At 37.6% G+C, this 72,089-nt stretch overlaps 1 protein-coding gene across 2 annotated transcripts; it reads right to left on the bottom strand.

The window, feature by feature from the left end:
- Window positions 1–33,032: 33,032 nt before the first annotated feature.
- Window positions 33,033–66,765, bottom strand: LOC139134248 (uncharacterized). 2 transcript variants are annotated; one of them, XM_070701161.1, is made up of 6 exons: window positions 66,676–66,765; window positions 66,435–66,476; window positions 37,123–37,183; window positions 34,955–35,228; window positions 34,105–34,209; window positions 33,033–33,743 (listed from the first exon to the last, which is right to left on the bottom strand). In XM_070701161.1, the coding sequence occupies exons 1-6, from the start codon at window positions 66,725–66,727 to the stop codon at window positions 33,585–33,587; spliced, it is 693 nt and encodes a 230-aa protein (XP_070557262.1). In that variant the 5' UTR covers window positions 66,728–66,765; the 3' UTR covers window positions 33,033–33,584. The 2 variants fall into 2 exon arrangements, with proteins under 2 accessions (XP_070557262.1, XP_070557263.1); XM_070701162.1 differs by having other exon boundaries at window positions 34,955–35,225.
- Between the last annotated feature and the right edge of the window lie 5,324 nt (window positions 66,766–72,089).

The raw sequence follows: 72,089 nt of genomic DNA, 5'->3' as shown, positions 1-72,089 counted from the left end.
ACCGCTACCTTGTGTTCTATGCGCTACCGATATGAAGCATATTCTGGATGGGGAAAAAATATCCGCTACCCTCCGCTACCTCGTCTCCTATGCGCTACCAAGTTTGAGCACATTCTGCATGGACGGAAAAACGTCCACTACCCACCCGCTACCCTCCGCTACCTTGTCTTCTATGGGCTACCGATTTTGACTCATCCAAACATGTCAAACTTTTCGTGAAAATGTCTAAAACTAATCCGCTACCCGCTACCTTGTGTTCTATGCGCTACCGATGTTGAGCATATTCTGAATGAGAAAAAATGTCACTACCCTCCGCTACCCTGTCTCCTATGGGCTACCGATTTTGACTCCTCGAAAAAATCTTTTCGTGAAAATAATGTCTAAAACTTGTCGGCTACCCGTCCGCTACCCTCCGCTACCTTGTGTTCTATGGCGAATTTGGAGCATATTCTACATGGGAAAAAATATCCGCTACCTCATAATGGTTAAAACATAGGGCCAAAGTCCCTGAAGCTACTATAGACATGGATACAAAATTAAGTATTTCCTGACTGTATGAAATTATCTCACTTAGGTCATCCTTAGGGACTTGTAAACCAAAACTTGTAAAGCTGTCTGACCAGCAATTTTGAAAGAACAAGCAACTCAACAGTTGACAGAGCTCTGCTGTGTTATGTACATTAACCTTTTGTGACACATGTATTGATGAAGAAGGTGGATATCTTTGATTAACATTGTAAGTGAGTTCTGTTGAATAAGTTGAGACTGTACATACTCAGAGAAAGCACACTGAAGAGACAAATGTTTGAAACTTAAGAAGTTCAAGGTCATCAAAAGCATTATAAGGAATCATGTAACTTTCATGGCACTGTTTACACAGATTGCATAATTGCTATAAATAGCACATGAGGAATCTTACAGCCCAGCTTTACCATAAAAACCCTATCACTTTGACCACTCTTTTAATAGACTACTCAATTTTTTTCCTCAAAAAGTAATTTTACTTTATCCTTACCAAGTCAACCATAAATGGAAATTAGAACTTTCTCTATCTCTATCTCTATTGACTATTTTGAGCAATTTCTTTTAGATAACATACAGGGCACAATAAATGACGGTTCAGATATGTCAAAGTTGGGATTCAGGAAAGTTGCCTTTAAATGTTTTAATCCTCCAAGATGGTAAGCATTTCACTATGAACTGTCAAAAAAAGTTGAACTTTCTGATAATCTACACTAAAATTATTTTGGCTTTGATGATTCCTAATTAATTCAATTATTTAAAATCATATTAATTATTTTTTTCTGGGTGAATTGATAGGGTTTACACAGTACAAGAATTACATACAATGTAAGTCAAATTTTGACCAAAAATGACAAAAAAATTCCTTAAAAATACACATTTGCATATTTCATCACAATTTGAACAAATCTAAGTTGGGTTACCCTAGGGACCTGTATACCGAATAACAAAGCTGTCTGACCAGCGGTTATGAAGAAGAAGATTTTTACCAAAAAAACCTTTTTTGGCATTAATTTGCCTATTTTCAACAATATCAAAAAATTAAAAAAAGTAGTTCTCAAAATCATATTTTCCATCTACACAACAAATATCAAATCAGTAAGTACTGCGGTTCTCAAGATATTTGAGTGGACGGACGCCTCACAAACGGACATACATACATACATACATACATACATACATACATACATACATACATACATACATACATACAGACTGACGACGGACGCCGGACGGATACCCATCCCAATAGCTTCTATAGACTATAGTCTATAGTAGCTAAAAATCTGACATCGAAATGTAATTCAATTCTTTTAAAAATTTAGGAAAAGTTGCACTAGTTTATGAAAAATTCCAAAAACCGAACAAACATTCCACACTTGTACTAATTTTAAATCTCCGTTTTAACCAAAAGCATCCTTTATTTCATGCGTCATAACCGTGACTGATTCATGTGATTACAAATGCTGTACCACTAGTTTCACTGGATTTTTAGACAATTTAAAACTAAGTAGTCATTTATAAAAAGTTCCGGCTTTTCATAATCTGACGTGTATGATTTAGAAAAAGTCCGGTTTTTTCCATACCATAATACAATCGTTAACACTTGTATCAGCGCACTAATACATTACGGTTTGAAATCTATGTATTCCAAGATTATTTGGTTACCGCTACTCCCGATACCGCTCGCTACGTAGCGGAGACCTCGGGGAAAAAAAGATCGTGCCCCGAATCCTGCATTGTATAGTATAAATCAGTCAATAAGAGTCTGTCTTGAAACTATAAATCAGTCAATAAGAGTCTGTCTTGAAACAAATTTCTCAATTGCAGTTTGCTTTGCCCAAATCACTCAATCCAGAGTTTGTCTTGCATAAATCGCTGAATTAGAATTTGTCTTGTACAAATCTCTCAATTAGAGTTTGTCTTTCACCAATCGCTGAATCGCTGAGTTTGTCTTGTACAAATACCTCAATGTAGGTCTGTACTGCAAATCGCGCCGTCAGAGTTTTCTTGTAGAGATCGCTTAATCAGTTTTTTTTTTACAAGTGGAACAATCAGAGTTTGTATTGTAAAAATCAAGAAATTAGAATTTGTCTGGTACAAATACTGAGTTTGTCTTTAAAAAGTCGCTCAATTGTAATTTATCTGTAGAGATCGCCCAATAAGCATTTGTCTGATACATATCGCATATCGAGTACTGTTTGAGTTTGAGTTTGAGTGATTCGTACAAGACAAACTGTGATAGAGAAATTTGCCGAAGACAAACTCTTTTTGAGTTATTTAAAGTAAAGAGGGTCTGCTTGAGTGATTTGTACAAGACAAACTCGAGCGATTTCTACAAGTAAATTTCTTATTGAGAGATTTGTACAAGAAAAACTAAGTTATTTGTGCACGAGAAACTGATTGAGCGTTAAATAAGACAAACTCTGAGTGATTTATACAGAACAAACTCTGATTGAGCGATTTGTACAAGACAAACTCTAGTTGAATGATCTGTTCAAGACAGACTCTGATTGAGGTGATTTGTACAAGACAAACTATGATTGAGCGATTTGTACAATACAGACTCTCATTGAACGACTCCTACAAGACAAAGTTTGTTTGAGCGATTTGTACAAGACAAACTTTTATTGAGCGGTTTGGACAGGACAGATTGTGATTGAGTTACTTGAAGAAGGGGGACTCTGAACTTTCATTGAACGATTTGTACAGGACAGACTCTGATTCAGTGATTTGTATAAAATAAAGTCCGATTGAGCGATTTGTACAAGACAAACTCTGATTGAGCGATTTGTAAAAAGACAGAATCTTATTTAGGGATTTGCACAAGATAAATCTAATAGAGCAATTAGTGACAAGACAAACTCTGATTGAGTGATTTGTAAAAGGCAAGCGCTCGTTGATTTGTACAAGACTTTTTAAGTGATTTGTTAGAAAGACTCTGATTGTCAGTCTGTCTTTGTGAAAATGATACAATCAGAGTCTCTCTTCTTTATTCGATGTTTTTTCTTTGTTATAATTCCACAACGAGGGTCTCTCGTTCAAACAGTCTGTCTTGTCCAAATCCCTCAATCAGTGTCCCTCTCGTTCAAATGACTATATTAGAGTGTGTGTTGTTCAAATCACTCAATCAGATTCTGTGTTGTTAACATCACTCATTTAGAGCCTCTTATGTTCAAAAAACAATTTTTAACAAAATTTTATTTTTACTAACAAAAACAGAACAAAACAAAAACAAAAGTAATACAAAACAAAAACGACACAGAAAAATGCAGCCCAAATAGCCTAATTAGGCTGTACAAGATTTTCTAGTTGAATGATTTATTCAAAACAGACACTGTTTGAACGATTTGTACAAGACAAACTTATATTGAGCGTTTTGTACAGGACAGATTCTGATTGAGTTATTTGAAGAAGGGGGACTCTGATTGAGCGATTTGTACAAGAAAAACTCTGATTGAGCGATTTGCAAAAGACAAAATCTTATTTAGGGATTTGCACAAGACAAATCTAATAGAGCAATTAGTGACAAGACAAACTCTGATTGAGTGATTTGTACAAGGCAAGCGCTCGTTGATTTGTACAAGACAAACGCTCTTTTGAGTGATTTGTTAGAAAGACTCTGATTGTCTGTCGGTCTTGTGCAAATGATTCAGAGTCTCTCTTCTTTATTTGATTCAAATCACTCAATCAGATTAACAAATCCGTGGCACAATTCGACCAACCAATAAACCAATTTGCATTTTCAAAAAGTGAAAATCGAAATGGAGCTAATTTTCAATTTTCAAATGGTTTTATCATCTTGATTATGAACTTTTAGGCCTATTTCTAAATTTAAAATCTTTTGGGCTGATATTGAAATATAGGAAACAGGTGTATACTGCTGTGAGGACGGCACTTTACGGCCATTCAAATTTTTCTCTGACAAACTCTATTACCCACAATGCATATTTCCGTTTTTTTTCAATTTCCAATATACCAAATGTCCGATTTTCCCATTTCATTTGGGGCGTGGCGCAGTATCTTTTCATACTATGGCGGAAATAACTGTATCGAATTGGAATTACATGTAAGGTATAACATTTATCTCAGTGTGACCAAATGTACGTTGCGGGGCTTGGTTACGATAATTGGCACAAGATACTTTCAAAAATTAGGGAATGAGGGACTGGTCAGTACTCTCTTAGAGTTCTTTTATTCAAAAAGAATCTATTAAGGAAATCGCATAATCAGAGTCGCTCTTGTTTATTTAAATCGCTCACTAGTTCAATCAGTGTCTCTCTTGTTTAAATCGCTCAATCAGTGTCTCTCTTGTTTAAATCGCTCAATCAGTGTTGATCAATCAATCAATCAATAGCTCCATTAGAATCTCTCTTGTGCAAGTCACTCTATAGGAATCTCTCTGGGTTGAATCGCTCAATCAAAGTCTCTCTTGTTGAAATCATTCAATCAGTCCTTCTCTTGTTTAAGTCATTCAACCAGTCTCCCTTGTTCAACTCACTCAATCAGTCTTTTGTTCGTGTCATACGATCGCTAAATCAGAGTCTTCAATTGCTTCAATTGTACTAACAGTACTTTAACAGAGAAAAAGACATTTATCAGTGTCAAGTTAATTAATGTGTAATGGCATATGTAATGAACTTTCATAATTAGAGTGACATATCCACTAATACTGCATCAATTTGATGAAACTTTGTACAGATGTTGATCTCATAGTGTTGCAAATACAATTCAATGACACTTAGAGGTATAATATTAATTTACAATAATTGCTATTTGCATTACATAATTAATTTTTGTTGTTTGATTGAATGTCCAGAAACACTGCATCAAACTTTATGAAATATGGTACTGGTGATAATCTATCTGTGTTATGATAGGATGCAAAAATGTTTGGCAACATCCTGTCGATTAATTACTAATTTATTTATTTAATGACCTTTTTGAATTAGGACGGCGGCCTATATTGGTTTTATGCTTTCACCACCATGGAACTCATTCTTGGCTATTAAGCCCCAATCTGTATCGCATTATTTTCAATGACAGACCTAATTAATGAAGAGGCTCTATCCTCTCTGAGGACTTGTAATTAAAGTACCCATTAACTTTGGGACTGTGTCATCAACGATGATTGTTGTTCATGGTTCAGGGATTCAAACCAGAAACTGCAGATGATACACAGAACAAACAAAATTTAAAAAATGACCAAAAGGTACAGCTAATGGATCTTTAAATGGAACTTTAAGTATTTCAATTAGGTTTATTTTTCTCAAGCTGATGTCATCAAAGACAGCTTAAGGCTTTAAATTCATGCAGTGTTTTTTCTCGACTGCGCAGTTGCACAAATAAGCGCATTTTTATCTGTTGTATGCCCTTTAAAGAATTTACTTTAAGTTAAGAAGGAAGGAAAACACAGCTGGCGCAGGCATCTGCGCCCGGCAACCCAACACACATGAACAATATCGCTATTTTTGCATCTCGTTTTTGTGTTTGTATCGTTCTAGAAAACCACGAGAAATTGGTTCAAAAGAAGTTTTGGAAAGACAAGAAAACTGAAACTAACTATAAGTAAATATTGACTGTTTTACTAATGCAAGATTTTGTATGCAGCGTAATGTGAATTCTATTCCATCATTGGCTTCATTGCCACAAACTTTGATCTAATCATGGAGGTACCTCGATCCAAATGCATGCTGACAGCTAATGTTGCTGCTCTAAACCCTAGTTAATGTAACAGTTCAAGGTTTGCTAGTGGCTGAAACTGTTGATGACTTGTTTACATTTTTATGAGATGTATAAAGTGATATTTTTATTTATTCCATTGTGTTCTTACAACAGTGGAAACAGTCTCAAGCAACTGGCACGAGCAAAGATTGACAGAAGTTTGGAGACATAGCAATTAACCTGTTAAACAGTAATATTTCTGAGCCAATTACTGAAGGGGTTCAAGTATTTAAGCCAGGAATAACTACAGTGAATAGACAGTATAGGTTTATATGTTGTGGTTGTATAAAAGACTTGTTTGCAAAGATACCGTGTTATCAGATATTGGTGTCATCAAAATACCAATGCTACTGTAATAAATATGCAAGGCACAGTGGTCTAGTGTTGACTGACTCGCATTTTAGACAATATTGTAGACAGATTAATATACTGACTACCATGGAAAGTTTTAAATTTGAAATTAAACTGGTATGACACAGTGCCATACTATGCCCATTGGAAAACATGTTTGACACACCTTGACCCCATGCTACAAATGCCTATGTAACCCTGTATACTAGATGCAATCCATACAATATGGGGTTGAAAATTGGTTTTGCCTGTCAACAGGTAATTGTGTTCAAGAAGTTGCAATCTGACCAAGTAAACCTTAAGTCCTCATCATTTGCTTTTAAACATGTCTTGGATAGGTTTGTCACAAAATGTATCACATGACCTGTTTCGAAAATGGACACTAGTGAAACAAATGGAAAAAGCTTGAGGGCTCACTCCCAGCAGAGGAAGCTATCATTTAACTGTACAAATGCAAATACTTGAAACAAATAATTGTCATTTGGGCAGGCAATATATGTACCTGCCATTTGATATCAACAAATTTTATGTCATTGCATTTTATTGTAACTTGTACATCATTACAAAATATTCTGACTACTTAGTCATTTCTGTAGACTTCTACTCACTTTAGAAAATGGAGCCAAATGTAACTACCAACTGAAATTTTAAGTTTGCATTCTGATTGTCATGCGATAAAGTCCAACTTCAATAGGCCAAACCCGGAATTCGAATCGACCACGGTACAAACAAAGCCATGTGCGCAAACGCGCTTAGACGTACGTGTATTTCCATACGCGTTAGTACACATGTGGGCTTGTTTGTACCGGCATCACGTGATTATTTGGGCGTACTGAGTCTGTAGAACGCATCGCGTCCTTTTTATTCCGGAGTAGAACCATTGTACTAACACAGTGCCTTGGTAAGTAAATGAAATATAGACCATCGTACAGCAGAGGTATTGTCTGAGACGTGCAGTGGCAAGGACAATACCGGAGCGTATGGTATATGAGGGCATACTTTGGTGCAATAGGTTGATATTCCGCCGTCGTCATCCGTCCGTCGTCCGTCCGTCGTCCTCATTAATTGCCTTCTCCTCTGAAACTACAAGTCTGATTGCTTTGAAATTTTATATTCAGTTCACTTGGGGTGATTTCACCTAAGCTTTTCAAATCGTGGTGAAATTTGCATATTTGCATTTTTGGGACATTTTTCGCTATTTTTGGTAAAAAATCTTCTTCTCTGAAACCGCTTATCCACTTGCTTTGAAATTGATATGCAGTTTACTTCGGGTGACTTCAGTTAGATTTGTGCAAATCGTGGTGAAATGTGCATGTTTGTATTTGTAAGGCAATTTTTGTCGTTTTTGGTCAAAAATATTTTAAAATCTTTTTCTTCAAAACTACTTGTCAGATAGCTTTTATATTCGGTATATAGGTCTCTAGAGATGATCTATGTCAGATTTCTTCAAATTGTGAAGAAATATGCAAATTTGTATTTTCAGGGCAATTTTCCTTTTTTTGTCACAAAATGTTTTTCTCCAAAACTTCTTGTCTGATAGCTTTGAAATTTGGTATGCAGGTTACTACAGAAGAACTTAATGTTAAATATTGAAATTCGGATGAAATCTGCAAATATTTTATTTTGTGGCAATTTTACCACTTTTGGTCAAAAAATTCCACCTTCATCAACACATATGTCTCAAAAATAGTTATTCTCTACATAAACAAAGCGGAGCTATATCGGCCGTTAGGTCGCTTGTTAACTCTCATGTATAAAAGCAGGATGGAAGTTGTGCGTGGGTCGAACATTGATTCTCAATCTTTATAGTATCAAATATCGTAAACAGTGTCTTGTATCAAAAATAATTAACGGAAAAAGGGGAGGAAAAGAGAGACTTTGTCCCTATAACATGTCAATATTACAATCATGCAACTTTTTTGAATATCAAAATTTCAAATACGGAAGTTCCATACGTTATGGTTTTAGTTTATAAACTGCCTAATCATGGATTAAGATTTATGCTGCATAAAAATGATAAACCTTGTACCTTGTACAACTTGAGTTGATTGATGATTGATTGATTGATTGATTGATTGATTGATTGATTGATTGATTGATTGATTGATTGACAGACAGCAAATATGCCTACAAGCTCCACTAATCAGAGAACACTCAAACCCATGTCTTGTTTGCGCTATACTGAAAAAAAAACAATTTTAAGCGTAGGAAAAAGTGTTTCCACACTCTTCGGACCCATAACTTTTTTCATGTTTGAAAGCAAATCCCTTTAGAGAAAACAAGAGCTGAAAACTACTAACATTTTGGATACTCATTTTTCCTAATTTTAATTTGAAGAATAAGGTAGATATATTTTCCATACCTAACAACCCTATTTCTTAAGGATATGTCACAGGAAACAATCTCTACGCCATATAAAAATGTACCCAATATCGGTACCCTATACGCATCTCTCAGATATAAAGTGTCGTGAAGTGTTTAAACATTAGGGTAGTCTATACCTGAAAGACACGTATTGGGTACCGTAATGTTGAAATAGTAACGGTACCCTAAACGCGTCTCTCGGGTCCAAAGTGTCTCATAATATTGAAAACATTACGGTACTCTATACCTGAAAGACACGTACAGGGTACCGCACTGTTCAAAATGGTTCACTTCCTGTAAAAGTTGCATTATCACTGTTTGATAGTTTAATTGTTCCTATTAGGACATATGGCTGCGAAATATGGGGACATGAAATTAATGACAAGTGTAACTTTCTCAATGATGTTAGGATATCTTATTATAGATTTATCCTAGGAGTCCCTAAACATGCACCGTCTGATGGTGTTGTTGGAGAGCTGGGTAGATATATCCAATTCACTTTATGGTGATAAAGCACATGCTCAAATACTGGCATAGATTTGTTTTATCAGATGACATCTTACTGAGATCTGCTTATACATCCAGGTTCAATTCAGATTGGTCTAATTATATACAAGGCACATTGAACTCTCACAGTGGGAGCGATATATGGTCTTGTGTTTGAAATATCAATTCCACAGTAAATAATGTATATGATAGTTTATGTGAAATGTATGAACAAACATGGCTGAGAAACATTCATAATGATACAAGGAAGTGTGGAATGCAGAGGAATAAGCTCCGAACTTACAGACTATTTAAGACAAAATTTGAATTTGAAAGGTACTTGCTAGATATAAGATCTTTTATCTATGGGAGGTGGCTGACAAAACTAAGAATTTCGGATCACAACCTACAAATAGAACTGGGTAGAAGGTCAATTCAAAGGTTCTTGCAAATGAAAGATTCTGCAAGTATTGTAAGTCTTTAGTTGAGGATGAATTTCAGTTTGTAATAGAATGTCCAAAATACGAAACTTATCGAGATAGTCTATTTTCATCCACAAGTTTGTATAATCCTTGCTTTCTTTATTTGAATGACAGAGAAAAGTTCATGTATATCTTTACTCACAAAGATAAACTACCTCTTGCCGAATTTATTCCAAATTTAGTGTCTCCCCAGCAGTAGCTTCTGCCAGTGTTTGCAGAGTTTTGTAATTTTTGCCTTACCACACTCCCTGAGTCTGTTGTTGAGCAATAAAGTAAAGTATCAAGTATCAAGTAAAGTTAAAATACTGCGGACCTACACTTAAGAACACGTAAAGGGCACAGTAATGTTTTAATTAGTAACGGTACCCTATAGGGGTCTCTCGTGTATAAAGTGCCGTACTGTGTTTAAAACATTACAGTACCCTATACCTGAAAGACACGTATAGGGTACCGTAATGTTTAAAAGGTACAGTACCCCATAGGCGTCTCTTGTGTATAAAGTCCCGTACTATGTTTAAACATTACAGTACCATATTCCTGAAAGACACGTAAAGGGTACCGTAATGTTGAAATAGTAACAGTACCCTATAAGCGTCTCTCGTGTATAAAGTGCAGTTCTATGGAAAGCTGTCACTGTCTTAGGGAGCTGTTTCCAAGTCAACAATGTGCATTGGCATTATGATTATACCATTAACATTATGATGTTCATTTACTCTATTGTGATGCCGATTTACACAATAGTGATGTCCATTCACATCGTGATGATGTCCATTTACATTATGATGATGTCCATTTACATTATGATGATACCCATTTACATTATGACGATTGGCATTTACATTTTGAGGATGTCCATTTACATTATGATGATGTCCTTTTACATTATGATGATGTCCATTTACATTATGATGATGGGCATTTACATTATGATGATACCCGTTTACATTATAATGATGCCCATTTAAATAATGACGATGCCCATTTACATTATCATGATGCTCATTTAGTTTATGGTGATGGCCATTTGCATACAATGATAATTATTGACATTGATGCCGTATGTTGTGGGTTCGAATCCGATTGAAAACTAGCCGTATTTTCTACCTTGGGTTGGTAACACTGCTGGTGGACAGAATTGTCCCCGAGGTTATCATTCGCCCAGTTAAAAAGCGATGAAATTCGTTTCTTCGCTTCGATAAAGTGTGTATGTGCGATGTATGATAGTGAGCATGCGTGTGTGAGTGCTTCACGAACTCTACAACGTGTTGAGCGGTCTCAGTCAGAAAAATGTAACAACTTAGCCGGGTATTGAACCACTCTTTTTTGGGAGTGGAGATTTAGCCGAGCGGTTCTGTCTATGGCCTCTCAGCTAGGCGACTGATGCCGTATGTTGTGGGTTCGAATCCGATTGAAAACTAGCCGTATTTTCTACCTTGGGTTGGTAACACTGCTGGTGGACAGAATTGTCCCGAGGTTATCGTTCGCCCAGTTAAAAAGCGATGAAATTCGTTTCTTCGCTTCGATAAAGTGTGTATGTGCGATGTATGATAGTGAGCATGCGTGTGTGAGTGCTTCACGAACTCTACAACGTGTTGAGCGGTCTCAGTCAGAAATATGTAACAACTTAGCCGGGTATTGAACCACTCTTTTTTGGGAGTGGAGATTTAGCCGAGCGGTTCTGTCTATGGCCTCTCAGCTAGGCGACTGATGCCATATGTTGTGGGTTCGAATCCGATTGAAAACTAGCCGTATTTTCTACCTTGGTTGGTAACACTGCTGGTGGACAGAATTGTCCCCGAGGTTATCGTTCGCCCAGTTAAAAAGCGATGAAATTCGTTTCTTCGCTTCGATAAAGTGTGTATGTGCGATGTATGATAGTGAGCATGCGTGTGTGAGTGCTTCACGAACTCTACAACGTGTTGAGCGGTCTCAGTCAGAAAAATGTAACAACTTAGCCGGGTATTGAACCACTCTTTTTGGGAGTGGAGATTTAGCCGAGCGGTTCTGTCTATGGCCTCTCAGCTAGGCGACTGATGCCATATGTTGTGGGTTCGAATCCGATTGAAAACTAGCCGTATTTTCTACCTTGGGTTGGTAACACTGCTGGTGGACAGAATTGTCCCCGAGGTTATCGTTCGCCCAGTTAAAAAGCGATGAAATTCGTTTCTTCGCTTCGATAAAGTGTGTATGTGCGATGTATGATAGTGAGCATGCGTGTGTGAGTGCTTCACGAACTCTACAACGTGTTGAGCGGTCTCAGTCAGAAAAATGTAACAACTTAGCCGGGTATTGAACCACTCTTTTTTGGGAGTGGAGATTTAGCCGAGCGGTTCTGTCTATGGCCTCTCAGCTAGGCGGCATGATGCCGTATGTTGTGGGTTCGAATCCGATTGAAAACTAGCCGTATTGACATTATGTTTATTCTAAATTTCATAATGTTGGTTGTCATTAACTATATGATTAATGCCATTTATACCATGACGATGCTCAATAACATCATAACATTTACATTGAAGTGATACTACTCTACATCACAATGATACTCATTTACCTGCTGATGGCAATATACTTTTGGATGATGCCCATTTCACAGACAATCTTATCTTTTCACTCTTTATCAAATCACACTTTTTGGCGGGATTTGACCCAGCTGGAATGATATCCCATAATACAATGCTATGATCATATACCCTGAGCATTAAACTATACCTGAAAACATGGCGACAGCAATATCTGATATTTTACACTGATTACACCTTGGCCATCTAGAGTCGAACTTTGAGCGTGAAAGAATAACACCTGATTTGGTAGGTAAACTCAATGTTCTTGAGTTTGAGAGCCTTGGATTGCAGAGTAGAAGTGATATGATGGCACTTGGTGTGGCATGTACTCTTATGGGAAACAGGCTCCGGAAAGGCACTTTGGAGACAATTTCAGATGATGACGTAGAATCTGAGATGTAGAAGCTAACCAATAAACTCCCATACTGTGGAGAAAAAAATGTTACGAGAGTTGTTATATGAAAAGGGAGTACATGTTCAAAGGATGCGTCTACGAGACAGTATTCACCGTGTTGATGGTGATGGTGTAGCTTCCAGGAAAAGAGGTCGCTTACAAAGGCGTGTTTACAATGTACAGGGGCCTAACCATCTTTGGCACATTGATACCAACCATAAACTTATTAGATGGCACTTCATAGTTTTTGGCTGTATTGATGGCTTCAGCAGACTACTTGCAGTTTTGACATGTAATGACAATAACCAAGCTAGCACCCCTCTGCAATGCTTCAAGACTGGTGTCCAAATGTATGGACTTCCAAAGTCGGGTAAGGTGTGACTGAGGGATGGAGAATGTGGAGATTGCAGATTACATGATAAGTGCAAGAGGAGAGGGGGAAGCATGATAACAGGTAGAAGCGTCCACAATCAAAGAATTGAACGATTGTGGAAGGACGTGTATGACGGTGTTCTTGGCCTTTATTCCCAGATATTCTATTTCCTTGAAGAAAATGAACTTCTTGATCCTCTTAATGACAAACAAATTGCTGTTCTCCATTACGTGTATATGCAAAAGATTAGGGTAAAGTTGGAGTTGTGGAGGCAGGCATGGGCTCATCACAGGATGCGTACTACAAGGTCAACCCCACTGCAGTTATGGCTTTCTGGCCAGTGGCAGGAACCTACAGGACTTGACATTATTGATCTTGAACACTATGGTGTGGAGGGTGACATTGACATGAGCAGAGATGATGTTAATGACTCACGTCCAATGATTGATTCAATAGCATTCCAATTAAATCAGATATGTCTTGACCAACTAGCCACTAAAGTACCATCAGATTTGGTTTCTGATAATCATGGCATTGAAATATACTGTCAAGCCATTGATATAGTACAATCATATCAGTAAATGTAACATAGAATGATCTGTGGATCTGAGCTATGCAAGAGTTTCTAAATATATCAAAGTGTCCGAAACTCTTGTCTTATCTCTCTTTCGGCTTCAGTTAGGGAAAATCACTTTAACCACAGTCCCGAGGGACTGTGCTTTAACCAACATTAAAGTTCCATTAGCTGTATCTTCTTGCGATTTTTCCGTTAGTTTTGATTGAAATGATCACTGGCTCCTGTTGAATAACCTGTGAAAATAACAGAGAATCGCATATTATTCGGAAACATTACGTGCCCTACAACTAAATAACATGTGATTTTACAACGAAAATTTCAATTTTTGTCCGGACAGAAATACAAACTCTGTTGACAAGCGGATTGCAACGTAGGCATTCTTCTGCACCTGCGCGAGCCATTTACAGCAATTTCAAAATAAATATTCATTACTTATGCCCAGCACTTACGTCGTAGTCCATTGTCCGAGCACAATGCGTAGCCAGGTGTCTGGCAATCCTCGACGCAATGTTGTTTTGATCCCGCAATAAACGTGAACTTGTACATCTGGTGTGATCGCGGCCTCACAATATCTGCGTTCTCCCAGCACGCTGAGCATGACGGACGTCAACAAATGAGCTCAGAAGGGAAACACGTTTGAACAAAAATTAGCAGTTTATGTGGCTATAACATCACTAATCATGTTTGTTTCTACGTAAAACAACATTTTGCAACAAATATGAGCCTCCAACATGGAATTTTCCGAGGTAAAAAATGGTCAACAGTTACAAATAATGGCCCTTTAAATCACACAATTTCTCAAAAACGAAGCGAAAAATGTGACAGAGGCTGTAGTAATTTTGAGGCTTCAAAAACATTAGCCATGGGTATAGTATGTGTGACAGGTGCTTTTGAATTCATGATCTGGCACCGCCACTGAGCATTGGGAAATGGTCTGTTGATCCTGTTGGCCTTTCGAAAGCATCAGTCACTGGTGCTCTTTCCATGATTATGTATTTTGAAGCCCATGTGCGCGGTCTAGTTTTTCACCTGTTTCAGAGAAATTGTGTGATTGAGCTTCATGAACCAGAGCAAACCTAAAAGAGACACATAAAAACATGCCTTACTGATTTGCCCCTTTAAAGCTAACCTAAGTTTTAAGTCTGTCCCCTAACTTTGTACTTTGGTACTATTGGTTACTACAGACGTCTGGAATTGGTGTCAATATGGCAAGCAGCATCATATGCTATTGGACAAAATTTAATCAAAATACATACACGTAGCTGCAATTAGGCCATGGTGCCATATATAAAATCATTTCAGATTTGAAGAACCAGACTACAGAAAGAAAAACAATGTACCAGACTAAAGGAATCACTGTGGTTAAGGTCCTCTAATGTTAAACACAAGATATTGGTTGTTTTGACAGCACACTTGAGGATTGCAAGCCAATCATTATCAGTCATGGAAAGAGTTCTTGTATTGAGTTTCACGAGACCTTGTCCCAACACTTCACAGGGAAGTAGTCACCGAAACTGTGTATGTGTGACTTTCTTGTCTACAAACAATGTATTTCACACACTATATATCGATGCGTCATATCAACATAGCTGCAACATTTAAATTTTACGATGTACATTATGACAAACATGTTTAAACTTTCATCAACCACCGGATTACTTGGGATATAGTGTTTACATTGGTTGTATGGTCCCATGCGACCTTGATCGCAGTTCTGATGACTATACTTAACTGATCATTGTTAGCAGTTAATGTCTTCTTCTTATCAATGTTCCAGAGCTAAGAATCTCAAAATCATTGTAATTGTAACCCACTTTTGAGCCAAAACCTGTATAGTCCATTGGCCCCTTAATTGATGACATACGTCTGACTTTTTCAAAGAAAACTTTATTTCAAACATGTATGGGACAAAAAACAACGATTGGTAAATACTCTTGCATGTAACAAAGAATGGTGATAAACCAACAATTCAAATCAAAGGTACAGTCGAAGACTTTGAATACAAAATTCAATATTGTGCATCATTGGTAAATTGAACTTTGGTATATAATTCTAGAAGTATACGTTTATACTCTACCTGAAATCGGGCAAATTTGTAGACGATCATTCCCAAGACATATAATGGTATTGCGTTCACCTTTAATTGTAGTGGACAACATTAGCAGATATGAAAATTTATTACCTGACCTTCAGGTGGAATGACATTGTATTGGTCAAATGCCACAATGACAAAAGAAATCTCGCTTCCAATAACATTAGGTACATAGTTACTTGAGTTGAACGTCTATGTTTCTGAACACAGGTTTTTGTTATACTCACTGGATGACAAAAATTACCACTATTATACATATTTGATGACTTTGCAAAAACACAGGCGCCTATATTATTTACTATACTATATGGCACTGTCTGCTTAGCTGAATGTGCAGTGAACTAAAGGGAATTTCTGGTGTGGACGTTTACAAACAAAGAACACATAAAATAAATAGTAGTTGCCAATATGCCATATGCATGCAATTTTACATCCTAGCAATTTGTTGACATGAACGTGTTTGTTTAAAGCCCCAATAGCTGCGAATTGTATGCATTATTTTCATTTTATTTTCAAACCAAAGTTTGTTGGTGTTAATGTGCTAACTGAAGGACATGTATAGAAGTTTCAGTGCTCGCTGATTTGGACCATACCTACACATTTTAACAGGCTGAATAAATAAATGGGTGCTGCACTCATAACATGGTGCCCTCACGGAAGAGCACAAAAAACAGTATTTTCTGCATATACACATTGTGATCATACAAGAAACAAGCATGATGCCATTTATTTGAATGCACAACACATGATGCCAACATTTTGTTGGAGTAATCTTTATTTTCTCTGTCATATGATTATTTTTTTGAAAATAGCGGGAAATCTGAAATGATGTTAACACGTTTGAATTTACATGCCGCTTTTGACATGTATGACAGTGTTATACACTTTTCAATCTACAACCTATTCAAAGAAAACTTGGAAAAATTAGGATATTTTGAGATCAGTTTATCACACATTCACAGCAATTGGGGTTTTTATGTAATATTTTACAAGTTTTTCTACGCAAAATTTATGGTCTATTTGACACTGCCAGTGCAGGGATAACAAATCTTTCAGTTACGGTTTTTGTCCACACCTCGAAGTAAATTATGCCAACAGCATCAACTCCTCCTACAAAAACAACTTTTTAACAAGGAACACAATGATTCCATAAAGCCGACATTTAACGTTTTTCCAGGCCTACTTCAAATTTAACACACAAAAACAAATTTCATATATATTGTCCAAAAAAGCTACACATTCCAAAAGTAAGCATTAGAAAATGCTATGTCATACAATGCAAAGAGTTTATCTTCTGGAGGAATGTCATTGTCAGCACCTGGATGAGGTAGGTGCATAACATTACCACAGGTATTGGCAGTAGGCAGAAATGAATTTTCCACGTTAGAAAACACAATAGATGGGTGTAGCTCATAACCTAAAAATACAGGTTCTTCAGCTGCGCAAGTAACAAACTGCAAAATATGGTTCAATGTCACTGGTTCTCTTCTTCCTCCTACAAAAAAGTATCAGTAAATATTAACATAAATCCAAATGAATAATTTCAGTGTGCCTGTTTTAAAAGTCATGGAAGCCAGGTACTAATGTTCTTTAAACAAGTCACTTTCAATCACATAGTACATGTACCTACAGATGTTTCTCCTTAATTTTAGAGACTTTTTGTATATCAATCAATACTTGGTATTTTAACAGGCTGTAATTAGCCCTTAAGTTCATTCAATGAAAGTCTTTGTCTGCCATCTCTGGACAGGTAAGTTTTGAGGTAAAAACAGGATAGCACACAAAATATTTACCAAATTTCAAATCAATAATAGCCCTTCCTTACCACTACCTAAGAAAACTATTAGATTTTGGGTTCCTACAGTTTGCTGTTTTTATATACCTAGTGACTTGATAGGTTGTAAACTTTACGAAGGAGCTTTTATATGACAATAATACTTGTACTGAGCCCAATTGGCAACACATAGAATGACATATTCTAGTCGACCAGAGCTCCAAACACTCAATGGAGGCAAGATTCAACACAATGGCATTGCAAAGGCCACTTTTAAGGTCAGTGATATGCAAACAAAAGCAGACATCTTTGTAACCAAGCAATGGAGTGACCCAATACTTGGTCTGCATACAGCTACAGGCTTAGGACTGATTCAGAGAGGTGAAAACTCGAGCTAACATGTAAACCCGATCTCGACAGGAAGCTACAAAAGCATCACCAAAGAGCAAATGAAACATAATTACAAATCAGTTTTAATGGTAAGCTTGGTAAATATCCTGGGCAGTACAGAATCACACTAACCAATGATGAAGAACCAAAGATAAATGCTCCAAGGCGAATACCTCATAAAATCAGAGGGCAACTCAAACAAAAGCTTGCAGAGATGAAACAGCAAGATGCTATTGAGGAAGTTGACCATCCCATAGACTGGGTAAACAGTATAGTGTGCACAGAAAAGAAAGATGGTAGTCTAAGGCTGTGTCTGGATCCAGACAATTGAATAAATACATAAAGCGTGACCATGACATGATACCAACTCTCCAAGAAATAATTTCCAAACTAAGCAAGCCAAAGTTCTTCATTATTTTTGACCAGTCATGGGCTTTCTGGCAGGAGGAACTTGATGAAAACTAAAGAGACCTGACCACATTTTAGACTCCCTATGACAGATATCGATTTAAGAGAATGCCCTATGGTATTTCCAGTGCGAGTGAAGTCCCGCAGAAGAAAAAGCGTCCAGGTATTCGGTGACATTGAAAATGTCAACATAATTGCTATTTGCATGCTAGTAGCCACTGAGATGGAGCAAGAACATGACATAGCACTCACCAAAGTACTGAAGCGTGCTCAGGAAAATGGTGTAAAGTTCAACGTTGGAAAGATAAAGTCCAAAAAGAACGAAGTGGTGTACCATGGCATGAAAATATCTGCAGATGGAATACAGCCTGATGAAAGCAAGATCAGAGCCATAAAAGATATGCCTAAACCGTAAAACAAACAGGAGTTGCAACAATCCTATGCATAATCAAATACCTGTCCGCCTTCATCCCAAACAAAGCTCAGCTGACACAGCCACTAAGACAGCCTGTAAAGGATGGAGTGCCTTGTTAATGGGGAAAACAACAAGAAAAAGCAATAGCAAGGATAAAGGAAATCCTCAGTTACAACGTAGTGCTGAAGTTCTGTGGTGAGCACAAGCCCCTCACAATCCAAGCAGACGCCAGCCAGAGTGGCGTAGGAGCCTGCCTTCTTCAAGATGGCCGACCCATTTCATACACCTCTAGATCACTCAGTGAAACAGATCAGTGCTATTCTCAGATCGAAAAGGAGCTGCTTGCTGTTGTGTTTGCCACAACGAAGTTTCATTACCACATCTGCGGCATCAAAGTAACAGTACACTCCGATGATCGACCTCTAGAGGCAATCCAGAAGAAAGACTTACTTAAAGTTTCTACCAGATTGCAGCATATTCTGCTGAAACTGTTGAGATACAAACTCAACCTCATGTATAAACCAGGAAGTCAGATGCACATTGCTGACACATTAAGCAGAGCTTACATCAGTGAGAAGCCACAACTGGATGAATCACTAGACGTACATGTGCACTCAGTGATGGCACACTACCCAGCTTCTCAAAACAAAATTGATGAGTACAAAGCAACAACCCAGCAAGATGAGACATCACAACTCATCAAACAATACCTACAGAAAGGATGGCCTGCGAGACACAAGCTATCACCCACACTGCATCCATACTATGATCTTAGAGATGAAATATATGAACAGGATGATCTTCTCTTCCTGTTTAACCGACTGATCATTCCAGAAGGCGAGCATCAGTTTGCACTTGAGAAACTGTATGCTTGACACTAAGGAGTGGAGAAATCAAAGAGTTTGGCTAGAGAGATAATGGGAAGGATATTGAAGACGCAATATCCAGCTGCAAAGTCTGTCAGGAATTCCAGCGTAGAAACAGAAGTGAGCCTATTCAACAGCACGACGTCCCTGAAAGACCATGGCAAAAATTAGGTGCAGACATCTTTACATTTGCTGGAAGAGACTATATTATTCTCGTCGGTTACTTCTCCAAGTATCCAAAATAGCTAGACTTCACAGAAAAACAGCCAGCTCTGTAATCCAAGCAATGAATATCATCTTTGCTCGCCATGGAATTCCAGAAACATCATAGCTAACAACATGCCACTTGGTGCAGCTGAATTCAAAGAATTCTCGAAACGATGGGGTTTCCAACTGATTACTTCTACACTGTAGTCCCAGAGATACCCACAGAGCAATTAGAAATAATGAAAGTAGTACTTCACTAAGATGGTTCTCTTAACATAAGAGGGCGAGCGATACCATGTTAAGGAAAGATGGGTGTCTGTTTACGGACATGTTATTTTGATTTTTAAACAGTTCTACTCCTCTTTATTTGGTAGTCATGTAGGTCTTAAGATTTTGACTAAGTTTCCTAACTTTTTCATTTTCAGTCAAATTTTCGTTCTCTGTTTCATTACATTGTGATATTTCTATCTCTTGAATTACATGTTTTTTCAGATGTAGTATGTTCAGTTTACATTCCTCTGTGAAATAATAAGCATCACACAATTTTTAGAAATATGGCATTGTACAAGTTATTTATTAAGTAATGGTTTATAATTAAACCGGAAAACACACCACAAAGAAACTTGACAGAATTAGGATCATGATACCATTAGGGTTTTCAGAATGACGTCACTTTTCCATTGAAAAGCGCTGATGTGCGCGCAGGCAGCCTACATAACCCCAAACTTTTTTCAAAAATAAAGGCAGTAAGACAGAGTATGGGGAAAAAATATTGGAAACGATTATCAGATAAATTTTTCACAATTTGTGAGAGTTTCCATGAATTGCTTGCAGTAATTCCGAAGTGATCGGCTAATGAAGTCCGACACGGCTCCCATGAAGCCGGTCAGAGCGGCCGTCTCTGCCAAGCACTAGGTTTCCAGATCAGGCCCCTGACATGCCTTGCGGAAAACCAATCGCCGCATCGCTTTTTAAGACCGTACCATTTTGAAAATAACACTAATGTAAGGGTAGATATAAGCTCCATTTTGAGGGGTTTTACACAAAAATCGGCTGAGAATTTTGGAAATGGGGATAAAACGTTTACTTTGTTGGAGTATTTTTTAACCAAAAAACAATAAATATTTAATCATCAAAGGCTTGATCATGGAAATTAATCATCTTAGACTCAATATCATATGATATTTGTATGATTCAGTCCACACAACCTATGCGGAGAGCCCAATTTCAAAGTGGTACTGGCCCAGTCTGAGTCCCTGGATCCGCCATTCGCAGAGCCTGCCAGGCGCCACTACGGAGTTAAATAAGAGAAAGTTACAGCGTCAAGTTTGCAAGTTTTCGAGGTAAGAAACTCTCTCTACTGAATGAAATCCTGTCAAAACTGATACTTATCGCTGATTGTTAAAAGGTCTGCAGTGCAAAATTTATATAGAAAATCGCGTGAATTTGCATAAATTTCGGTGATAAACAATTGAACACATGGTCACTGAGTCGGGGCCGCTAATAGTAGAGCAGATAAGTGTGGTATTTTGGCAAAATATTTCATTTTATGATACAAACGTGAAACTTCGCACAACAATCAATGGTGTATCACTTAGTAAAAAAACAACGCTAGCCACCAGAAAATCCAAGATTGCGGCCGTATGGCAGCCATTTTCCAATATGGCTGCTGTGCAAATATTTAAAGGTATAAAAAGCAGAAGATCAACGATTAAAGTGGTTTATGTGTCAAGTTGTATGTTTTATGTGCCTGAGTCTGGTTTTGCAGGTCTTAAGGTATATTTTGTGATTTTGTCGATCCAAGATGGCGGCCGTAATGGCGGCCATTTTCCAATATGGCGTCCACGCAAATCCATATGCTAGTTTTTAAGGCGTAAAATGCACAATGTATTATCCGTTTAAATGGTATTTTCGTAAAATTTATCTTTTTATGTTCCTGAGACTACTATTGCATGTTTTAAATGTATATTTTTTTATTTTGTCATCCAAAATGGCAGTTGCATGGCGATAGCAGGCTTCCAAGCAAATCTATATACTACATTTATGGCATAAAAATCACAATTCATTTCTATTTAGGTGGTTTTTAGTGTGAAACCGTATTTTCCTTATATGCCCAAGACTGTTCTTGCAGGTTGAAAAGGCTTGTTTGGTGATTTTTTTGTCTAAGATGATGGCTGTATGGTGGCTCTTTTCCAATAGAGCTTCTAAGCAAATCCATATACTATAATTTAGGGCATACAATGCACAATTCATTACCGATTTAAGTGATTTTTATGTCAAATTGCATGTTTGTATGTGCCCGAGACTGTTCTTTCAGGTTTTTAAGGTATATGTTGTAATTCCGTTCATCTCGAAAATGGAAAACATATAAAGGTTTACTATTTAACTAGCACTCATTGAACCATAGCCAACCTTTAAAAAACTGTTGTGTACCTTTTCAGACCAAATACTAAAACTTTATCTTGTCAACATTAACTTGATATTAGTTTAGGCAGAACAACTTCAAAGTATGGTACTGTGCAAATCAGACCACTGCGATAACACCCACACCTACCGGAACATTCTCTATTATACAGCCACATTTTGTCAACTCTTGACAACTTTCAGCAATAGGATATGGATGCGCTAAGTGTCACCTTGTTATTCCCATCACCATTCTCTTGGTGTATAGGTCTACTGGGAGAATTATAAATTTCCTGCCCCTATTTATGACCTGACGGATATGCATCACATTTGGCATGTTATATGAGTGTCAACTGAATTGTAGAAATTAAATTGTATGATCGTTGCAAATAGGTCCAATCTTGCATCATTCATATGTATAGCTTTGCTTGTTCTATCATACATATATTAAAGAAACTTTTCTAAAACTGCAAGACCCTCATCAATGGCTAATGCCGGTTGTTGAGTGAGTGTTTGACAGGTGTCAGAGATATCCGTAAAGACATTCCATGTGTACCATGCAGATTCATTTCCCTTCGCTTGGAAAGCAGATACAGTATGGAACTTGAAATGAAGGCAACACACATTGTTCCTACCCTTCTTAGTGATATGGTATGAGAGTAAACCACTGTGGGGTTTCATGACAACGGTAAACGTTTTAAGAAACCAGTGAATCGATTATGCTTTGACCCTCGTCATGTGATCTTGGTCCCCAGGCAGACGATTTTATGTTTATGTGATTCGTCTAAATGGTGTTTCAGGACCAAACTGAGGTCCCTTCATCAGTCGCTAGAATTGTTTTTATATCCCCATATGTTCAGTTTGACATAAGCCATTGTTCATCGAAGAGAGTTGCTAGAATTGTTATGTTGTGGTCTGATTGTTGCGTAGTTTGTTATTGTTCGTTTAAAGTGTCCTCGTGTTTGTTTTTTTGCTCGAACGAAGATGTCTTTTATGTTTTTATTCCTTTTGCATGCTGTGATTGGCTTTTTCCCTGAAAAATCGGGTCCAGTGTTTGATTGCCCAATTTTCCAGTTTCTTATCAAACATTGTTTGATTAGGATGCTTTTACGGTTGTTGCGTAGAAAACTGTAGCTGTTAGGTCATTACTCTTTTATTTGTCAATGAGGTATAGCGAAAGTATTGACCAAACAGCAAATCCAGGCGAAAAACGAAAGGAAGGGAGCTTTTCAACAAAATTCATGGAATCTACAAATAGCTTATAGGCTAGCTTTCAAAGGGAAGAAAAATAATTTTCTCTCCTGTCAAAAAAGCAAAACAAAAAACAAAAAAATCCAACCGGCCTCAGATAGGTCACCACATCCTCCATAAGGGAGCCGTCATTATTTACGGCCTGGGTGGGTCGGAGGAATTGCTTTCGAAATCCAAAATTTCGAGTAACCCCCCCCCTGCCAACCATGACGTGTTTGAGTTATCCCCCCTCTCTGCTACAGAAAATTTGAGTGACCCCCCTCCCCCCAAAAAAGAAAATTGGGAAAGTTAAATATCTATACAGTAAAATGGATTGCTGCTGCGACAGGCCCTGTACAGATCCTGATTAAACCCTGTGGTATAGGTCTTTGTCGGAAGGCGGTTCCAATTGATGTGGCAGGGGCTGAAGGACAGGTCTGTATCCAGTGCTCTGGTGACATGCAGTTATTCTGTAGGATTTTTTTTCAAGGGGGGAAGATGTGGTGCGAAAGCAGCACAAGAGAGGGGAGGTCAGGAAGGGGGTGTCCCCCCTCCTGCCATTGGAACTTTTGAAAAATAGAGATTAAAATGGTGTTATTTGGTGGCACTTGGGGAGTATTTTTTGGGTATAAAAAACTCAAAGGAAAATAAATCTGAGACAGTATTCCAAAACTTATATTTCAGTTCACTGATTTCAACTATATTTTTTGAAACCGAAAAAATAGCGACAGACATACATTTATTCACATTTATTATTTATTATTATTTTCCTGCAATAAAAGATTGTTGTTGTCAAGGTATTCAACTGGTTTTAAACTTTATAGCATCAGAATAAGCTTGCTTTACACATTTTCCCCTATCGGTAACCTATACAATGTAGAATATAGAGAGCAGACGTTTCTCATTAATGATCAGGCAAGTATATCAATCTTTAATCAGGAAATACTGAAAAATGTACTCAGTACTAGCCTCTAACATAAGACTTGCCACGTGGAATAGCTGATCATTCTCGTCTGAAGATCACAATAACGTGAAACACATAGTGTAATGAGATTTTAGTTTCTACTTGAAACCACCTGTATTATGATTTATATATATATATATATATATATATATATATATATATATATATATATATATATATATATATATATATATATATATATATATATATATATATAATGTGTGTGTGTGTGTGTGTACACAAATACCGGGTATGAATATACATATCTTTACTATTATTGTTGTATTAATTCGTAACTCCACTAAATGCTTCAATACATGTCAACAAAATTGAGTAGCCCCCCCTTTCTTGTTCTCCACTTTTGAGCAACCCCCCCCTTGTAGCTTTCGATTTTTGAGTGACCCCCCCCCCCAGATTCCTCCGACCCCCCCTCCAGGCCATAAATAATGACGGCTCCCTAAAGAAAGCTACCGTCGTACTAAACCACGTGTCCGGCACCGCACACACCAAGACATAACAAAAAACAGACAAATTCAACAAATGAAAAAAGGCTTCTCAAACAAAGAAAGCAAGAAACTTGAAATGCAAAAAAAAAAGATACGAAGTCCTTAAAAATGCAAGGTTAAACAAGAACAAGAACTGAGAAAGAACCTCAGATATATCAAAAAACCTTTCAAATAAAATGTTAACAAATTTTGAATCAAAACATTAAGCAAAGGCTCGAAATATATTAATTTTCCACTCCAAAATACCCACATGGAAAAAAACTTGTACGAGATATTAACATATTAATGCGCATCATGAGATTGCGTTATATCATGAGAATCAATCTATCAGACATCTTTTCATTGATAAGTCCATGTGGTCACTTCTGACAATAGTTAACCCGAAACTGGAAAACTAGCTGGAAGTAACTAAGATCATTATATAGCAGAAATTCCTTTTGAAACCCATCAGGAAAAATATGCACACCATGATGGTATCTTCTACCAATACACACTAACCCCACCGGAAGGAAAATCTTTATATGATGTCTTAATGAGTTGCTGTTTCCTGCTAAAAATACCACAAATCTCGGAATTTCTATACTATTTCATAAAAAACAATAATCCAAGGACAACAAATATCAAGGACACAAAAGGCTTCCTAAAGAAGCTGGAATAAAAATTACCAGAAATCCCTATTTTTATAATATTAGACGTCACGGTGCTATCAACATTGATCCACTCACTATATCGTATCACTGACAAAGGTAGCCCGTTAATCATTTGTTCAGCTCTCCGAGATTGGCTCTGATCCTGACAATTGAAGTGCAACTAACTAACAAATAACAGGGCTGGTTAATAAGCGAATTAAATTTCCCCCATTGCTTGATGTAAGCTAAATACAGTTACAGACATATTAAAGACATCAAATTAGCAAAAACGTTGTTGGGAAGTGAAGACCTTTTATTCTTTAGTCTTTTAACACATTAAATGTACTTTTTGTCTGTAATGCACTGGCAGAGCAATTTTCTGACTCAAGAGTGGACAATATCACAACATTAACATCAGAAATAGACTCAACACAGTTGAAAACATGGGTATAGCCACTAAAATTGTTAAATTCAGATGATAATGTCCCAAATCATCAATGATTTCATTTTTCCGGAAGTCGGCGGATCTTGAAAAATGGCCGCCATATTGGAATTTTTCGTGGCAAGGTGACCTAAAATGAGCCTACATGCCAATTTTCATGCTTGTATCACAATTTGAAATATTTTCTCACTTACCCGCTCTATTATAACTGATGTTCTGTCACTTATTTTCCATTCGATTTTTCTACGTACTGATGAAAACAACATGGCATCTGTATTTAATGAGTGATAAATATAAAATTTAGAGTAGATTCGTCGCTAAATATTGACATATTACGTTGTTCATGTTCTTGAGATGTCGAAATTGTAATCAACCGTAGAGGGCATTTTCGCCCATGCTTTGATAGGTGAAAAAACAAAAACAAAAGTAGTTTCCTCTTGCCCCGTTCAGTTTTTATGAGCAGTGAGCTGAGTAACTTTAACAAAAAAGATTTTACACAAGATATCTGTAATGAACAAATTCTTTTAATGATTTATTTTATAAAATCAATATTAATTGAAGGTGATTGTTTTAATTGTAATACACAAATGATGTACAAACACTGAACTGACTTTTTTCATTTCTAGCAGTCTTAGCAGCTGTATGTTGAGACCATGGCAGTTGTGACAAATGGTGACATTTACCACTGTGTTGTTCAGTGTAAGAAGGACAAGACATTCTCTGTTAAAGGTGTTTCACAGCAACTAAGCCAAAACTACCCCTGCCTTAAAGCCGCACTTTTCAATCCCAGGTTCTCGCATTAGTGGAGTTCTCCTCCCAGTCATACACATGGCCAGTACGATGTTTGATTTCTATTACATTAATTACACAAACTGATTTCAATCTTTTGTCACCTTTTGCTAATCCTGCAAATAGAGCTTATATAACCGTTTGATTGACGGTCGGTTCAAATTGCCAACGGTCATTTATTCCCCAGCACCACACTCGAATTTCCTTAAAAAACGTCTTCCAGTCACGTTAGAATTTGAATATAACCACAGGGTTCGATCGGCAGCAGCTTCGTGCTGACCGCTTGGCAGTCTGTCAGCGTTTTTGCGGTCCGAAAAAACTAAAAAGTGGCTTTTTCTGGAGCGTGTGCCCTCATGTTGCCTGTTTGATGTCCTCTTACACAATGAACGCCGCCATAGGTTGGCGCCCTTTTAAAGGGAGGCTCCGCCTTTAAAGAAGGTGGAGCAACAGATGCCACCTTGTATGCTAGGGGCAAAACTGTGTATGATAAGGTAGTCAAGTTGAACAGTAATAGGCAGCATGCTGCAAAGGAAAAGTTCATGGCAGACACTTTCTCCTTACCTATGAAAGCATACAGTCACCTTGTTAATAGTTCCCTGACTGAACTATCCACAGGCTCCATAGCTTTAGCTGCTACTGCTGCTGCAGCTGTTGCTGAGAATCATAGCTTGAAAGTACTGTTGATGACATAGGAATGGAAAGTGATGTCATTGAAGCTGAATATGAACGCCTACTGAGTGTGTTAAATTCTATTACCAATAAACTGCTGGAACTCCACACTGATAGGGATGATCTCCATGAAACCATAACCAAATTGAGAAAGGATTATGAAAAGAACTCAGAACTACTTGAACAGACACAGTCAGCATTGATCAAGCTGAAAACCAAACAAAACTCAGTCAATATCAGAAATGTGACTAAAAAAATTGAAGAGACGAGATGAAACTATCTCAAACCTAAAAACAACAAATGCACAAAAGGAAGAGGAAGTTGAACGCTTAAAACAGATTGTAGACACTGACAGAGAAGAGACAGTTGCAGTCAAAGAGACCCTTCAGACAAAATGCCGTGAGCAGCAAGCTGCTAAGGAAGTAGTTGACAAACTTAAAGGAGAAAAAATAAAACTGCAGAAAAGTCTGAGTTATTTCAGGCAAAAGAGGAAGTGTGATAGTGATAACCCTTCAGTGATGAATGACCTCCAGCAACAAGTTGAAAGGTTACAAAAGGACAAAGCTGAGCTTGAACAACTCTCTGATATTTTAGAGGATAAGGACAATTTAACTTTCTGCGATGGGAAGTATGTGCCAGAAAATCGCGAAGTTGTCATGGAACTGTTGTCACTGAATGTAAGCATGAATGCTGTAAACAAGATCATCACAACTGTCTTGAGCAAGCTTGCAAAGAAAAACATTGGGAGACTCCCTATTAAGGCTTTAAAAAGCACTTTGCTAGTAGAAGCCAAACATATTGCTGCTACCCAGGTTGCAGAGGCAATGCTATCAAGTCATCAGACCTGTCTTCACCAGGATGGCACCAGTAAACTTCATAAACATTATCAAGGCTACCAGGTCACTTTGCACAGCGGTAAAACCATGACTCTTGGAATGCATCAAATGCCCAGAAGTACTACTAATGATGTTATGAAATCATTTGAAGATTCCATATGTGACATTGCAGAAGCAGTCACAGGCAACAGTTCTGATAAAGAAGATGTTGTACCAAGTTGATAACGTCCATAAACAGCGATGTCGGATCAGGGGCCAACTTCTGGCACCTTCAACAGGCAGATCCAGTATTGCGTAAAAAGCTACTTCCAGCAGTAACTAAGGATTGGGACCACTTATCTGACAGTAACAAATCTGATATTGGAAAGATGTTTAACTTCTTTTGCAAAATTCATGTACTGCCTAATTTTGCACAAGAGTCCAACAGTGTTCTCAAAATTTTTGAGAGCATTGCTTTAGATGAACATAAACCAAAATACGCCATTGAGACAAGTGAATCAGGAGCTGTAAGGTTGACGAGAACAGCTGTTAAAGCATTCCATCCCCGTGGCTGCGAGGCGTCTGGTGTGGCTTCACACTTTTTGAAAAGTAAAAATGAAAAAATGATGCTAGAATCCTATAAGGGCAACAGGTTCAACATCCTGTACTACAATGCTGCGGCAGTGTATTACCATGCCAGTGATATACTCCAGTTTATTACAAACTGGCCAAACCCAAACAGGTTACTGTCAGCGGTTTCAGAGGATTTACAAGTACCGGTGTACAAGGCTGAAATTCGTGCTCTGGGTTTGATCGACAAGGTTTTAACCGGGCCATATTGGCGAATAGTGGAGAAAGTTGATAATATCCTTGACATGAATCAACATCTTTTACAGATGAAGTTGGGCTTAGAAAGATGGGCTCATGATGCTACCTCAGTGCTCAAGGGGGAACCAATGTTTGCACCAGAAGTTGCACCTATCCACAAGGATGCTCTCTACGACAAGTTGATGGAGGAAACTGGTAATGTTGAATTTGACTCATTGACAGTACAAGCGTTGGAAATGCTGATGCATTCTTTATTGATCATTTTAGAAAGGCAGTGTGAGGAGCAGTTGCCAGGTGGAAAATACTGTGATCTGACTGATGGAGAGAAGGAGTCTGTGTCAAGTGTACCAACAACCAATGTAGCCGGCGAACGAGACTTTGCTATATTAGATTTGCTTGTAAGGACAAAACCCGCCGCTACTACCCTATGCTATGAAACACTGGTCATGTGGGCAAACGATAAAACAAAGGCATGGTTAGATAATATGGATCAAAAGGAAAAGAAAAAACTGCTTGAAAAAGCAAGGAAAGGTGCATGTAGCTACAAACAGAAGTACAAGGAGAGGATGACAGCCCTAAAAGCAAGGAAATTAGACATACTGAAGAAAAAACAAGAGGATAAGAAAAAGCCAGAAGAAAAACAGTACTCGAAGAAGGTTGACTTGACAAATAGGATAGAGTCTGTGTGGACATCGGTTGAAGAACATTTGATAAACATGTCTGATAAGGAGAAGCGTGCTGCAGTTATACTTCAGCTAAATTTCCATAGAGCTGTACTGCATTCAAGGGGACCAAAGAACTTATTCCAAGAATCACAAAAAGGAATCCAATATACACTCCCACAGTTAATCAGTAATTTAAAAGAAACAGATATGAACTGAATATGCTCACGTGTTTTACAGCAGGTTCATTAATAGTAGTATGCTTCACAGAACAATAAGATATATGTTATCACTATATGTAGCAGGTTTTTTCAACTTCGCACAGTACTCTCAGAGTTTAATCGCTAAATACAAAATTTTATTTAATATGCAATGAGCTGTTATTGACTTGACACTGCTCAATGCTTCATTGGACAATTAGATATCCATCAGATCAACATTTGTAGCACGTTTCATTCAATTAATGCTGTAATTTTAGAGTAATGTCACTCATTACAAAGTTCATTAAATATGCAAATTATCCCTAAATTAACTTGACACTATTCAATGATTCATAGCACAATTAAATATTTATCAAATCAATATCTGTAGCACGTTTCACAAAATTTGGTGCCGTAATTTCGGAGTTATATACCTAATTAAAAAGTTTATTAAATATGCAAATGAACCCTTAATTAACTTTACACTACTAAATGCTTCACAACACAGTTAGATATCTGTCAGATCAGTATATGCAGCAGTTTTCATCACATTTGATGCAGTTATTTCGGAATTATATGACTAATTATAAAACTTCATGAAATATGCAAATGAGCTAATTATTAACTTGACACTGTTCAATGCTTCTCAGTACAATTGGATATTTATCAGATCAACATCTGTAGCAAGTTTCATCAAATTTAACGCTGTAATTTTGGAGTAATATCACTAATTACAAAGTTCATTAAATATGCAAATAAACCCTTAATTAACTTCACACAAGTAAATGCTCTACACCACAATTAGATATCTGTCGGATCAGTATCTGCAGCAGATTTCATCACATTTGGTGCAGTTATTTTGGAGTTGTATCACTAATTACAAAACTTCATAAAATATGCAAATGACCTATTTGTTAACTTGACACTGCCAAATGCTTCTCAGTACAATTAGATATTTATCAAAACAATATCTGTACCCATTTCATGTACCAATTTCAAAGACTTGGGTGCCGTAATTACAGAGTTATATACTAATTATAAATTTCATTAAATATGCAAATGAACCCTTAATTAATTTCACACTACTGAATGCTTTACACTACAATTAAATATCAGTCGGATCAGTATCTGAAGCAGATTTCATCACATTTGGTCAAGTTATATTGGAGTTATATGACTAATTACAAAACTTCATAAAATATGCAAATGACCTATTTATTAACTTGACACTGTCCAATGCTTCAAAGTATAATTAGATATATATCAGATCAATATTTGTTGCAAGTATCATCAAGTTTGGTGCAGGAATTTCAGAGTTATCTCACTAATAACAAAAGTTCATTAAATATGCAAATGAGAAGGTAATTGACATGACACTCACAGTATCATCATAATGTTCTGAGATTGTCATCCATGAAAAGTTTCATGAAATTTTGTGCAGTATTTCTTGATATATGGCTACACTGTCATTACCGTCTCCATAGGGAAACCATTGTACGGAAAAAAAACGATATTGCATAACTTCATTAATATGCAAGCCACACTGACCAAAATCTAATCAGTTCTTGCAAGTAGCATACTGTACCTGTGTACCAAATCTGACTTGAATCCGTTCGGGCGTTTTTGAGTTATCGTGTAAACAGACAGACAGACACACACACACACACACACACTAACACACACAACACACACACACACACACACGGACAGACAGACAGACATCGCTATGACAATAGCCCACGTGTTTACACACGTGAGCTAATAATAAAATTGAATCCGGTACAAACTAATGAACAAACGGACACATCAGACCATGTCGTGTCTGACAAACTGGCAGAACACTTTCAGACAGAGAAACGCAAACTTTCTGCAAAATTATATGATTCCAGAAGGAAACGACGAATCAAGAAACAATAGGAACTTCTCCCCATTTTGAGTGATGATCCTGAACAATTAGTGAACAAATATGTACTTCATAAATGTATCGAGGAGGGTGCTAGTGAACCTGAATGGTTTCGTGCTAGTGTAATTAAGATTGTCAAAAAAATGAAAAAAATCCATTAAAAACGGAATATCTGATAAAATATGACGAGGAAGACGAGGACACTTCCTGGTGTTTTCCATTGCTTATGGACTTTAAAAGAGGAGATTTTTTGCTAGAGGATATGTATTGATGATAGCTATCATTCAATTGCATTGCCAAACTGTATTTTTTGTATCTTCATGCATATCGGCATGATTTTTAGGCATCTGAAGTAAAGCAAATCAGAAATCTGGATATTACATTGTACAAATGTTCCCATGATAACATTTATTGCATAATTCACATGGTAGTAGTATACTGCAACAATTTAGCAGACAATGCCATTAAATCATGCTAAAGGAACACTGCAAAATGCATATGTGTTTGACAATTATGCTCCTTATGCAAAACCTTATACTCATTGATCGTCATGGTAACAGAATAAATAATTTGATTCCTGTAAATTGGCATTTCAGTCAATAATATTGAACAATGACAGTATACGGCATTGCAATTCTAACACAGTAAGTCAAGGAGAGATCATTGTCGAGATTCATAATTTGTTAAGTGTTGCGCTGGTTTCCATGGCAATATTTTATTTCACAAAGGGCAGCTCAACATGAACAGGCCTTGAAGTACATCAGTGGATACACTTTTTATCATCATTACTAGTAGAAATACTAATTTTTCTGATTGACATTTTTGGTATAAATATCAAAAATTCAAATATATGCAAATTTTGAAAAATTAATTTGTGAAAATCAATTATGATTTCATTTAGTTCTGAGTTGAGGACAAAACTTCTTTTGAATGAAGTATAGGGTGTATAGACTCTGTACTCTGAAATGCATTAAAATTGGTTGAGAAATGACAAAGACAAATATACTTTCACTTCTTTCATTTATTTGATTATGCAAATAAGTAATTATAATATCATATTTCCATGGAAACAGTGGCATAATTTTCTAATGAATGCTAACAGTATGTTCATTGTCATAAGGCCTTGTTATACTGAAAATTTCATCAAAATTGGTCAAGAAATAGAAAAGATATGACACTTTTCTTGCTTTTGAAAACAAAATTTTCTATAAAATTGGTGCCGTGACCTTAACCACATGTCTATGGGATTTAATTAAAAAGATTTTTCTAATTTAAATGCAAAATTTAATAGTTTAAAATTCTGTAACTTGAGTTTGGTTGCTTCAATTTTCAGCAGGTAAAAAACATTGTTCTTCTCTCACTGAGATCTATCCATAATCATGAAAAAAGTATACTGGTGGTAATAGAAAAAAATCCCCTGAAAACCCTAATACCATGTCAATGATCAGATTTTTCCATATCGACAGACTAGATCATTAAACATCCACTTCTTTATCTATACCTCTACCTCGAAATCACATCTTGATTGATTTTTGTGAAACACACAGACCGGTACTATTTAAACAAGATGTTTGTACACAAAGTAGAAATAGCAGAGAAATCTGGGATCATTGTTGCTTTCAGTGTAGTAGCAATACTCATAGGACACTTCACGGTTTACAAAGGCTGGCTCTGGTGGCCAGAAGCGTATTTCCTTGTTAATTTGTTCTGGGCATTCCTGTAACAAGAAAAACGAGAATAATATTAAATTTATAGCACATAACCGACAATTCAAATGAATTTGTGTATATGTTGTACATTAATATTGAGTTAGAAGTCCACGTTTTTCAATAATCTTAAAACTTGATAATCCTTTGAAACAAAGGTCACCCAGGGGTAATGAACATTGAATATAGATACATCAATGAATTCAAATCATAAGCAAACAAGAACACCTAAACATTAAGTATAACGAAGACATCCATTTAAAAATAGCTAACGGTAAAACGAAATATCTTATTCTAGCTAACAGTAGGGTGAATACATACTAATGTCTTCAGAGAAGCAAATGTGATAAGTTAGGAAAAAAGAACTCTTACTGTCTTCACATCCAAAACATTACATCTGAATACAATCCAGTTATTTGGGAAGATATCTGCTGTACAGTACGCACATTCTTCCACTGGATATCCAGTCTTCTCACCCTGTATGAAATAAAAAGAGCAATGCACCTTAAGTCAGCTCATGCGTTCACATGCAAACTAGTGTGTTTGTGAGTGGACATATCTAGATGACAAAGGGCCATTTTCTTTCAGTATAGATACAATAGAATGTTTTCACTATAAAAATAGTAAACCATGTATTCACCAAGTGAAGTCTCTATCTGTATAGCTGGTACTCATACCGTATTCACGGCAAGTAAACAGTGTTTTCCCTTCTGTTCACCAACAATCTAAAATGTAGCTTAAAGCGTTTAATTTTGAAAAATTACTGGTGAAGACAGAATTCAGATAAGTCCCGGGTGTGTGTTTGTGCATTTAATAGACATTTTCAAAAATTAGAACAAAATTTTAAAAAATCCAATATTCAGTAATTTTCTTTGATGCACATTATCCATTGGAAACGTTAAAACTGAGAGGTGCCAAGAGAAAAGTCAATTATAAAAGGTCGAGTAAGTACCAGAAATAATTTAAGGACAGCTTGTACATTGCAAGATACGTGCTCATTTGTGAAATTAATTGTCGAGCTCCATTAGAACATTACGGCCACTCAATTGTAATTCCTATTTAGACATAGTAGTGGTTGTTCTACTTAATCACAAGTGTATTTCTTTTCCAAAACATGAGGACATTTTGGCCCACCCTAGCTTCAATAATCTGTGTTTGCCTTTATTACGTTTACCAAAATAAACGTCAGATTTTAATTGTTCAATAAAAGCATTTGTTTTACCTGTTCAAAATCAGGATTCTTTTCCAGGGCACCTTTGTATACGACAAACATCAGTGATGACTTTGAGTCACCTATGAGCCCCGATGTTGTGTAGTAAATAGTAAAGTTTTTCACAGCAGTCAGTTGGTCGGTTTCTACAAGTCTGTCTTTGATGTTTGTAGGACAAGGTACATCATGGGTGAAAAACTCATTGTTCAATCCTACGTCGAAATATTTTGTACTAAACAACATACACTCTTCTGGTTTCGCTTTCAGCATTCGGCGTGGTGTACTGCTGAAACGAGACAACAAGAAGCCATCACAGCATAGCTCTGTATAAGGAACTTTTCAGTTATTATGATCGAGGGTGGGCCAGCGAAATCCTCCTGTGCATTAGTCAAAATAAATGAACGCCTACCCATTGCACCAAAACATTAATGACCCCCTCTTTTGAGATGACAAAAATTTCATTTCCGCCCCCCCCCCATTGCTTGAGTAAAGCTGCATTCAAAAATACCTCTGCAGAGGGGCGATCGAATCCAACAAATGTTCACGTATTTTTTCAAATGTCCTCTCGAACAAACTCACAGTGCATGCAATTCCCCCTCTGACTTGCTATATTTTGAAATCCCCTCAAAGTGATCGGACAAAAATTACAGGTTGGTGACATTCTTTTGCGCAAGCCTTCTTGAAGGGTCCAATGAAATTTTACACATGCCTTTTGAAGGGAGTCATCATTTCCTGCGCAACTATTAGAAGGCAAAATGTGGCTGATATATCTGGCAGTGCTTCATCCGAAAATATGAAATCATTTAAATATTAACTATGTTTGATAATGCATGTCAATCTACTCTGCTTGAAGTAGTAGGTAAAAAGTGCATGAGTATACACAAAATTTGATTTTTTTATTTCATTGATAATGTTGATTCACTATGCATGGCAGTATGTAAAATATTTTTTCAAGGTAAACCTAGCAATATATGGCCATTTATAGATGTTTCTTAAATGACAAATGTACTTGATTGGAATAGGGAGGTTACAAGTGCATATATGTATAAGAAATTGGATTTTGGAATTTCACTGAAAATGTTGATTCACTATACACGGTTGTCTATGAGGATTCTGTGAATAATATTTTCCGAGTACAACACTAACTAAATCTGTGCAATTATAGAAGCTTGATTATTGCTATTAATGTTCTTGATTAGACTATGGTGGTTAAAAGTGAAAATGTGTACAGGAAATTTGATTTTATATGATAATATTGGTGCGAACTGTAACAAATATTGTAACTTTTGTCCTGTATTGAACGCAGTGGGCGATGTGCAGTTTGCTTTGTGTCCCACAAAAATGTCCTGTAAACTGTCTAGTTGCCTGTGATCTCGGCAGATCTCGCGAGGTTTTGAAAATGGTCAACTTGAGTCATATTTACACTTTAGATGGTAATGGTTCTACTCCGGAATAAAAAGGACGCGATGCGTTCTACAGACTCACTACGCGCAAATAATCACGTGATGCCGGTACAAACAAGCCCACATGTGTACTAACGCGGATGGAAATACACGTACGTCTAAGCGAGTTTTCGCACCTCTAATTACTTTGTTTGTACCGTGGTCGATTCGAATTCCGGGTTTTGCCTATTCTCATCATAATATGCGTGGTATGAATCCAGCCTCCTGATAGGCTGAACGCAGGTTTTATATTCTGAACTAGAAGACCCAAGAAAACAGAGGCCCTAGAGGGTGAATAACTTCAAAAATAACCGAAATGGAACAAGTTGAAGAGAAAATAGATGATAATTCTTGAATTACTGGTTGTGAAATAAATTCGCGCGCATTTAGAGATTCAGGACCGAGATTGAACGCGCGCCAGCGTACGTGTTCCAGAACAGTAAGCAATAAGGCATGATTTACATAACGCGTTCAATGAGGTTATAACGGTTCGCTCGGGTATTTAGTGCGTATATAAGACCTCTCAGAGGAAAATTAGCATATTTGGGTGAAATAATAACCTCGCCTCGGTGATTATTTCCCGCCAAATATGCTCATTTTCCTCTTAGGGGTCTTATATCCGCTACCAAATACCCCCGGTCGCTGTTTATAACCTCTAACTGTGTGTTTTCAGGTTGTTATATACATGTGCATGTACAATGTATACATATGTAAGTGCAACAGCAGCGTTTGACCAACCTGTCCTTTGAACCATGTGGACAATTTTGATTTGCCTCTTCATACTTGATGCTTGGTTTGTCTGTTGGTTATAAATTCAAACAAAATTTATTGTAAGTCCTTAATTTTAAACCTCCATTAATGTAATTATGTATATATATGTCACAACCATCTGCTTGCGAAACTCTACTATTGTAGCTCCATGCATTCAATTGTCGATGCCTAAGTGGTCCATATAACCTATGGCCAATATGTCATCTAAGGTATTTTCAGGTCGTGAATGAAGCGATATAGCACGATTTTGTCAAGTTCACATCATTTTACGCTAATCCAGTATCACTGCCCATGGCGTGCAAATTTGATCCGAAATGTCGAACCTGAATACATTACAGTGGAATTGAAAGTTCGAGATTCAGTAAAAATTGTCGACCATTTGTTTTAGCGTCAACCCTCCCCAGCGTTGTATAGCAAGTCGCAAGATGATGTGTGCTTTATACAACAAATCTTCCTCAAGTATTCCAATAACCTTAATACTAAGCAAATAATGAACCATACATGTTTGGAAAGAAGACTGACTGACAGGAGTGAACAAGAAATGCGCGGACCCCATTTGGGATAAAAGCCACGACCAGACACAATTCTTTTTTTCCTTAACCGTTGAGCAGTCTGATGTCGCCCTAAGGTTTGTGATTGACTGGTTTGTTGTAGCAAAACAACTCCCTTGACAAGACTAGGGTTTTTTTCTGGGTCTTGCTTTGAATGTTTTCCTGGCCTTTCAGTTTTCAAACTATTGGTTCTTTGTCGGGTTCAAATCCCCGTTCTATTGTTATTATATCTGTTCCTTAAATTTGGTTAAAAAGGTTACTGCCAAACTGTTGACGTCTCATAAACTTGTATCATATTGATTCACTGCCATTTTATTGCTGATAACGCAATCCAGAAAAGGCTAGTGATAGATCAAATATTTTATCTTTATTTATTTATTTATTTTAACCATCCATGGCAAACATACAAAGTACAGATGCAAAGGATAGGATGACTGAAAAAGGTGCGAATGACCTATACAAAGTCAGTCCCCAAAATGAAATGAAATAATATACAAGTGAAAAATACCAAACAGCAACAACAAACACATTGTAACAATATTGATACAAATCTACATAGGTCTACACCTACTGCAAAAACAACGAGAAATCCATTTCCAAGTCTTATCTGAATCAAACCTTTTACTACCATTTTCAGTAATAGAGCGCGAAGCTACTTCAGTGAACTGCAATAAAACCGCTTACACTAATTAGTCTCAGCTATAGCCAGCTGGCAAAGTCGACAACATTGTATATCCCATGCAGACAGTTTGCCTCGGGAAGTTGAAATAAACAAGATTTGTACATGGACCAGTGTGCATGGTAATGTACATTGTATCTTGTAATCTTGAACACTGGGTACCAATCGTAAACTCTCATTTACAACCAAAGACAGAGCTCGTTTTAGCTTTTGACAAGCAGATTTTTTTGTCTGTATCAAGTAGCGGGATCAAGTAGCCACGGGTGCAACAGAAAATGCCCAGTTATAACACACTACACTGACACACCGATCTGGTTTGAAACATTTTATTGTAGGAAAACAAATTACTAGTTATACAAACGCAAGTACGTGCCCATGTGCTCGCTGATGTTGTTATACTGTATTGTAACAATTCGAAACTTTTTGTTTAACCAGTATTTTTGTTTTCCTGCAATAAAATTATTCAAACCAGATTGGAGTGTCAGTGTAGTGTGTTATGACTGGGCAGTTTCTGTTAATTTATTTTGACTACCCACATGCAGAGTTACAGCCGATCTTGAGTCATCTGACTCCGTTACAATGTGTCGCTAGCTGCAGCTGAAAGTAATTAGTGTGAGCGGTTTTATTGCAGTTCACTGAAGTAGCTTCGCGCTCTATTACTGAAAATGGTAGTAAAAATTCTCCCAGTACCTTTTCTTCACTGCCTGACAAAATCCGAGAGTGGAGTAGCTGATTTAATTGTGGCCGGTAAATTGTTCCAGAGAAAGATTATCCTGTTGAAAAGGTTTTGGAAAGTGACAGTTTTAAAACGATTGATATCCAGTGCACTTGAATAGGCCCTGGAACGTGTGGTAACATTGTGTAATACATCAAAGAATCAAGTTGACCACAGGTGTACGGTGTAGCAGGAACTTCTTTATTGCTGTAGTCCCTTTGGTGACACGGTCCTCACTCTCAAATCTTAACTAATCTATCATACGTTTCTCAAGCCCCTATATTTATAAGAAATATTAGCTATGTCAACTGGACAATACAAACTTTACTTTTACAGACATTTGAACGATAACAAAGAACAACATCACATTTCCCGTATAAAGTGCGTAATAACACTATTGTTTCAGACCCCAAGCGTGAAAACATGAAAAGCGATATTTAACAGTTAAAGTTCTGATAAAGATCACATCACACATGACGCCAATTATTTGAATGAATACTTTGTGCGAGAGAGTCACATGGCTGGACAGAATGCATTTCAAAAAGTGTCGGAAAGAGAATTGGCGGGAAGGCAAGGTGTAAATCGTAGAAGGTAGAATTTTGGCGCGTTTTATGCGGGTAGCCACTAGATAGAAATAGAAACACAAATTATGCTGTACAATTTTTAGCAAATGAGATATCACGACAATTGAATGGACGAGTTTTAACATACTTGTGTACATTTATGGAGTACATCCCAGTAGTGCCTTTATAAAAGAAGACGAGATGAAGAACTTCCCTGCAAAATGACAGGGATAAAAGGTTAACAGCAACTAACCTCTGTTTATAATCGATATCGGTGGCATAATGGAGAATGTATCTTGTAGCAGCTCTTTTGGATGTTTTAACAAAGTTACGCTTAGACTTGGCTGCCCAAACAACACTTGCATACCCCAAATGGCTACGCATTAGCGACAGGTAAAGCGCTTTAAGGGGTGGACCATTTGAAATCCTGGGGGGTCTGGAAGATTTTCGAAAAAAAAAGCCCCGGCAGATATAAGGGAAAAAAGTCTGCCTTAGATGACTTATGAAAAAAAACTGGCAAGTTAATGTGGAAGAATTAAAAAAATCTATCACAAGAACCTTTTGGGATGTAATTTTCATTTCCATGCACCCTTCTTGTCTTTCCAAAAACCTCTTGAACTTAATTTTCAGCTACATTTGGCCTTTTGAATTGTTCACTGATTCTAGATGAGTGAACACACTCTGTAGATACATGCATATCATCTCCTGTGTGTTGACCAATATATAACATTGTTCTCTCGTGTTATTGCAACATGGACAGATTACACAGCTGACAAGTCAAATGACACAATTTCAGAAGATGTTAAAACAAAACTGTCATCATCAAGTATTATCATATAAATAAAGACATTTGGAAACAAAGGGTTTTACATATAAAGAGGACTGTATATAACTATAACATTAGTTTAGGTAACTTTTAATAAATTACTTTAACTTTGAAATAACGTAATCTTTCTATAACGCAAACAAGTGAAAACATCAAGGATTGTTGAATCAACTGTCAAACAAATCTCAACCTGTGCCACTGTCCAGGCACAATCGCAGGGGTAAACTACTTGTTTGAACATATAGTGTCAATCATCTTCTGGAATATGTTTCCCAAAGAAAGCTTGATCAACAGGTATACTTGATTTAAACAGTGTAATTTAGTTTCTGCATACCGTATTTCAACTTTGCTAAATTTGTGAGAGAAAAGCATTAAAGAGATGTGATTTGAACGACGGCGTTCACAGGACCGTCAGGTTAGTTTACCAATGCTGTAATAGTATTGCATGCAGCATACTGCAGGCTGGCAACGCGCAACGTGACTATGATAATTTTCTCAATGATCAAGTAATTCTCTGGGCAAAACCAATATAAATTCTACATTTAGAAAAAAAATAAACAAGTGACATTGTGCTAGAACCGAACATTTGTTTAGAACCAACCCTTTTTTAATTGGTATTTTTTTCATTTTGTGTTAGAAAGACAAAAATTTGCTTGCCAGTTCCATTGAAAAAATCAGTCAAATGTCACTTCATATGCCACCAGAAAACCCCATTTTCAGTCCTAAATTTCATTTTTCGCGCTGCGAGAGGGGGGACACCCCTCTCTTGCGCTCGTCCCCCTCGTTCGCTTTGCTCACTCGACGCTTGCTCACTTTCCTCACACGCTTTATGACACCGCCTACCTCTGTAAATTTCCCAGTTACATTGAAATCTAATGAAAACACCGTCTAAAAGAATTCATAGCAAAATCATATTTCAACATTTCACTACTGTTATCTTATTGCTATACAATACATCCATAATAAGGATATTAGATCTATTGAATCCTAAAGACGGCAATTAGTCTCCCTTTCCCCAAGTTCTTTTGTAATTTTTGTTAATGGTTAATGGGAGAAAGTTTTATTGTAGACCTATGCTGAATTCAATTCAGCAGGCCATCTTCCAGCTTCTTCATTTGATAATTTCAATATACACATCTACCTTTGATCGACCCATGTTAAGTCAGTGTGCCATGTTATCTCGATTAAAATTTAGTTTCTTTATGAACTTTGTACTTATGTACAAGTCTGTCGATGTATGACAAACAAATTGATTCAGCAACATCACTGCATTTAAAAAAAATCTTTGAAGGATGAATGCAAAAAAAAAGCCAGGATTCACAATGAAAAAAATATAATAAAGGCCTACAGTGGAACATGTAGAAAATAAATAATGCCCCCAAAAATCTTCCAGACCCCCTAGGATATCAAATGGTCCACCCCTAAGTGTTTGGGCGTCACATTTGTAGCCACAAGTGCATTTTGTCATGCCAAGCAATCTGTTAGATTTCATGCAAATACGATCAATATGGGTGTTTCAATTCAGATCGAAGGTGAGATCCACACCTAAATCACAGTAATTTCAACTGATGTTAAACTATTTCCCTTCATGGTATAATCACAATTCAAATAATTTTTACAATATGTAAAGTGGAGAACATTGCACCTTCTTGTATTGAAAGTCATACCCCATTTGACACTTCAGTTATGAAGAGCATGAATATCGCTCTGCAATGCTTGACAATCTTGTTATTTTTTTTATCACACGAAAACATTTAGAGTCGTCAGCAAAGAGAGCTAAGGTAGTATCAGGAGATACACAGACTGTAATCGATTGTTATGCAACTATAAGTCATATAGGGTCATTTCGTTTTGCGCTTGGCATCATGGATTATGAGATTGCATTTATTCCTTTAACAAGAGCAAAATTCGATAAAAGCAAGTATTAATGAAATGTAAAAGTTACAAAACTCACATGACCCTTTTTATCTTCTGACAATGCTGGGAGGGGTAATGGAATCTTTAAATATTTAAAACACAATTTTGCCAATCCTAAAATTATGTTCAACTTGGTATAAACAGAAAGAAAAAATAACAAAGAAGACAACCTGTGTGTTTTTGAAACGTTATGAAATAAAAGTTACCTTATTTACTACTAGCACTGGTTGAGCTGCCTCATCTGTCACATACTCATGTCCACTACATTAGTGTGCTCCAGCGCTCACTTTGGAACTCTCGCTGTGGTTGGATTGACTCTATTCCTCCACAACATAAAATTTACAAACAGAAAGTTGTCCCCTGTGGTTTTTACCAGCACAAACCTCATCTGCTTAAAATTCCTGTTTGCTACTTTTCATACGTCAATGTTTACAAAAGCAGCAGTAGTCGCTAATAATTTGATCCATGCTCTGGAGCAGTGTCATGGCACCCTAATGTATAGGCTACCGTAAGCGGGCGCCATTTTCACACGTATGTTTGTCTCGACTGTGTATCGTCTGCCGACACGATTATGACTAGGCCAGAGTTCTTATCAGACAGACCGGACGTTGCAGACTAGAGGTCGGCTTGTACAGAAAGCAGTTATGTCAATGACATGAGATACCACGCAAATGATTGACAACTTTAGAGTGACCATCAAAACTTTGGAAACTGGGCCAATCTAACCCAGAGTTCATATCAGACAGAAGCAAAGTTGCAGACTAGAGGTCGGCTTGTACAGACAGCAGTTATGTCACTGACATGAGATACCACTCAAATGATTGACAACCTTAGAGTGACCATCAAAACTTTTAAAACTGGGCTAAGCTAACCCAGAGTTCATATCAGACAGACGGGTCGTTGCAGACTAGAGGTCGGCTTTTACAGAAAGCAGTTATGTCAATGACATGAGATACCACTCAAATGATTGACAACCTTGGAGTGACCATCAAAACTTTTGGAAAATTCACAAGTATACAATGAAACGCCACTCAAGATTAACTGACTAGGCACTGAGCAAGCACAGCGTTTTAATTGGATTTCCATGCAAAAAAAGCACAGCGTTTGTTGTAGTCAACAAGCAAGCAGAGATAGCATTTGGTTGCCCGGTGAATTTTCACGATGTTCGTCACCCTAAGGGTTGACGTCAATAGATCAGTGTCTGTTAAAAAACTTGATTCTTAAATATTGCTCCACCTCCCTGTAACAACATTGTTGAATATTAATCAGTGTTTCCCATTATTTCCCTATTGTGACAACTCCATTCAAACTTTAAACATAACCAGGATAGAATATTACACTATCACACATATGATATTGATATATATGTGTCCACAATATTATAATAAAAACACACTTATTTCTGTTCATTTGTCAGTTTACTCCGGGTTTCGATCACAGAGTATCTCATTCACGAGCAAGTCGGAGTCTTTCTTTATCTCAAAGCATGAAATCAAATTGAATTTTTGCATAACAGTAGCTCTACCGGACCAAGGTCGTAGAAAGTAAATTAAAGTAACTTTTGAGATTACCAACATTTAAAAGGAAACAAAAGTTCAAGTTTCAGCTTGTCCGCATGAGGCATGCCATAACACTATTGTTTTTAGATCCAAGCTGTGAAAATATGAAAAACGAACAGTTACAGTTCTGATAAAAGTTCGACTACAGTGTCTTTTTATTGTCCAACCTTGCGTGAGACATTCTATGCATAATCATAGGAATTCACGAGACACGCGGGTGCCTTGAATGGCGCTGCCATTGAATTTAAATAAAAGGAGTTTGTAAATGTAATTTGCCGCCAATATTGAAAGAAGTACACCTCTTGTAAATCGTGGGAATTGTGACATTATTCATGCCTAAAGTGGCGAAATGTTAGGATTTGACGAATAACTAGAATGTAGATTTACAGTAACCGATACAAAATAATAGAAACATAACATTACGCAGCCATTGAATTTAAACAAAAGAGGCTTGAAAATGTAATTTGCCGCCAAGTTTGAAAGAATTATACCTGAGGTAAATCGTGGAAATTGTGACATTATTCAGGCCCAAGTGGCGAGATGTTAAAATTTGGCGAATTAAGCTTACTAGAAGGTAGATTTACTGCAACCGAGACAAATGATAATAATTTGACATCATTCTTTCTCCCAGAAAGGCTTGGCGTCAAACCTTAAAAAAGGTGTCTCAAATATATATAGAATATAAAAAAATAGATTCACACAAATTACACTGTGTTGCGGGGCACGGACGCGACGAGGCCGTTACTCGCGACACTGCTTGCAGTTAATAAACTAGTTCTTGATGCAACACTGTACACCAATGGTGGGCTCCATTTTCTCACTATGTTACAAAACCGTACACCTGTGGTCGCCGCATTGCTTTACACCGTTCCGAACCCGTGCCCTCGATACATCCCTTTATTACATGGTTCCTGATGCCACATCGTATATAGCCATGGCTGGTCCATCCTTTTTAGATATTACATATCTATAATTCCTCGCCCAAAAATCGCAAAATTCTCTTACCATGATATATATTATACTCAGAGTTTCCGTGAAATCAGGTCACTACGGAAGGAGTATGAATCTAAAATCACCACAAGAATCAACAATTTCCCCTAGATTTTACCGCCAATTAAAGCATGTTAATGCATGAGTGTAGGTAGCCATTGGAAATCTCAACTCGTATGATGTCCTCATACAACTCATGTCATTGGTCTACTTCTGTCACGTGGTCGCGTCATTCAGAGCCCTCCGACAAAGACCCCTGTAATAGCATATTTTGGTATAGCACGGTTGTCGTCATGTTTAACGCGTGGAAATCAACTCAATGGCAAAAAATGTTTCTGGTCAATTCACATATCTATTTAAAGCATTGATCCTTTTTAGTCTTTGTGTAACAGAGGTCAATTTGACGACAAGTCACAAGATGGATAGATATGAAAATACAATGTCCATCAATGCTGCGGGGAGAGCAATTGTCAAGACCCATGAACATTAACTGTTAGCTATATGACAGTGGACAGACTGACAGGTGTTGTCGCCTTTTCGCCCCCTGTTTAGAAAATAGTCCAGAAACACATTTTGCCCTCGTTTATCTTCTACCCGAGTCAACTTTTAAAAACATCCTATTTGGGAAAGAACTGAATCAGTAATTATCCTCGTCTCTATTTTATTTTATTTTACCGTACTCTTCCATGCGCAAACACCAATATTTAAACGCAATGTTTGGCATTTTGCCTCATCTGAAATATAAATGGATGTCTTGGATTTAATTCTTCCCCAATCCGTAAATAAATCCGAGACAGACTGTGGCCAGTCGACGTTTCAATTCTGGCATTCAATTAAGAAAAAAAATGAAACTGGGCTCATTGTCAATTTTCAACATTTTGTGGTTTTGGCCTACATGAAGCACGTTTGGACTTACGGAAACGGCCAAACTGACAAAATCTTAGAGGGAAATAGTGATAGAGTTTTTTTAGCAGACATTGACAATTAGTGTTAGTTTGAAGATATTGTATTAATGCCTTGAAACGCAAAATATAAATTACAAATTACTCACACCTTTTACTCAATATCTTATTTTAATTTTGGCGTGGACAACAGAGGGATGCCCTTTAATTTTTTCAACTGGCTGTCGGTCACAGGAGGGTTGTGGTTTCAGCTTAAGTACTATGCCAAGAGTATTTTAAAATTAATACATTAAGCAAATGTAATGAGGAACAAGACTGCAATGATCGTCATGTTTATTCTTCTACTGTATCATGTATTGTAGGAATGAAATCTGAGGGACGTAAACTTGTTTCTGATCAGGACGCCCATCACTTAAAGCTCCAGTAACTGTCATTTTAGATGAGTTTTTTTCACTATTTGTGCTGTGTGCGTCACTTCCAAATTCTTGTTTTACAGGCCGAGTTGACAAGCTGAATCCTGTGTATTTTACCATGCTTTAGGGAGTAGAACAAGGATCTCCAACTGACACACGCAACAAAAAATGGTGAAAAACCATTCGAAAGGAACTGCGGCGACGGCTTCCTTTCTACTAAGGTTTGCACTGACCTCGCTCAGCCGTCGGTTCGCGCGAACATCTGGTTTTTATCAATAACCAGACGATCTGTTCTCTCGAGAACGATCAATGAAATATTGGGCAAAGTGAGAAAATGCCTCAATGTGTAGCAACCTGGGGTGTTCGTTATTTACATATGAAAGAAAAAATGCATTTCATGAATTTATTATCTGAATAAAATCATGAAATACATATGAAATATGAAGTGCGAGTGAATGTTATTTGTCATCGGCGGTGTTTACTGTTTCTCTGCCTGGGAAACATGCGTCCGTTCGTGTGACCTCAAAGTGTTTACACTGTACGCAAACATTAGACATTTTAGACGGCACATCTGTTGCCGCTGACGTCAAAACACGGGTTCGTAAAGCTCAGCTCTTTCTCTCGCTTGTATATTACAGGCAGTGAGAAACCACGATGCAACAAGAAATAGAGCGTAGACAGGAATACTACGAAACGAGTCATTGCCAGTGGTACCGTGAACAGACCATTCACAGACCTACGAACTGGTAATTTCGATCTTTTACGGAGTTCATCGGTCAAGAGCCGGGCCGTATAAACCCGCTGCCAGACGATGCTTCAGAAGTCGAATGGTTTTTTGCAAATATTCGATGAGGATCTGATAAGATTCATTACCCGATGCACTAATCGTTACGCTCGACGGAGGAGAAGGGCAAATGCGAGGGAACGTCAAAGATCAGCCTGGACACCGAAGACGGTTGTCGAAATAAGAGCATTAATTGGAGTGATGGTGCTATTCGGAACTTGCTGGCAGCCTGAAATCCAGCTGTATTGGTCGGACAATGTTTGCTTCGGTCATAATTTCGTCAAGAGAACTTTTTCCCGTGATCGCTTCACGCTTCTGATGCGATTTTTATACTACAGCACACACAGGTCGAATAGGCATTATATTTGTGATGATTTTTCTTATTATTATCATAAAAAATAATTATGAATATTAATAAATTATTAATATGAATGGTACAGAATACTAAAACTGTTTTTACAAAAAACGGCGAGAGTTACTACACAGTATATATATAAGGGGTGGACCATTTGATATCCTGGGGGGCTTGGAAGATTGGTGGAGAGCCATTATTTTTTTCCACCTGCTTCACCATGAATTATTGTTTTTCTACAGGGCATATGCTGGCAACTTTTTTTCACTTTCCTTCTTCGAGATATATTTATTTTTTTTACCAAATTTCGGTGCAATGTTTGTTTGCTTGGTTTTTCACACCCAGTAACAAGATGCTGTTCTATCGCACACATACTATATTCAAGAAACTAAATAAAGATATGTAAATACATTGTACATTTTGATTCACTTTACAAAAATATCAGTTTATAGATTTTATTTATACCATGGGTAACACACTGAAAATACAAATCAAACAACCTGATTACTGAGTTCTACATTAAGCATTAACAAACTTACAGTGAAAACTTTTCTGAGAACATCACTGGTGTCATCAGAAGAGATGATTGCAAAAGAAATATTGAATGACATTGTTGACACTATAGTTGAAAAGGAACAATGATTGTGTGACTTCATACAAAATACTGATGATTGAACTTTTGTGACATATTGCTCCCTGGCTGACCAGATGTCTGCTGAACTCAATCAGTATGAGAACTTGTATGTACTATTACCAATTCAAACCAAAAGAGCACAGTGTCCTTGAGACTTCATTAAAGTTTTGGTGTTTGCTTTATTTTTTGACAAATATTTATTGGTATTGTTCCAGACGAGTTCTTGTTTTCAGTTGCTGAAAGCTACAGTGATAGTAGCTGTAACTTTTGACAATTTTCAGTGTTTTTGTTTGTGTATTTATGAACTTTTGTGACATATTGCTCCCTGGCTGACCAGATGTCTGCTGAACTCAATCAGTATGAGAACTTGTATGTACTGTTACCAATTCAAACCAAAAGAGCACAGTGTCCATGAGAGTTTATTGTTTTGGTGTTTTGCTTTATTTTTTTACAAATATTTATTGGTTTTGTTCCAGACGAGTTCTTGTTTTCAGTTGCTGAAAGCTACAGTGATAGTAGCTGTAACTTTTGACAATTTTTCAGTGTTTTGTTTGTGTATTTATGTCAGTTCCTCGTTTAATAAATTCTAAGTTATTGTTCCTCAAGCTTGAAATGGTTTGTGCTTTATAAAACTCCAGAGCTACTGCTTGATTTTTATTGATGCTGCAGTGTGCATCGAACAATTGCCAAGATTTTTTTCCGAGTCGCAATGGTCCATAATTGTTTTTCCATCAGCCACTTAAAGCCAGATTTTTTCGAGCAACTCCACCTGGCATCCTTTTTCCCCCAAATCTTCCAAGCCCCCCCCCCCAGGATATCAAATGTCCACCCCTAATGAGAAGGTAGCCAACTCCACTCGACATAGTCTCGCATGCCAGACCTAGTCTGGTTCCCTGACCCATTTCCCCGGTAGAGGGCGTGGGGAAATATAGGGTCAGGTACCGGCTAATGTAAACATGGGCGCTATTGGGTTAAAATAAAACAAGCTGTGATTGGATGAAAGTAACACTTGTAACTTTTTCTCGTGTTTCTTGGGTTTCGCACTTTCAGGCTCACTTGACACCAACTTCTTGTTTGTACCACAAAGCCGTGGAGGTAGAAAGAAAGACTTTGTATCTTCATGATTTAGCCACTGTGATTTAGCACACCTCTCGATACTTTTAGAACGTCCACATGATGCCTGGCATTTTTCACGAAATTCGGACACCATTCTATCCATCGAAATCAATCGTCGTTCACAGTTCCAACAAAGTTTGCTTTCAATTAGCTGTGATATCGCAGCAGTACTTGTGGCGTGTATCGAACGTGCTCTGGTCATTGGGGTCACGCCACAGTCGGCGATGACCTCAATGACCCTAGCGCGTTCGATACGCGCCACAAGTACTGCTGCGATATCACAGCCAGCCTTCAATCACCTCTATTTCCCCGTACTTCTGGATTAATCCTTTCAGTTTATGTTTCCCGTCTCATGTGCCAATGTTTTTGGTTCGGATACCGGTGTTCGAACATAATTCTGATCCAGTCGAATTTTGACCGGCGTTTTCATGGTAGCAGCCATATTTGTTGTAGCATGTTCTATCAGGTGACTAACCTCCGCCATCTTGAACAAAATTCTGTTCAAGATGGCTACCCGGTACCCACGCCGCCCTGGAAGATATCCCAGAATCCACCACTTCATCTTCGCTTCAAAAATGACGGCCATCTAGCGATACCGCGGTAAAGACGCTAAATTTTCAAACTAATTTTAAGAGCCACTATGCATTTTCTAGTAAACTCATTTTCACGCCTACATTTTATTGCCTGATGTACAAGGCAGTGGTATTTTTTTACGAATTTTCATTAGTTCTACGCATGAATTTTTTGATCGAAAAATTGATGCTCTGTAAAGTTTGGTCAAACATCCAATGTATTCACTTTTCCCCTGACTTTTTGATGAAAACCATATGGTCAACCCGGTCAATGTAGTATCATTCGACTCTTAATGGTACGAAATGTGTCAAACTGTCATCCGACCCCTATCGACCCCTAGCGTTTTCACGTAATGGGTACTTTCTTTCTGCCTACTTTTAGCGATTTTCTAAAATGTGGACGCCTTATGTAAACATAGCCAGGCCGTCAGGCCTGCAGTTGAGGACCGGGGCAGCAGGTCACCTCGACCCCTGTCCGTTTCGACCCAAGTAATTCACACCCTCTTGTCGTTGTTTGTGGTCAAATCAATCCCGGTGCCTTAGTCACTTCGACCTCAGTCAGTTTTCATGTTACATGTACCTGACAACGTTTTACTGAGTACATTATGCAACTTGTTTCTGTGAGAAAAACCGCTGGCTTCGCTACAACAATCCACGGGGCTGTGAACACTCTGATACTTGTGGGAGGCCTGGGGTACCCCGGCCCCATTGTCATTTACTGACTGGGGAACGTGTCTCACTGAAGTACGGATGGATAAAGCATGTAATTTACTGATTTTTGGAAATAAGGCATTCGTCATTATCGCAATTGCTTGCTATATGCGGCAAGATTGGATGAGCTAGGCCGGTCCGTTCGCCTTGGTGTCTTGACGCAAAATGAGCCTATTTCCGGTTTAGGCGTTGGGCTTGCAGCAATGCATTATAGGATATCTTCCAGGGCGGCGTGCCCGGTACCTGACCCTATATTTCCCCACGCCCTCTACCGGGGAAATGGGTCAGGGAACCAGACTAATGCCAGACCTCGAACCTGCATGCAACGCGAGCGGCGAAGCCGCAAGCAGCGAGTAACCGCAGTTACGAGGTCTGGCAAGAACCAACTGCTCAGGAATGTCACGCCGCCCTGGAAGTTATCCTATAATGCATTGCTGCAAGCCCAACGCCTAAACCGGAAATAGGGTCATTTGGCGTCAAGACACCAAGGCGAGCGGACCAGCCTAGCTCATCCAATCTTGCCGCATATAGAAAGCAATTGCGATAATGACGAATGCCTTATTTCCAAAAATCAGTAAATTACATGCTTTATCCATCCGTACTTCAGTGAGACACGTTCCCCAGTCAGTAAATGACAATGGGGCCGGAGTACCCAGGCCTCCCACAAGTATCAGAGTGTTCACAGCCCCGTGGATTGTTGTAGCGAAGCCAGCGGTTTTTCTCACAGAAACAAGTTGCATAATGTACTCAGTAAAACGTTGTCAGGTACATGTAACATGAAAACTGACTGAGGTCGAAGTGACTAAGGCACCGGGATTGATTTGACCACAAACAACGACAAGAGGGTGTGAATTACTTGGGTCGAAACGGACAGGGGTCGAGGTGACCTGCTGCCCCGGTCCTCAACTGCAGGCCGACGGCCTGGCTATGTTTACATAAGGCGTCCACATTTTAGAAAATCGCTAAAAGTAGGCAGAAAGAAAGTACCCATTACGTGAAAACGCTAGGGGTCGATAGGGGTCGGATGACAGTTTGACACATTTCGTACCATTAAGAGTCGAATGATACTACATTGACCGGGTTGACCATATGACTTTCATCAAAAAACGTCCGGGGAAAAGTGAATACATTTGATGTTTGACCAAACTTTACAAAGCATCAATTTTTCGATCAAAAAATTCACGCGTAGAACTAATGAAAATTTGTAAAAAAATACCACTGCCTTGTACATCAGGCACTAAAATGTCGTAGGCGTGAAAATGAGTTTATTAGAAAATACACAGTGGCTCTTAAAATTAGTTTGAAAATTTAGCGTCTTTACCGCGGTATCGCTAGATGGCCGTCGTTTTTGAAGCGAAGGCGAAGTGGTGGATTCTGGGATATCTTCCAGGGCGGCGTGAGGAATGTGATGATGTCAAAAGTGGTCTGTCTTTCCTATGCTAATAAGTATAACTTTGGACCACCGCGTACAGACGGCCATTACGCATTTTCACTGTACTTGTCCACCACGTTTCACATATCTGCGCCGAAAAAAAATCACTCAAGCAAAAATCTACGGCGAGAATTTATTTTTGAGGCCATTTACCACCAGCTCATTGGAAGTTGAATGGGGCCCAAAGTCTGAGCTTCGTTTGAACGGAGCAAAATGAAAAAGCAAACTCCATAGAGGATGTCAACGATCAACAAAATGCAATCGCAAGCATTGAAGCAAGGCCGGAGCAATCTTAAAATTAGAGATTGGCCATATCTTGTCGGCAAATTCACGGAAACATCGTCTCCTTCCAGATAATCTGTCATGATGGCTACCTCCTGCTTCAGTTTCAGGCTGTCCATCACCACTTCTTCAATGGCATAGATCATTTTGCAGATTGTTTTCATCATGGTTATTGGGGATAGCGTAACCGTGATTTCATGAAGCCGTGCTACTGTCTGAGGTCAATGTAAGGCTAGGCAGTTTACTTCGAATGAAACATTTCTGGATGAATGACACAATCATTCAGTCAAATTCAAAAGGCTATTTATAGACGCTCCACCTACATCATGAATAAACAATAGATGTACTCTTTCATCCAGCCGATTTTCGAAGCATTCTATTGGACAGTATATATAGCACGTCGGTTCTAGCCAGACCTCGTAACCTGCGGTTACTCGCTGCTCGCGGCTTCGCCGCTCGCGCCGCACGCAGGTTTCGAGGTCTGGCATGCGAGACTACACTCGACAGTAAACTGACATACCCATGAATTACCTCCGTTTTCTTCACTTCTGCATGTTGATTCTCAAAATTTCTCCCGGTGTTGGCAAGTCCATAAATCAGCCATCAAAACTACCCAGTTTTGACCACTTTATATAAGAAGGTATATATCGCCAACAAAATGAAGCAGTCTTAGCGGAATCGACAGCATCCGGATTTTTAGGGCCGTTTGCGAAATTTGAATGTAGCCGCCAAGCGGGGCCGAGGGCGGAGCCATGATTTAACGTTATTAGATATGCTGACATAATTGATCGTACGGCCAATGGACGCTCGTGACCTTTTTTACACACGAACATTACACTTACACTGTACGATTACTTCATGATCTGTCCAAGGATGGAGGTGCCACAACGGTCCAAGCTATGTATGTATGATTACAAACGGATGACGGGTTGCAGATGCGTTTGTTTATGATAGATACCCGGTCGACCTTGTGAAAATATGTCAAGTTCAGCGACTTGGCGAGGAGACCTCAAAAAGCGTACGAACGTACAAACACGCAGTCACCGTCCAATTGAACTTGTGATTTTCAGAGATTTACAATGAAAATACAGGCAGCGTGACTGTCGTCTATTTTACCACCCAACAAAATATTAAAACGCAGTCACGGACGTGTTTTACAGACAATGCACAGACAATGTACCTTGAAATCGATATCTTTTTATTGAAAAGGCGTACGCGTGCTGGCGTTAAGAGGACCTGTTACTTTTTTATGAATATGTTAGACAAATATATCCATGTCTTGCAAAAAATACTGAGAAAAAGTTAAATTTTAATAATATTATCAATAGTTTTATTACAGAGCTTCCGTTAACGCAAAATCCTGCGTATTTCAATCATATTATTACTTTGAAGAACGCAAAGTAAAATGACGTCTGCGTAATCCGATACGCATTAAAAAGCGCAGTCTCTGTCACAAAGATATGAGCTGTGCACGTAGTTTCCCTCCAATGTGAAGTTTATCCAGGACTAAAAATAAATTGTTTGCTGATAAAAATGTTCATAATTTTGCAATATTTTGTCCTACATCCTGTCAATCACGTTTTCCTTCAAGTCTGTACCAATAAAAATGTAACAAGTTCAATAGAGTTCGTCGTTATTGCGCCAAATGCATACTTGCAAACCCTGAAGATCTCCTAGTCAAAAATCAAGTTTAAGTTAATGCTACGCGGACTTAAAAATAATAGTTTTATGCCGGTCTGCAAACTTATTCCAGAATATTGCAAAATTGGCCATAATTGCAGCCGTGATTCAAGTCTCCTCTGTCCCGTGTGAGCGCGTGGGTTCAGTACCCAAAATATAGGATTACAACATCGAAACGTAGTTGTCTGAGTGACGATGCCATAAATGATCTGATGGTGATAAGGCCAAACAAAAAATATGTGCTGTTCCGATTACATGGTTTTCAAAAATAGGGTAGGTAGGTAGGGAAATTTTTTTTCATTTTTTTATTTGTCAATGAGCATTTTGTACGCGTTCAAACAAACTACCAGTGAACAATTTCCTCATGAAACGCACTCAAATTGAATACCAATATATTAAAATAAAATATTCATCAGTAGAATTGAAGTGTGTGGTTTATTAGACTGCCACGGAAATTGATATGGCTGAATAACAATTCTTTGACAGGAAAGTGAACTGTTTATCCAAAGGTAAATCCTCAGCTTTTTGCAGTCACTCGCAAGAAAAACGCACATATTTTACGTTGAAGTTGTTTGTAGCCTCGCCAACCTGTATATTGTCTGCTGTACTTCCAACCACGGACCAGCAGCATCACTGGCACATTCAACTCGAATAGAGTACATTTACATTCAGAAAAACCTGGACGGTGTTCCTCCAAAATTTCTTCGAATGTTCAGTTCTGTTTAACAGAAGACAAAATCGACCTTTCTTTGCCAGGATCGCATTTGCGAAACAAAATTGAGTACACGTTATGTCCATCACGAGTCACCATTTTGTTTGAGACGAGGCCTGCTATAAGTAGGGATACCAGGCCCTTTTTTGTTCTTGGTTAAACTTACATGAATTGTATGTTTTCTTGAAGATCTTGTCTCAGGATTCAAAAAACTGTTTGAATGATGGTTCTATCTTGTCTACTTCCAGGGTTATGATTTTTTTTTCGACTTTTTTGACAAATGGTCAAAAAATTTCAACATATGGCTAAAAGAGTCATTTTGTGGGTATATCCCTATGAAAAAATATACGGTAGTTGTATAATAACATTAATTCTCTAACTAATCTGCTTTAAAATACTTTTGTGCAATATATTGTAAGAGTACGGTATAAGGAGCTTTTGTTTTCTTTACACAGAGACTTAAAAATGCCAAAAATTTTGTGAGACAGAGTTGAAAATTGGACGGCACCGTGTATACTACCAGTCAAAAAGCTATTTTTTGCCATTTTCAAACTACTGTAACTTTCAGAGTTTTTAAGCTAGCTCTGTCAAATTTTGGACAGTTAAACTTGAGTAATAACAAAAAAGAATAAATATATTTTAGATCTGTAAATTTCTTAAATGTTACATTTGAGAAATTCTGATATTCAAAATTCAAAAATCATAGGAATATGAATAAAATAAGTCATTGTTCAACTGATCAACTCACAGTACAGAATAATCCCCCTGGAGCTGTCCTTTTTTACACAAGAATATTACTCCCCCCTAAAAAGCTGTCATCTTGTTGTACTCAATTTTCCTTTAGCATTGAAATCTAGAGTCAGGGTTATGATTTTTTCCTTTCCTTTCCTTAGATTTTTCATTCTCTCTTCATTTGCCCGTCTTTCAACTTGTCTTGTTTATCAATTCCCGATTCCTGCACTACCCCTGTCTGTCATTTTCCCCAGTTTACGTTAATGCTGTTTAAAAATAAAGGTTGTTTACATACATTTATTATAATAATAACCATGGCATGCTGACTTTATTCCCATACATCATTGAAAGAGTATTCATTTCTGTTGTCAAATATCATTTTGTAAATTTTGATGAAATGAATTCAGATGAAAAATGAACACAGTTTAATGTTCGCAAAACTACCAGGGTTAACGTTTGAAAACAGCTGATTGTAGCGTACGCGTTGGCAGTTAGGGGCTGTTCAACGAAGTACGTACGTACGGCAAAATTCACGGTAAATTCCGAACGCACAGATTTTGAAACTACTAAGAACTGACCCTAACACACAGTTTTTGGTGTACGGGTTTATATTTAATGATAGAATGACTATAAAAAGTAAAATTGACCAAAATTTTGCTCGATTCACTATCACAAAACACTTCCGGGTTTTCACTTGGCCTGCATAATATGGCCGCGCTGTGCATGACGCGGTTCGGAAATGACAACAAGAATGTAAATGAAAGATTACATCAAAAAACGGCCATGAAAATGCTTCAAACTTTCCACAAATTTAATATAACAGTTGCTGTTTGGTATACTAACTCCGATCACTGAAAATTGTCCCTGCATTTTAGCGAAAACCTACCTACAAAACGCCGTTTAGGCACTGAACAACATACTGTAACGAGCCATTCCATTCTAACAGAGGAAGTCGGACCTGAGAAATGTACGTGCCGCAGTACGGCACGCTGTATTTCGAAAAATAATGCTTGATTTTGAGCGCTAAAATGACACGATATTTTTTTCTTTATTTTCAAAAAAAAAATCCCATGGTAGAACGAGCAGTTGAATTGGAAATTTTTTATCGAAAATTTTATTGAATTAGACCTAATACTTTTTGAGATACAGCAGTTTGAAAACCGGAAACCGTTCAGTGTGCAACAACTGTCAGTGTCATGTCGCAAGTTTTCATGAGCGTCTGGCATCACTTCTATAAGAATGACGTATTAGTTCTCGCGTGATTCGCGCGATTTGTCATAGTTCTCGCGTGATTTCATGCGTTTCACGTTTTTTCATATCGTTATTTTTACTTCCGGGTTTACGAGGCTCTAAAAAGTCTAGGGTCGGGGGGTTAAAATTGGGGTAGGTCGGGTAATCGGAACAGCACATATTTTTTTGTTTGGCCTAACCATGGAAGGCCCGAGACTAAGATAATTGACTTCAGAGCAGCGATGAAAGGTCAGGCAGCGAAGGCAATAGTGGAAGTTGTAGTCTAAATATTTAGTAAGAAATGAAAATCGTCGACAGAAAATAGAACAGAACAAATTGTGAAACTAATATCAAAGAAAAAACATTGTCACTGATGTTGTTTATTGGACACTTTATTCATTGACTTTTGAACCGGTTTTCGATATCGCGTAGACAGCTGTTATATATAGGTACTTACATGTAGTCATGTTGCATTTTTGGTACATTTTACGCAAATAAAAAAACAATTTGCGAACAGCCTTACGCAGATTTGGAAATCCTAACCGAAGCTCTGCAGTTTTATCACACTCAGAAACTGAAGCGAGGACTTTTCTGTCTTTGGGAAAAAACAATTGACGCTACACACGGATGAAGAAGGGTCTATGGAAAAACACACTAAAATTTTGAAACGAGAACGGGCAAGAAAATGTCAGCAAGTTTGTAAGCCTGGAAGTGTTAGTCGTGTTCCTTGCTATTCAAGGTATTTGTGAGTACGATGTGCACATGGCGGAGGTTCTTCGGTAATAGGTGGATACCGTGGAAACCTAGCTGTGATATCGCAGCGGCTAACGCGTTCAAATCAAAGGTCACCGCCACGGTGATATATCACAGCTAGTGGAAACATTCATTGCTTCGGAATAGTCGCTGATGTGTTTGGCGGAGGAGGGACGGAGGAGTCGGTCACAGTCGATGACGATGTGCTCACTGTCGTCGGAATTTCATCTGGACGTTTGTAATGGACGTACGTGATGACGGTGTCATCGAATAATATGGATAAGGTGTATAACACGATCGCAGCAATCTGAATCACAGGCGCTTGGCACATTGCTGGGATAATAATCGTATTTAATATGTAGAATGTCTATATACGACTTGATTATTCAATAAAAGAATCACAGTACGTGATATTAGTGTAGGCCTATAGGCCTACATGTTGACTGGCATTGTACCTATGGCTGCCTGGCTCGGGCCCGGCGAACGCACTGCATAATCATCAATGTGTAGAATGTCTACATGACTTCATTATTTATTAAAGAATAACGGTGCGTGATATTACTGTACATGTCAGCTAGCTTAACCGAGGGGCTGTAGAGCTCTGCATGGCTTGGGCCCGGCTTTGGTCCGTTGTCCACTGCTGCACAGACAGGAAGTCAAGGCGTGAAAGTAAATCACAGTCCGAATTCATAAATCAGCGAAATTCACGAACTCTGAGCGTTTCCGGTGATAAAAACTGGTCAACGGTCAGATGGTTGCATAAACAATCGATCGACTGGCTTCTTTTGCCTAAAATCATACCTTACCCTATGCTACTGGCGAGAAATCGTCCTGAAATCGGCTGGGCACACCAACCCAGCGCCGGCCATTTTGAATGAGCTGCATTCAATATACGCGTCCAATGAGAGAAGAGCAATGACGTCATCTGCCAAGGGTTGTATGCACAGGCGCATACATTGCATGCAGCTTATTCAAAATGGCCGGCGCTGGGTTGTGTGCCCAGCCGATTTCAGCAGTGGACAACGGACCAAAGCCGGGCCCAAGCCATGCAGAGCTCTACAGCCCCTCGGTTAAGCTAGCTGACATGTACAGTAATATCACGCACCGTTATTCTTTAATAAATAATGAAGTCATGTAGACATTCTACACATTGATGATTATGCAGTGCGTTCGCCGGGCCCGAGCCAGGCAGCCATAAGCTTAGGTACAATGCCAGTCAACATGTAGGCCTATAGGCCTACACTAATATCGCGTAGGGTGATTCTTTTATTGAATTATCAGGTTTAATATAGACATTCTACATATTAAATACGATTATTATCCCAGCAATGTGCAAAGCGCCTGTGATCTATATAGAGCTGCCTGCTGCGGTGTTTGTTCAGTTGATGCTGTCCCCGTTTCGCTGAAGCTACCACCTCCATTGATCGCATACCCAGTAAGCTGCTTTGGAGCAACCTTACAACTGCTATTAAGTTCGAAAAATACATCGTCCAACTAGAGAAATGAAACTCATTCCACGTTTTAATGTTGATCAGACACATTTACATTCGGGTCAACTGATGAGAGGTCCCGGTGGTGGCAGTCCCCGGGTTGGTGGGTACCCATGCGCGTTACCAAATTCACGGAAAAGGGGATGTTTTTCTTCAGTCATCTTGGAGATTCTAGGTCCGTGAAATCGAGAAAAAGGGGTACTTTTTCAGAGTAACCTCCGAGAGTACGTGTAGTCCTTTCATAATCTCCCTAGGAAACTAAATCTGGTCTAGTCTCACTCACAAAGAAAATGAAAAACATGTATACAAAGTCAACCTCCAGGGTCAACCCTGGAAGTCAACATACTAACCTCCTAGATTTCAAAAATAAGGGTATGATTTTTACAGCTAATTTCTCCCAGATTTGCCACAAATAGGGGGTGTTTTTCTCAGAAATATTCTAGGAAAGGGGTACTTTTCAAACTTGGGTAACAAGCATGGGTACCCACCAACCCGGGGACTGCCACCGCCGGGTGAGAGCACAGGCCCACGGAACGTTTCGTAGATCGTCGTCGGATGGGAAGTGACTGACACTGTGAGGCCGAAGGCCGAACCTCGGTACTGTATAAGAATACCGAGGTTCGGCCTTCGGCCTCACAGTGTCAGTCACTTCCCATCCGACGACGATCTACGAAACGTTCCGTGGGCCTGTGGGTGAGAGGTCCAATCAAAGGTCACGAGCGTTCATTGGCCGTACGATCAATTATGTCAGCATATCTAATAACGTTAAATCATGGCTCCGCCCGCGGCCCCGCTTGGCGGCTACATTCAAATTTCGCAAACGGCCCTAAAAGATCCCGAATGCTGTCGATTCCGCTAAGACTGCTTCATTTCGTTGGCGATATATACCTTCTCGCAGCCCCAAACTTCACAAATTTTCCGTCTAATTGGTCAAAAGTCATTATATACACTGTGTAGTAACTCTCGCCGTAGACTGAACCTGGGCAATGGTAACTCTCGTCGTAGACTGAACCTGGGCAATTGTGCCACTTGTATAATTTGGCATACAATGTGAAACTATATAAAGGTTTCCAGAGGGTTGTTCACATAAGCACATTACAATGTGTAAAATATAATTTTATTAATCATAATCATAATTTGTTAATAATCATAATTATCAAAACAATTGAGTTTCCAGACGGCGTTTACACAAACATTCATATTAATAATTTATTAATATTCATAATTATTTTTGTGATAATAATAGGAAAAATCATCACAAATATAATGCGTCATCGACCTGTGCAGCACACAGCTGTACTGTGCTCGTAACACAGCCATGTATACAGCCCAAAAAATCAGTGAGAAGAACGGGATAGAATGTTGAAAGTACGAAATGTTATTGATCGAGTGAATGCAAACAGCAAAATGCACCGAAACCCGATGTGCGAACATGCAATTGACGAAGGAGTCATCCCCTACCGGGGCCGCACAAAAATGTTCTCTACAATCAAGCAAAACTGCAAAAATATTGTATGAGAGTTTACACTCTCAGTGAGTCCGCCACGGGTTACGTTTTCAACGACGAAGTCAATCAAGCTGTCGCTGATAACTGTCATCACCCGCTTGATCTCGATGCTGCAGACGACCACCGAGTTTTCAGGGAAAACAGACCTGGGCAAGTTGTTTCCAGGCTGATTCGACCTTACTATGAGTTAGGACATCATGTCATTATGGACTCATATTACACTTCTGCCCCGTTGTTTGACCATCTCTACGTGCATAATATTGCTGCTATGGGAGCTTGCAAGATGTATACCTTATAGGCGAGCGGCAGGCTCACCTATTTTTCACACTTAATGTACCCACCTTACATACGGCCACATCATACATCATTTGAAAGCTTATTATCTCTACTTCAAGAAAATTGACGATGTGGAGCTGCCAAGTAGGGCCATAACCCCTAATTTGCATAATTCACATGGGTACCCAATTTGCATAAATGTGATATAAAGTTAGGAAATTCATTGTTAACTACTCTAAACATACTTTTAAACTATTGAGTGATATTGCATGTAGAATACAAAATTGATATCCAAAAAGATATTTAAAATGGTTTTACTGAAACATTTTCATATTAATACTGAAAAAAATATTTTACCCTTTTGAATAACAAAATTTTTTAAAAAATTGAACACATATAGCCACATCATACAGCCACATTATACATCATTTGAAAGCTTACTATCTCTACTTGAAGAAAATGGACAACATTTAGCTGTCAAGTACGGCCGTAGCCCCTAATTTGCATAAGTCCCACGGGTACCCAATTTGCATAAATGCGATTAATATTAGATATTTATTATTCACTACTCGAAACATACTTTTAAACTATCGAGTGATATATCAAATGAAAGGTATTTGCATGTAGAATACTAAAAAGACATCCAAAAAGATATTTAAATTCATTTTACTGAAATATTGTCATATTTATATTGAAAAAATATTTTCCCCTTTTCAATAACAATATTTAAAAAAAATTAATACAAAAAGCCAAATCTTACAGCATCATCATACGTTATTTGAAAGTTTACTATCTCTACTTCAAGAAAATTGACAATGTGGAGCTGTCAAGTACGGACGTGGCCCTTAATTTGCATAATTTACATGGGTACCCTATTTGCATAAATGCGATATAAAATTAGAAATGTATTTACTACTATAAACATACTTTAAACTATCAAGTGATATATCAAATGAAAGGTATTTGCACGGAGAATACAAAATGGATATCCAAAGAGATACTAAAATGATTTTACTAATTTCTTTTTGTAATAATGTAGAACAATATACTTTTCCCTTTTTAATAACGATATTGTAATAATTTTAACACATAGAACCGCACCACACAACCACATCAAACGTTATTTGAAAGCCTATTATCTCTGCCTCATGAAAAATGACGATATGCAGCTGACAAATAGGGCTGTAATGATTTAATTTGCATAATGCACACGGGTACCTAATTTGCATGAATACAATATAAAATTACTAAAATCAATTGTAAAGTACTCTAAACTTACTTTCAACAATCAAGTGATATATCAAATGATAGGTATTTGTATGTAGAATAGAATCATGAACTCCAAACGTGTATTCAAAATATTCTTATTGAATATTGTCAATTAAATCGTAAACATCTTGACTAGTTTTTAATATTCAAAATATTGTGTAAAAATAACGAATAATGCTAAAGTTATGGGGATAAATATCTGAATTGTTTTGCAATTGATTTTTGTTTATTAAGGATACGCAAACTGGAACATTTTCCTGTCTAATTCCCATATAGCTGAACAACAAGAATACATAAAACCAATTGCAACTAACTTGGGATAATTGGGTCTTCATATTTTGCAAATTTTCTAAAGCGTGTTTGTGCTCTATAGTTTAGTGTTGAAATATAACAAGTTACTCTTAAAAACAAGTAAAAAGAAAAGCAGATGAGCTTAAATTTGCAAATTAAACCGACATTACTTCAACATCCAATTATATATAATCCCAAATTAGTTCCAATCTTGTTATAAATAGCTGTGTTTTGAATGACCCTTTTGTATTATTGATGTCATTTTTGTTTCAATTTCTCTAGAAATCTTGTTTGATGGAGACAACAATGGTTACTACATCTGTTACATCTGTATTTTCAGTTCAGTTATGTGGAATATGTAGACGGAAGGCACCATATTTCATTTATCATATTTATTGTTATATAATGAAGGAAAAGCAACTCAACACACCGTGTTCATATCTTCGTTGTTTGCATTTTGTGTATGATATTGTGTATATTGTCAGTGTATATTATGTTTGGCTGTTTTATATAAAGTGTTAATTAGCCATGGCGATTATTCTAGTTAAGAGTAAAATACTAGCACCACTTACAAGTTGGTACCTTATGCTAAAAATACAAGTGAACAAAATGACGCTCACGAGGAAAGTTCGTGGGCCGCCCAATTATAAGTGGATGATGCAGTCCAACCTTTCACAGATCAAAACTCATTGACTATTTTCTCAAATAAATGGTGAAGAAATAAACAACATACATCAAAGATACGACTGATTTTACACGGAAAATTGAGACAATAAAAGTTCCGGCCAATGCGACATTGGTAACACTAGACATTGTTTCAATGTACACTTATACACAGCAGAATGAAGCAAGGGAATCAGTCGACAGAGTAATAGATAAGGAAAGATCATCAAATGATTGCATAATCAAACAACCAAGAACAAAATACATGATAGCTATGCTGAAAATAATCTTGAAAAACAACACTTTCAAGTCAACAGTGAATTTTACCGTCATGTATTTGGGTGCGGTATGAGATCTCCAGTTTTACCAGAAATTCCCAACATTACATTTCACAAGACAAAATGAGAATAATTCAGCAACACACTGAACAAATATCACTCTGACAGAGATTCAGAGACGATGTATGATTCTCATTGGAACTCAACACGAGCTTAATGAATTCATATCAAACATGAACAAATGCATCATACTTTCAAATTTTCGAAAGCTCTTCTCAAGAAATCATATCATTAGACCTCATTATCTATAAAGGTCATCGGTGGAACAAAGAGAACATTCTCGACTGCAAAGCACACACAAAACCAACAGATACATTGCGGTTCACGAAACCAAACGGCAACATTCAAGGGCCTCGTTAAACGCGGAACATTACGATACATTAGAACAATCATGCAACAACAAGGCATTGGAGAATACAAGATGTTTCGAGATACAAGTAATGAAATGCGACCAAACGATTCTAAATATTGTTTAATTATTACTAACTTTGGACAATTGGATGACATTTAAATGTTATTAAATTTTCATTAAATTAATTTCAAAACCTTGGAATCGTAAAAAGTAAAAGGGAACCAAAACATTTTCAGGTCCCCTATATGCAGATCAAAATCTCCAAGTACCCCTCTACAATTTCCCAAAATTTTCGAATCCAACCCGAATTCCTCTGCCTCTCACCGTTATTTGTGAGCGTAGCCTAATCACAAACATAAGAAACGGAAATATAAGCGTTACGATGATGCCAAACTTCACAAAACCTACAACAGTCCGATCTCCGATTCAAATGAGCGTACACAAATACAGCCTGAACGAACAGTAGACATTCTAGCTTCCGTACTTGAACAAACTGAACTTCAGTGGAACAACTCGATTGGTAACACCTACAATCATTCAATCAGTGCACATGTTTCACCAAAAAATGAAGGACTGATGAAGACAACTCTATTCTCGAAAGGTAGCATCAAAGGATATCGCAGTGTCACATTAGTCTTGCTACCCCATAGGGCAGAACACGTAGATTAGGGTTACGTCTCGCCATGGCAAATCAACACTATACATAAAACGAGCAAACACAACATAATATACACTTACAATATACACATGTACCATACACAAAATTCAAACAACTAAGATATGAACGATTTGCGGAGCTGCTTTCTCTTATCACATGCCACCAATTGTGTCTGCTGTCGAATTAATCTTCCCTGCACAGACCTTTGTTCCTGCCAAGGCAGCGATAACTGTGGCAACCCTTTTACTCATGACAATGCTGGTGAAGAAGAGGATGATGAATTCCTACAATTACTAGATTTACTGGAAATGACATGAATGATTTGGATCATGAATCATGCCATTACTTTGACTGCAGCTTACTCTGACACATTGTTTCAGCTACAGAGCTACATTTCAACAACTACAATAGTGTCGTTCGTGTGGATCTTTTGTTGCATTGATACTTTAGTTAATTTTTAAAATACCATTATTAAAAAGAGGAAATATTATTTCGACAGAATTATGAAAATATTTCCGTAAATTAATTTAAATATCACTTTTGATATCAATTTGTGTTTTACATGCAAATACCATTACCACAGACCATATATCACTCGATAGTTTAAACGTATGTTTAGAAAAGTTAACTATAAATTGTTAATACTATATCGCATTTATGCAAATTGGGTATGCGTGTTTATTATGCAAATTAGGGGGTTATGGCCCGATTTGGTAGCTCCAAATTGTCAATTTTCGTGAAGTAGAGATAATAAGCTTTCAAATGACGTATGATGTGGCTGTGTGTTGTGGCTGTATGTGTTAAAATTTTTAAAATATTTTTATTCAAAAGGGGAAAATATTGTTTTCCATATAAACATGAAAATATTTCAGTATAATCAATTTGATATATCACTCGATAGTTTAAACGTATCGTTAGAGAAGTTAACAATACATTTCAAATATTATATCGCATTTATGCAAATTGGGTACCCTCGTTAATTATGCAAATTAGGAGGTTATGGCCCTACTTGGCAGGTCCATATCGTCAATTTTCTTAAAGTAGAGATAATAAGCTTTCAAATGACGTATGATGTGCCGTATGTAAGGTGGGTACATTAAACTCCTAAAATAAGGCCCTTTTTGTGGATTTGCCGCTCGCCTATTAGGTTTACCCGATGACATAAAAAATGCCGGAAACTATGATCCACAAGTCGTACCGCCTGATGCTGACGACGAAGAGCGATGGCCACGTGGTAGTTTCTCAAATGCGTAATAAAAATATTTTTATTATGCAAATAGTATTCGACATTTACATACGGCTCCCTAGGCTGTACGAACCTCGAATACATCAACACAGTAAAGATCGCATGTCAGCTCAGGGTAGTTATGACTATATCTGCTCAAACTGACAGCTTCCGACCGACAAACATAGGCTAGTGATGATCGGCCTTGTGGGAACCCGTCGCCTCAGTGTTTTAAGGGCCCTCGCCGATAGTTTTTCTCTCGTCTTTGTGTAGATTTACTCGGCAACTTCGAAAATGATATAAGCCACAAGAAGGATAGACACCGAGATAACGAGATACGGGACATGTTCAACATTAAGGATGTGCGCGCAGCAAACGAATATTCACCTGATACCATAGAATTACATGGGATTTGATAGAAAGCTCGGTTCTATTATTTCATTTGATGCATAGCCCAATCAGAAGGAACTAACTTCAACGAACTAAAACATTAATATGCCATCGTGCTCAATTTTGATATAAACTCCAATAAAGTTTTTAATCCATTGGAAAACCATTCATGAAACAAAATGCTGACTCACCATACTTTTCATTATCGGCTAAATTCATGGTCGTATATTCCAATAACTAGCACGGTGACATCCATATTCTATTGTGGATTTTGGTATTGGTTTAAAGGAGATTATAAACATCCATGTTCAAAAAAGAAACGAAGTTCTTCCACTTTTACCGATAGCACATCCTCTCTATCTCTTACTCAAGATACCATTACAGAAACTACCATCCACATCACTAATTGTACACTGTTTTTATGTGTTATCATTATGTTTGGCTTCATTCGAAATCAAAACTAGAACTCGTGGATATTTGGAGAAAACGATCACACATACCCTTCTAAAACAAAAGGTAAAGACAGAATTTGATTCACCAGTTTGTGGTTGACTATTTTCTTCCACTTAAAAGTTAGCTATTGATATTATATCTATCTATCATAGACAATAAGCATACAAATAAACATAAACAAGTAACATTTCGTTACCAACTATTTTTTGCACACAACAAATATCACCATATAAAATGTCGAATATTGTTTTTTTTATCTTACCTTGGCAGTCTGTGTTTGCGCGTACATTGAACAGCAGACATACTGAAATAAAATGGAGAAAGCGATTTTAAAATATATATATATATATATATATATATATATATATATATATATATATATATATAATATATATATATACATAACAAGATGGTAAATGGTTGATTTTCTAAGAAAAATTAATGTATATTGGTTAGATAATCGTCATGGAATGGATTATTTCAGAAAAATGAGATACACGCACAATGTATTACTGTTACAACTATCGTAAAGGTAGAAATATAACGGGCTGTCATGGTTGATGGGCGATTTCGACTGTACAAAGCCAGCGACTTCAGTGTTTGATCATTGGAAACGAGGGGTTTATAAAGGGAAGAGAATACATTTATTAGATGATCAATAACATGATTGGCATGTGTAATTGTCTAATTTATCAAAATTTAATCCACATTGATTATGGCGTACTTTTAAGTTTGTCATCTTACCTCTTAAAGTTTGGTTACCTAGAAGACTATAAATCTAAAATAGCCAGTCTTATCGTTTCTTGTACCATGATGGGATGGCGTATTTGAAAGATGTCTACTAAAAGGTTGGTTACCCATAAGACTATAAATCTTGTGTGAGGCCTATCAGCTAGGCGATGTTGCCGTGAGTGTGTGGGGGTTCGAATCCCGTTTGGGTTATAGTAAAAAATTTATATTCTAACAATAGCCAACGTTATCGTTTCATGTACCACCATGGTACAAAATGTACTTTAAAAACGCTTATTCATTTGCTTGCCATGGATATAGAGAAAAATGAAAATACCCTTCACCGAGTGATAAGTAAAACGTATCGAGTGATAAAAGTTATTCCCACAAAGTCTCCACTCATGTATTTCACAATAATGTATCCTAATAAACTATGTTCACTGTTCCACTGAGAACAGTGCTGGGTAAGGAATTGTTGGTTCTTTAGTTTAAATTCTATTGATCTCAGCGCTTTTCGCTGGGAATGTCTACATACTTCTTGTTGCACAAGTTTTACAAAGCTACTTTCATCGAAAAAGCTAGCTATTGAAGCGAATCGGTGTACATGAGTTTCATGCACAGTATAAGCTGAGTATAATTATATTTCGCTGAATGAACCGTGCACTAGCAACACTTGCCACTTAAACTAACTTTAAACTCGTCGCGACCATCATGGTACACAGCAAAGGAAGATTTCTTTGCGTGGTAGAGGCAATGTGTATTAATATGATAAAGCTTTCAAGCAACACTGTGGCGCTACTGATATTAGCAAATTTGATATTAATACACAAAAGCAACACTGACTGTCGTGCTTGTGCTGAAACATGGGACCTCTAGCTTTGGTGCAGGCTATTAATCATGCGCAGATCGATCTATGGAATAAACCGCAGTTTCTACCAAAAGTGCAGTGAACGACACACCTGCGTCAAAAATTCAGATAATTTCCTTTAAATTTATTTGTATGATATGGAAAACGTGTCCTGCTTCAATCTCAATAAAACGTTCGACGCCTCGTTTCTTGGCGACCAATGGCAAAATTCGTTTGGTAAATCTACAGACTTTCACAACGTGTTATAACAATAAACAAGTCACAAATCGATGCCACAGTCTCCACCAAATTCAACGTTGTTTAAATCTTTCGAACTTTAATATAAGTATTCTTGACATAAATTGAGGGCTTTCAACCTGGCGGACATTTTTTGTCATGATCATTGGCTCTGTGCTAAGTTTGAACCAAACTGGCTGAGGTATGTCTGAGTTAGCGCTAAAAATATGAAAATCCCACAATAAAATGGCTAATGGGAGGCAATACTTTATTCACTTGGCTGGATGCACTGAACTTTATATCATATGCATGTTACATTTGTCCATTGCAAATGCCTTTTGGCCTGGTAGATTATGCATTTTCTTTCATAGTTCTACAGGTAGAAAGTGGATGTAGCAAAAGCAACCAAATGGCCGTCCGGAACACATATTGGATCACATCACACCGGTCATATTGGATCACATTGGATCACACTGGACCATTAACTGTCACTCACATGCACACTAAATATAATACACATGTCCATGTACCAACTTTCAATGAAATGTTTTCAGGGATAGTACATTTGCGGTTCAAAGATGACAAAATTTTGCAACAAAACGCGTCTGAAACCATCTTGGATCGTATTGCAAAATAAATTGACATGCACATGGACACTACAATAAAATGTCTGTGTGCCAAGTTTGAGCGAAATCTGTTCAAGGACAGTTTGTTATGGTTCAAAAACATGAAAAAATCGCAAGAAAATGGCTGCCCGGCAGCCATATTGGATCGTATTAGGGGCGACGTCAAAAGTTCAATGTAGGATAAAAAACTTAATTCCCTTAGTTTCTCCCCAAACCCCCCACTCCTAGAAACTTACTTGACTTATATTGAACTGTTGCCAGGCTCTTTCTATGTAAAGCAAAGCTAAGGATCAGTCAATTTAGGGGTGAAACAAAGTAATGCATCGTTAAAGCCCCACTAGCTGTAACTCTTGAAATTTGTTGACCTCAAATTATCTACCTATTCTCCTTTCTGAAATCTACCCTCTGAAGAGATATGAACTTTTACTGTATTAGGAAACCATTCCTTTCAGAAACATTTCACATGTAAATTAAAATTTTAACGGCCATTTAGATTTTCCGCCATTTTCAAAAATTGGTAATATTAAAAAGGAATCAGAACTACAATGTCATAGTTGAAAACATTCACCCTTATGTATTACAATTTGGACTACTCTGTGCAGTTTATATGAAGATTTCAGTGCAGATATGCATAGTATCAAGGTTTTAGCTTTTCTGCGTGGGGCTGTGATTTAATGTTTGGGCGAACATTTAATCGCAGTGTAATCTTTATCTTGTTCAAAATTGCATATATAGCCCCGGCAGGTAGTTATAAGTGTGTACACAGACCTAAATGACTACATTGTCACCAACTTATTTTAGTTTGAAAGTAAAATCATAAAAATAATGCTAAAAGATAAAGCTAGTGGGGCTTAAGATTGGGAACACACTTTGTGTTTCATCAAATGTAAATACAACATACTAACAACAAACTTGAAGTTTATCAATGAATGAACAAGAACAACAACAATAAAGTCCAGGTTTCTCCTTCCAGAGGTATAAAAACTATCTCAACTGTCCTGGTGGTTGTAACAACTCAGTTCACACTACTCCATTCAGGCGGACTACACGTGCACCAGAAATGTAGCAAAATACAATTATAAATTCCGAGTATAACCATATAGACAGTAGAGAAACTACCGTCTATGGTGCAACAGAGGCCAACAGCCTGCATTGTTTACACTAACTAGGCCAGTTGCAGCTCTGCACCGTGTTAAAACAACTCCCTCCGCTGGCTTCAACACGAAAGTGTGCATTTCTGCTCTGTTTTTTCAAAATATTCATTCCCCTGGCAATTTTACCTTAAATCGATTTGTAGGATAGAAACTTTTTTAGGTCAAAACCCCCCCACCCCCGAACTAAAAGAATTAAGTTTTTTATCCTTCATTGAACTTTTGACGTCGCCCCTTACTCAACAAAATTGACATGCATATCGACACTACAATATATATATATATATATGTTAGTGTGCCAGGTTTGAACGAAATCTGTTCAGGGTCAGTTGAGTTATTGTTCAAAAAACATGAAACAATTGCAAAATAATGGCCGCCTGACGGCCATATTGGATCATATCGCGAAAACAATGGACATGCATATACATACCATAGTACTTTATCTATGTACCAACACTGATCGGAAATCAGTTCAGGTAAAGTAGAATTGCAACTCAAAACATGAAAAATTCGCAACAAAATGACCGCCTGACAGCCATATTGGATCGTACCGCGAAGAAATTTAACGTGCATATATATACCATTGTATTTTATCTTTGTACCAACACTGAACAAAATCACTTCAGGAATAGTAGAATTACAGCTCAAAACATGAAATAATCGCAACCAAATGGCCGCCTGGCGGCCATATTGAATCGTATCGCAAAAAATATTGACATGCACATTAAAGTATCTATGCCAACCATAAAGAAAATTCTATTTTTCTCCCGTCAAAATTTCACCTATGGAGTGTTTCTATGCATTGTCTATTGTGCCAGTTCCGACAAATGCACGCGAGCGGCGAAATTTGCCACTTTTTCTATACCTTAGGACCAGGGGAGCAATTCGCACCCAAGCCAGGCAGTGAGATTTGCATATGGTTCTACAGCGCCAAATTACGTAGACAGTACTTAGCGGGACTTGTCTAACCGCCCAATAAACAATAAATACTGCTCACAGACGTTCAGTAAACAGCACGACACTCACTTTGTCATGGAAGCCCTTGTTACTAAGAGGAGATTACGGGGGTGTGAAAGACTATTTGTCTGGCTTAAGATAAGCAGTCGGTTTCACTTCGTAATGGCAGAAAAAAGTCGACAAAACTGACTTTGGATTACACGCCCACCCGCCACTTTTACTTGCCATTTATCTGACAAAGGGGGCAATACGCAATGCTTGACAGGAATATAAGTTGACTTCACGACCCAAAGACTGATCTTACGTGGTGTTGTGTAGGGCTTGGCGTAGACACTTTAACACTACAACACAATGTTAGTGTGCCAGGTTTGAACAAAATCCGTTCAGGGAAAGTTTGGTTATGGTTCAAAAATATGAAAAAATCGTAACAAAAATGGCCGCCCGGCGGCCATATTGGATCGTATCGCAAAAAATTGACACACACACACACACACACACATATATATATATATATATATATATATATATATATATATATATATATATATATATATATATATATATATATATATATGTTGTGTGTGTGTGTGTGTGTGTGTGTGTGTGTGTGTGTATATATATATATATATATATATATATCGAAGTATACAGATGTCGAGTGTCGAGCTAGAAATCCTTTCACTCTATCTGAGGATTGCAAGATGCATGAAACTTAAGTAATAGATTCATTACTTTGTACTTGAAGTAATCTGTTTATATATATATATATATATATATATATATATATATATATATATATATATATATATATATATATATATATATATATATATATATATATATATATGCCTGGCCATGAGGTCTATATCACAGTTTATTACACCTGAGGGACTGTGAGTAACCAGAATCACGCTATTTCACGAGGCCGCAGGCCGAGGGAAATAGCATGATTCTGGTAACTCACAGTCACGAGGGGTAATTAACGGGTGCTGTAACCACGAATACAGGCCAGGTAATATGTGTTTTCTGATAAACCTAATGCTTTTATATGCTGCATGCTGTTGCAGTTTTGTCTCTTGAACTAGACTATTCAGATGACCTCCATCTGTTGCACCGGCGACGTCATCATCGAAGCTAGGGATGACTATTCTAGCTCTCCTTTTATCTGTTCGTTTGTCGACGAACTTCCTTGAATAGTACTGGAAAGTGTACGGCTCATTTCTGTCTTTTTGTTTTCATTAATTCATATAGCTTCTCTTGAGGTCGGCAGACGATATCGTTAGCAGCAGCCATTTTGATACTCAACGTGACCTGCTGTGAACTCACGTTGGTCACGTGACCGGGTAATAGTTGGTGTGAGTATTTCCCTA

This window comes from Ptychodera flava, chromosome 6, assembly GCF_041260155.1.
Source record: "Ptychodera flava strain L36383 chromosome 6, AS_Pfla_20210202, whole genome shotgun sequence".
Lineage (NCBI taxonomy): Eukaryota > Metazoa > Hemichordata > Enteropneusta > Ptychoderidae > Ptychodera > Ptychodera flava.
This window is presented reverse-complemented; position numbering and strand designations above follow the sequence as displayed.

Bases quoted from the DNA above. Each gene is read 5' to 3' on its own strand.
- LOC139134248 (XM_070701161.1), bottom strand. From the start codon at position 66,727: ATGACAGCCCGTTATATTTCTACCTTTACGATAGTTGTAACAGTAATA. The intron at 34,210-34,954 runs GTAAAACAAATG...TATTTCATACAG, and splicing joins AGAATCCTGATTTTGAACAG to GGTGAGAAGACTGGATATCC. The intron at 33,744-34,104 runs GTAAGAGTTCTT...TTCTTGTTACAG, and splicing joins ATGTTTTGGATGTGAAGACA to GAATGCCCAGAACAAATTAA.